The sequence below is a fragment of the Wyeomyia smithii genome, chromosome 3 (genome assembly GCF_029784165.1).
Source record: "Wyeomyia smithii strain HCP4-BCI-WySm-NY-G18 chromosome 3, ASM2978416v1, whole genome shotgun sequence".
Lineage (NCBI taxonomy): Eukaryota > Metazoa > Arthropoda > Insecta > Diptera > Culicidae > Wyeomyia > Wyeomyia smithii.
In genome coordinates, this window is record NC_073696.1 from 4,472,696 (window position 1) to 4,544,784 (window position 72,089).

General features: G+C 40.2%; 2 protein-coding genes across 4 annotated transcripts; one reads left to right on the top strand and one right to left on the bottom strand.

Moving 5' to 3' along the window:
• The first annotated feature begins 1,964 nt into the window (after window positions 1-1,964).
• LOC129728204 (ets DNA-binding protein pokkuri) lies at window positions 1,965-60,151 on the top strand. The gene is made up of 5 exons (XM_055686621.1): window positions 1,965-3,705; window positions 55,794-57,015; window positions 57,085-57,334; window positions 57,397-57,813; window positions 57,878-60,151. Exons 2-5 carry the CDS (start codon window positions 55,866-55,868, stop codon window positions 58,320-58,322), a joined length of 2,262 nt encoding a protein of 753 aa, XP_055542596.1. The 5' UTR covers window positions 1,965-3,705; window positions 55,794-55,865; the 3' UTR covers window positions 58,323-60,151.
• LOC129728205 (uncharacterized) lies at window positions 31,300-35,083 on the bottom strand. 3 transcript variants are annotated; one of them, XM_055686624.1, is made up of 5 exons: window positions 34,405-35,083; window positions 33,963-34,347; window positions 32,744-33,656; window positions 32,010-32,155; window positions 31,300-31,926 (listed from the first exon to the last, which is right to left on the bottom strand). In XM_055686624.1, exons 2-5 carry the CDS (start codon window positions 33,984-33,986, stop codon window positions 31,924-31,926), a joined length of 1,086 nt encoding a protein of 361 aa, XP_055542599.1. In that variant the 5' UTR covers window positions 33,987-34,347; window positions 34,405-35,083; the 3' UTR covers window positions 31,300-31,923. The 3 variants fall into 3 exon arrangements, with proteins under 3 accessions (XP_055542599.1, XP_055542598.1, XP_055542597.1); XM_055686623.1 differs by having other exon boundaries at window positions 31,300-31,955; XM_055686622.1 differs by having other exon boundaries at window positions 31,300-32,155.
• Window positions 60,152-72,089: the final 11,938 nt, after the last annotated feature.

A 72,089-nucleotide genomic window follows, 5' to 3' on the forward strand; every position in this document is an offset into this window, starting at 1 on the left:
CGGCTCTACTCGAGCCCTCAACAAAATCCCTTACGAAACTGTCAAAAAGTTGTTTACAAAATCAATGCTGCATTTTTCGAGTGGGAACGAGACAAATGCAGGGCTGCGCAGGTACACAACCTCCATAAACTACTCAAACAGAGGTTTTTTTTACAGAGGTTGGTACTTTCGAGGAGTTCATTCTGTACCAACTTTTTTGGAAGATTTCTTCCTGAGTGTTACGTATGTCTTAAGTATGTGGTCATACCTTAATATAAGGCAACTTTATTTTTATTTTCGTTACGTTACATCGAGTTACATTATATCGATGCAAAATAATTATTTTTAAATTTATGCAAAAATGTGAAAGGTTACTCAAAGACGCGCGAAACCTATTTCCCATCACCTATCAGTATTATTAAACCATTCTCATGCCCATTAAGGACAACTTTCAACAAGTAAGAAAAAAGTTTTTAAATTGATGCAAAACTGTAGATGCGTGTTACTCAAAGATGCGTGAAAACCTATTTCCCATCACCTATAAGTACTTTTAAACCTTCCTTATGCCCATTTAGGACAATTTTCGCATTAGTTTCATTAATTTTAAAACTTACTACAAACACTTTTTTGAAGCAATTTATACCCCAAAAACAGTTGCTGTATCATTTATTTTGAATTTCAAAGCATCCTAAAAAGTTACGTGACATCGAGGTAAAAGTTACGTTATATCGAGGTTGCCTTATATCGAGGTATGACTGTAGGTCGATTTCAGACACATTTTTTCTTCCAACATTTTTTACCCCTTTGTTACTTAGCAATACCTTTATTTTACTCGGTAATATTGTTAAGTAAGTTTGATTTTATGTACCACTTATATTACAAGTGTTCTCACATATTTTAAAGTAAATTACATAATTTTAATGTTTGAAAATGTTCAGATTTCACCTCGGATTTTTCAAAAACTGTTATTTTATATATTCAAAGATAAAGATAGATAGACACGGAAACCAATCAAATGAATAAATTACTCGAAGCTTGAATTCAGGATTATTCGAACAATTAATTATTCAATTGATTAAAGTGGTACTTTCTAGCAAATATCATTATATTGATAAACTGGTAGTCTATTTTCGTATAATCTTAGACTGTACTCTTATATTTAAATCGGTGGTGCTTGAATTGAAACATCGGTTGAATTTCCAAGCAACACTAGATTCCAACCAACTTTCGCATATCAATATTCTATAATTCGATGTAAATGCTTGTTAATTCGATCGCTTTCCCCTCACAAAATTTTAATAATCACCTTCTCAACTCGATATACTTCTCATCCCAATGGTCCTTCCAAATCAAGTTAAGGAGAATTGACTGTTCGGTTTCTGTAAGGATACAATTTGATGTTATTACCGTCTTCTTGAAAAGTAATAATATTATCATGTGCTGTATGTCATTTTTAATTTTTTTGTTTTTCAATTTTTGTAGCGCGGTAATGTGGCTTTGGAATTACAGTTACAATCAAATTTATTTATGGTTTTTAATGGTTTCCTGTTGTTGGGATTTTTTTCTACATAAAAAATAAAATCCTTTCATTTCACGTTTTAGGTATGATTTCGAAATTAAAAATTCTATGTAACAACAACAAACATTTGTTGCAAATCAAAACTGAGAAAATATTTCAATTTCATAAGCCAACACATGAATAAAACCACTGTGCATAATATTTCACACTTCCATCTAATGCAATTTCGACGGGATCATAAAAACCTGTACTGTAAAACACCAACGGTAACCAACCCTATAGCGCCCGCATCTTCATCGCCTCAATCAGCATCGCTAAGCGAGCGAGCGCCACCTTCAACAGGGAAGGCGACGACGTTGGCAATTGCCGAAGCTGTCAGTCTGGACGAGCGCTCGACGTTGGTGTGAGAACTTTCTTCCATTCTCCGGAAATTTATCACCGCGTTTCTTCATTTACACTTGCTTCACGAGCTAAGATGCCGGATAAATGCTGCGAAGCGAGGCAGAAACCATGCGGTATGTAGAATGAGAAGAAAGCAGCTCAAGTGGCTGTGCTGTTGTGTTGTGTGAATTACGTGAACGCGAGCGAGGGAGAGCGAGCCGCCCGCCGAATGAGAGGGAAAAGCGGACTGTCGGAAAAGAGCCAGAGAGTGGGATGAGTGAGTGAGTGAGTGCTGGCTGTACGGGGCCGGATCGGATAGTGTAGACGAAACCAAGCAGCAGCAGGAGAGCCAAAACATCTAACTTTACAACACCACACTTCTTGTTGAGTCCGCGTTGAGTCTAGAGGCACGTTTTCCACTTGTCGCGCGCGCTTAGTGCCAACCGCCAACAACAAACACTGCTGCGGTCCGGTCCGGTCTTTCCAAACAACTTCGGTTCAGTAGTCGCTGGTGTGTCGTCGGCGTACGACGGCAAAATTCGCTTCTCCCGTTCAACACCTTGATATTTACATTTGAAGTTCGGCAAGAACGTTGGGTTTAACAGTTACTGTTTTCACCGATCGAAATATATACGGCCTTAGGCGTATAATGTGGCTAATCCGATCGGTATCGGAATTAAAATCATCTGAAAGTGAAGTGCTTTATTGACCGTAATAAACATAAAAGAAAAACACAGTTTGTGAAGTTTTTGGCAAACTCCGACAAAAGTAATATTCTTTTGTTGGTGACTCTGTTCCGGTATCGGTGAAAATCTTGCGAAAAATATAAAGGAATCAGCTTAAATTTTATTTTTTACGTGAACCGGTTTGTCTCTTGTGCGAGAAGCCGGAATCGAAATAAACAGCGACAAGACCGGAAAGCGACGTACGATCATCCACCACCAACACAAGGAAGTCGCACACGATCGTGAATTGATGAGATTTTAGGGACCCACAACGGTTGGTCCAATAATGATCATAGAATTCGCGAACAAAGAAAAGTGTCAGTGTCGACAACAGTAGAGAGTGGCGGAACCAAGCTCAACACGGAGCGAAGAGACAGTGAGACAAGCGAGCACGCGATACCGCCTGTGAAAGAGGAACGGGTGAAGAATTCGCCATCATATTTTGCTACAAGTTGTGTGTTTTTATCAAGCGCGGAAGTTCAGGTGCTTGAGTAGCTTGAAGCGAGAAAGGAAGAAGACGCGGGCGGCAAATTATCGCGCGAAGGTGTTTAGTCGAAAACCAGCTTCGCGCAAATTCACGCGTGTGGCATGTTTCTTCTAGTGGCAAACTTGGGGCTGGCTAAGCAACAGCCAGAGAAAAGAAAGTAAGGAAGAAAGTTCAATTCTAATTCCAGCCAGTCGATAACATAACTCTTTTCACGCTGTTTAACTCGACTTTGAACCCCGGCAGAGATACAACAGAGTGCGAAGCCGGAAAAAACTTGTGTAAATATTTACATTTGCGAGTACAAGAATAGGAGCGCAGTGAGTGATTTATCGCGTTGAGAAACAAAAAAAAAATCTCCAAGTGTCCGTTTTGACCGCAGGAGAGAATCCCCGAATCGTTATCCGTTAAAGTAAGTGTATATAAACCAGAGACTGAGAAAAAGCTCGTGATTTACGCTGAAAGCGTAAAAATGACATGTAAACAGAAGAAACTTATCGCCATTTGATAGTTTGTGTACCCATTTGTGTACGACATAAGAACACTACCGCGTTCGACCGTTGTAACTTCTCCAGGATTAACTAACGCGTATCAAGTGTTACTGGGAACTGAGTAAGGTAAGTTCATCACCCACCCGCTTCTGTTCATAACCCTTTTCAGCGCTCATAATGATCGATGACCCGAGCCCGGTTAGAAACCTGTAACTTCCAATTTCTGTTCTGCCGCCACCGCCACCGCAGCCTCATAAATCTCATTCTTATTCATGATATGGGCAAAAGGGTAACACACAATCAAACTGCCACGTGATCTTTGTTTCCTATCCCCCAATCACGCACTCTCAATCAGAGGGCAGCAGCGTTCTCGCGATGTACAAGCGGCGTCACATTCACACAAAAACACACCCGCGGGTTTACTCGGCTAACATTCCTCATCTTAACTTTTTTTTTGAGGAATCTACATAAATTTGAATAATAAATTATGATTGATGAGTTTTTTCTTGCTCTCCGGCCTGCCCGGCTGCCTGGCAGAGATCAAGAATGAGAGTTTTCCGTGTCGACAATAGGGTCGGCCAACCAAAACCATTTAGAATCGTCTTCCACCGAACCCCCTTCAATTATTGCATTCGTCAACACTTTTCGATCGTGACGCTGTATTCTCGGAAGCCCTGCTTCGGCTGCTGGCTGTCGAGTAAAACAATAGACTCGGGTGATGATTGAATACCACATCGCGAGTCGACATCCCGCGGTTAATTTCATCGCGCAATGAAACGTCAACCAGCAAAAACATAGAAGCTGAAATCCACAGTAGGCCGCTTACACCGTTGCTTTAGCTGCTGTCCGACTGGACTGGTTAAATTTAAAGTAAAGATGCGGCCATTTTTCCGTCTTCCGACATGCCACATTTCCGACAACTGCCTTCAACTACCGCCAACGCCGCCGCCGTCATCGAACCACACAGTCGGAAACGGTATAAATCATTTCTCGCAAACTCCCGGTACACACACTTGGTCTCGGTCTCGGCGGTGCGCTGTGTATGTTTATATGCACCTTTTTATTTCGCATTTCTTTCCGTCTACTACCGGCTGCTGCTGTTTTGGTTCACCGATTTGCATATGTGCACAACTCACAGCAATAACAACAACCACTACTACTTACTAGTAGTGCAGTTACACGTGTGCACACCCGGTAATAGCGCGCCTCGCACAAAAAAAGATTTTTCATTTCACTTTTGTCCGGAACTGGGATGCCAAATTGGTTTTCTTGTAATTTCATGATTTTTTTTTTTTGTAAAGTACTACTAATTGAATAGGGTCTTAGCGTTCATACAGTAAAATCCGATATTATGTCGAAGTTCGATGTTAACAATAACAATAACCTCCAAGAATAAGCATTTATATAATATCCCTTGATCGGAAAACTCGAATATTATTTCTGGTTCCTACTTAGAGGATTTTTTGACGTAAGACTACGTCTAACCGCACTATATCGAGATACATTCTGCGGAAACTAAAACCAAGGTGTAACGTTGGAATGAAAGATTTCAAACGGTAATGCTGATGTAACCACATGATGGATTACAATAATCAATATGTCGTTGGATTGATAAAATGATGGACAATTTTGTGATTCCTCAGTTATCATTATCATTTCATTGTTTAACAGTGAAAATTGAATAAAAGTTTCGAAGTCGAATTTTCACGAACAATGTACCAATCACATGCGAGCACCCCTGGCACAGACTTCATGAATAGACACCAACTGGTTGCTGTGATATCCCGTATAGCAGTGGCAAAAAAAATTGACAGAATCTCCCCGTCCCAATAGGTTAACTAAGGTTTGCTTCTATGAGCTTAGACTATATTGTTGTCTTGAAGGTGAAGCTTTTTCTCACGTTCTGCTGTCAGAATGTTATTAAAACTGATGTCTTGATGGAAAACATGCTGGCACAGGCAACAGTACTGCACCAAGCAATGTATGAATAGAGCGCTGGTCACTCGTCGTCTATCAGTACAGTAGAACTCGATATTCATTTGTGTGCAACCAAGCCAAGTTAAGACTACATTGCCGTTGTCGACGCACAGTGGGGCGTGTTGGGTTAACGCGTAGGTATCGTTTTGCGATCTGGAATACAATCGAATTGCCGTTTAAATTGTCTTCGTCTTCTTCTTGTTTCGTATATGTAGTAGCAAATATCAGAATTCAATATGATTATTCGGGTGCCGCAAAATACGCTGTGCCACCGGGGACAGCAAAATTCTGTACGTGTTGGTAGAGGCAGAAAGCAGGGTATATAAATTAGGTTCATTGTACAGATAAAATGCGTTGTTTATTTTTAAACTCTACACTCTGTTTTTCTCATGTCCATTTTAAATTTTCTGTAAATAACATTTTTGTTCAAAAACTGTAATTTTTTATCGTTATTTTTTCCTCGAACTTGTAAATGCAGGAAAATTTTGTTATGTGACATCTTTGCCGCATGGTGATTGGAGAGTGAGCCATAACAAATAAGTATTGTATAATTTCTACTAAATCGTACTCAATTTAGGTCTGTATAGAAGCTTGCCTTTTCGCGTATTGAAGAAAATTGACTGTATTAGAATGAAAGATATTCATCAATGTTAAAGAGAATATTTTTTCTTCTAAAATAGAGTGCTGCAAATAAATAATCAAAATACAGACGCCGTTTGATTTTGCCAAACACGACATGGCAGAATTTGCCAAAAATGAACGGTTCTCTTTTCATAGATATTTCCGTCAATGAACTAGTTTTAGTTTTAAGTCGTTTGAGGTGTCGCTTTATGAATTAAGGCTGATGACCTAGATACTTGATATTACTATCCGAGTAATTAGAGGCTTAGTACTGCTTAGATCATGATCATTATACATTTAACCGGCACATGTTCCGGCCATGTTCCAGGAACTGTTTTACCAATTCCGGTCATTCGCTTTGGCAACATAAAGAACCAAAATACCTTTCTTTTGGAGGATGTTGAGCTTAAATTTGTTGAAATAATCAAGAAGACTAAGAAATGTGTTTAGACATAATCGCTCGTTTTGGCACATGTGTGCCAAAATCGAACCGTGCTAGAAGTAAAACGAGCTCAAATCAAACAGAGCCTCAAATGGAAATATAAAACTATTGTAGTCCTACGTCAACTATGCGGTCGTATCACGGATACCATCCTCCTACTATTTTTCTTTAGACCGGATTTAATTGATTCTGTAACTTCACACATTTTTGCGTAGTTCTGGCATCTCTGGTCCGGAACGACGGCGGTCAGGAACGCCTTGATCACGAATTCTCCACATGTGTGCCTCATCACGCCAAGAATCCCCGAAACTACCCACACTCATTAGGGCCTGGTTAATTCCCGTCTTGCGGTTTGTTCGAATGACCCTTACATGCGCACGAGGTTTATCAATTTCTCGGGGCATTTTTCCTCTGTCAACTGTGATTGCTCTTGTTTGTCACGTTGATAAAGTCGGCAAATTGCAGCCAGTCACCGCTACCAGTCGCCTAAAGGGTTATTCCTGGCGAAGACAAAGCGAACTGCACCAGAGAGACCTACTCCTAATGCGAACCGACAAGAATTTTATTCTTCTCTCTCTCGCTCCTCTCGAGAAACCGAAGCCGGTCACAGCATCAGCATCATCGGGGTGGCAAACTAGCGGAAAGAAACCGCATTCTAGTGGCCCGAGAAGTGATTCGCGACCGCGCTCCGGTTTTACTTTCGGGCTGCCAAGCAGCTGCTGGTCTTCGACGGAAAAGTTCACCACGTTGTCTCGTTTATGCCGCCGCAGCCGCTGTTTACAGCCGCTGGCGGGCACATCGTCGTCATTGCCATCGTCATCGCGCAATAGTCATAATGCCAGAGCAGCACTACAGTCACACTATAGTTAGTAGTGAAGTGTCCGTTTCGTCGCGGCACGGTTACTGTTATTTACTGGCTGCAGCGCAGGGTTTGAATGTATGCACCGTTTTCCGTCGTTCAATGGCATTTTTCTTCCGCCTTTCGGTCTGCTGCCGGCGGTCTGTAGTACAACAACACGTACGCGCACGATTGTGATTGAAAACGATTTCTCGTCCGGCCCGGAATAAGTCGGTTCAAAGAGATTTTCTTGGAATAAAGCTGAGTCAAAGTTTTATACTTACGTCTTATCGGGGACGTCAAGATGTACGAACCAGAGGTTCTAATCGGTTGATCGCATCAACTGGTCATTATTTTCCGCTTGGCAACCAGGTAGTAGCACTCGATGGATAACCTCAAAATCGAACTGCAAGCATATAAAAATTTGCATATGAATTACGGTAACAAGTGTCATCCCTTCTTGCCACTGCTGGTGGCTAGAAAATCCCTCTTAAGATGTTTTATTGTTCCTCTTGAACTTCCTCTCTTTTCACCTTCAGCATCTTTTCTAAGACATTTTACACCATTATAAACACAGCCCGCTTCACGAGATCCGTACTCAAGTACTTTTCACCTGTTCATTTGCGCCTCCTACCCGGCTCTCGTTGTTTTTCTTGTTCTTTTAGGCAAAAGGACTAATGCTAATATTACCTTTTCCTGTGCCCTCCTTCTGTCATTCCGGGGCTCATTTGCTTAGCATTCCTCAACGCCCAGAGCCTGGCGAAGGTAGTAAAAATAAATATAGCATTTTCTTTTTTTTCTAATTTCGCACTTTGCCCGTCCCCTATCCCTAGGCATCCTAGGCATTCCACCCCGCAGCGGGAACAGAAAATTCAACATTGCAGGCCAGGCAGGTATCGCATCCAGGAAGCTTCTTAACTCTACTTAAAGGAGGTATTCTTCTGTCAAGGATCACTACTCGGCTTTCTCCGGCCTCGTCCGTTTTCCGCTTCCAACGGATTCTGGGGTTTATTGTTTTATGAGATGTTTAACGTGTTGTTAATATCAAGTGCCAACAATTATCGAACGTTTTTCTTCTCGCTCTTCGAACCCGGGACCGGGGCTTCCAGGAATTGGGAAAAATGGGCGGTGGCAACGAAGACGACGCTCTTTTCTACCGGCCTGGATTCAACAGGTTGTTAGCGCTTCCAAAAGGAAGAAGTTTTTTTGTTTTGTTTGACGAAATGGAATTCTCTACCCTCCTCCAGGCTAACAAACAGTGTCATGATTTGTATGACTGGTAGTATTAAAACAAACCGTCACTTTGGCCTGAAATTGTTACACCGGATTTTAAATATGATTCTAGTTTTTTATCAAAGCTGGGATCCTTATCCGTGATATCACCTGCACATCTCTCCCGTTGTTTATCACCCAAAACCTGACAGCGAGATCAAACATCAAAGATGGCTGGACAGTTGCGGTATGTGTAAACAGCCATAAACTAATAATCTTGTACACCAGCGCTATCAGATGGAACGCGGCGGCACGCTGCGGTTCTGCGGTGGGGCCTTCGAAAAATTCATGCTCAAAATTTCAAGTATAAACCAGCGAAATTCTTATCACCCACTGGGCCTCGCTGCAGTATCAACACGGAGGTTCAAAAGTCTAATCGTTTATTGCTTCATAAGGAACGAAAGTCTTTTATTATTTGTCGCTCCCAGTCCGAATGACGTAAAACAAGAAAAATTGCAGGATAGATAAGTGTACGTTATTGTTGAGTTCGCTGTTTTTTGTCTTTTCCACTGGATGGGCACTTCCGACAAACGGCATTTTTCGTCACCCAAAAGCGCGTTCCGCGGAGGTAAACAGGTTTCCTGCAGTGACAACCTACGCAAGAAAGAGCGTTCAAACGGCCGGCCAAGGTCTCAGCATCAGCATCAGCAGCAAGTGCACATGCCTTACACAATAGAGGTGGTCTTACTGTTGAGAAATCATAAAATTTTAATCGCCCTCACCATAACAAAAGCAAACGGCCAACAGCAGCAGCAGCATCATCATCAGCAGGAAAAGGGGAGTGATTCCCACTTTTACGGAAATTTGATTTCGCTACACATGACACACATCCTGGCCGCTCTTCGGCTGCTCGAAGCGACAAGTGTGTAACACAATCGCCCTCCTCACATGCGTCACATTTCTCACTGGCAGCAGCGGAGGGCTGGCGACCCACCGATTGTTCGCATGTGTTACGGATGATGATGACAATAAGTGCTCATCCCGCTCAAACCCTCCGGAAAATCCTCGGTGCAGGGGTTGAATTCCGGTTTGCGTATTTTGCTACCGAAAAGCCAGGCAACCGGAGGAGGGAAACTCATTTCCGAATCCCTGCCATGTCCCTAGCGCTGCCGGTCCCATTCCGCACAGTCCATGACAGTTTGCTTCCTTCCTGTGTTGTACAACTACAGGGTGAACTGTTAGTGTTATTATTGTTACAAAACTTCGGCAATTGTGACTGCCAGCATCGGCAGCGTCAAACGAGGGGTGAGGAATTTCCCTGCGGAATAGTGTTCGACATCTTTTGCGAGAGGGATTGCTGCCGGGTTGGGCGAATTAATCGCCCCGGTCCACTGGTGTGTAGCACTGGAAGTATGTAATTCATTTTCTATTGCTCGAAAATCTGTTCCGATTTTCGCACAGCAGCAGCAGCAGGCAAACGAGGAACACGGGGAACGGGAACCGAGAGAAATCTGCCGTATCAGGTGTACCGTTTTTCCGATGCACTTGTCCCATCCGACGCAAGGGTGGCGAGGGCGTCGATGGCGTGACGCAACGCGAAGGCGACGACGAGGGGAATTGTGTTTATAGTTGTCGCCTGTGTGTGCCCGAGCCCGAGAGGATAAACGAACGGCCGAGAGGGCTCTTGCACGAGCTATAAATAATTAATTTTCTTGTTCTTTCGGAAAGATGACTTAGTCCCCGGATGGGGACGGTAGTTGTAATGGTCGCAGAGACCGCCAGGGATAGTTTCCCCGACGGGGCTGATCTCGGCCGGAGTCAACCTTGGCAAGTCGACGGGTAAATTGATGGCTTTCATCGGATGTCCAGCCGCTCGAGCTGTGACTTAGATTATGTTACAATGTTGGTTTGCGACGGAACATCCAAAATGAACTTTTCGGCAAACCTGAAGTGTCTGAAATAGAATTTTATATTGGTATTTTTTGACACTTTCCCCACTACATAACCTAGCACATAATGTTCAAGCGAGCAGCACGTGTTAAGGTACGAAACTATTTCTTCAATGATGAATTCTGGGATAACACTACCGAAACTGGATGAAAGTGATTAGAACAAGTCACTATCACTGTCTTAACCCTGTAACTTTCAATTGACCACATATAACATTCCAATCAACGCCTACTCGGAGCGATTTGATATAAACTGTCCGAAGTTTAGCGCTCAGGTATTTTGCCATTTTTTTCGCCGCTTGTTATTACGCTGGAAACTTATAGGTTCACTTCCTTTAGTGGACTTCCAGGTTCAGGTGACTTTTTACCAAATAACACATTGTAATTGTACTCATTACGATAAATGTTCCTATAATTTCAATGATATTCTTCTTTAGAAAAATGAGAAATGTTTCAAGAAAAAATTACTATAATATTCTTAATTAAAGTTGGGACAAAATAACCTGGCTCAGCGGAACGTGACATGCATGATGCTGCATTATGGCTTGTTGAAAAGTATCAGAGTGCCTATTTAACAACAAATCGAACCACCGATCAAAAAAACCAACTTTTAGTGGACCTCTTTCCTTTAGTGATTAACTCAATTTCTCTTAACATGAATCGGTATTTATAAATGTTTCTCGTGATTCTGATGCAGATTGACTGAATAAGATGTTTTCCGATGGAAATTTCTGGAAATAAAATTCCAAAAATACTTAAACGAATGTACGAGATAAATAAACCTATATGGTGCGATCACAAAACATCACACGTGGAACATTGTTGTAAAAAGTTGCATTAGAACGTTTTATACCAAAAAAGCAATATTCCGCGATCCACCGTGATGTTCCGTGCAAACAGAAAGTGGTCAGTAAAGCTACGAAACTGTAAGGACGATTGACCCCGGAGGCAGTTAAAATTTGGTCACATGGTCTATAGATGGTCCCTTATCGTTAAAAGCAATTGTTAAAAACTGAAATAGAGTAGAACTGCCTTGGATGGACCACTTCCTTTGGTGGACCACCCGTTAGAATCAATCACTTCATGTGAAACTGAAGATTTTCAGGAAACTTCCATCGTGAAACATCAATCTAGCTAGGGTAGAACTTGGATGAAACAGTTCCCTCAGTGGATCATCCCGACGAAAAACTGTTTATTGTCTTAGTATAAATTGGAATTCACAAATGTTTCCGGGAGTTTCCGGATGGGAGATTTCTGGGTTTAGGAAGGATAGAACTACCTTGGATGGACCACTTTCTTCAGTGGATCATCCTGACGAAAATCTGTTTATTCTCTTGATATAAATTGGATTATAGAGTAAATTAACCTATAGTGCACCCTTTTGATTTACTAACCTACAGTGGACCACCCGCTAGATTAACTCAGTTTCTCTTAACATAAATCGGAATTTATGAATGTTTGCGATGTAGATTTTCGCATAATTTTAGTTAATTTGGCGAGTGGTCCACTACCGGAAAAGGGTTCACTCGTGATTTTGATGCAGATTAGCTGGATAAGATGATTCCCGATGGTTTCTGTAAATCCCTCAAATTTTTGCGTAAATTGAGTTGAGCTAACCAATGATCCACTCAAAGTTGTTTTACCCTGTATCTTTATATCAATAGAAATTGAGTAATTCAACGGGTGGTTTACTAAAGGAAGTGGTCCATCCAACACAGTTCTACCTTACCTGTTACACAGTGGATTGAAAAATTCATGAAGAGACCTGGTCCAAATTAGAAGTAAAACTAGCTTGATTGGACCACCGGGCTGATTAATCCAATTTATACGAAATCTCGAAAGATTTCCAGCAAACTTCCATCGCAAACATCTTATCTAGCTAATCTGCATCAGAATCACGAGAAACAATTTTAAATTCCAATTTATACCAAGAGAATAAACAGTTTTTCGTCAGAGTGGTCCGCTGAAGGAAGTGGTCCATCGGAAATAGGATAAATTATTCTATAGTGGACCCCTTACCTAGAGTGGACCACTTGCCATATCAACTTTAGCGAATACTCGAGAGAATTTCAGGAAACTTCCATCGGAAGACATCTTATCTAACCAATCTGCATCACAACCACTTATAAATCCTGATTTATGTTAAGTGAAATGGAGTTAACCTGACGGGTGGTCCACTATAAGTTAATAAAATAAAGGGGTCCACTATAGATTATTTACCCTAATTCTACTCTAATTCATTTGAGATCCATACACTTGACTACTGAGTAGTCCACTAACGGCAGTTAAATCCTACATCCTGAATTTTTTGCTGTGGAAATTCGATCTTTAAACTGCCAAACTGGCGTAGGAAGCGTCTTGCTGTGAGATTCTTAGATTTGAGAAAGAACATGATAAGAAAAAAATTGCAAAATAACATCTTTTTCAAATGTAACATTTAACATTTCAAAAGTTTCAAACTCTAAGGGGATTACTGGCATTAACGTATGAGGAAAAAAATCCGAACAAACTTTCAATTCTAAATTAAAATTTTGAGCATCTCATTTTTCTATACTTGTTTGTTCATTCAAGGAATAAACAAACCTCATAGAAAAAACTCTGCTCCACATCGCGCTGATTTCCTGATCCTCTGGGGACTTGCTTAAAAACTGATGAATAAAAATTCCCCCCCCCCCCCTCTAGACATCAATATATTACTCCAGCGTTCTCAATCTGAACAAATGTTATACTTTGGGAATAGTTTAATGAAGTTTTGTACACTTTTTTAACAGAGTTAAAATTAAATTGGGTGAAAGCAATTGATACTTAGCAATCAAACAATAAATCAGCAAAAAAATCTACTTTTATACAGCAATAATCTTATCTTAACCTACCGTTATGTACCCGGCAATCTCAGCATCCGTAAATGCTCAGTAGAGTTCCAGGGTACCCACCAAAAAGGATATGCTTTCTTTTTTTTCAATTTTTCCCGATTTCGGATTTGGACCCGTCAAAAGATTGGAAATTTTGTCTATTTTTAGCCGTTGGTCCTCATATGGCTCCTGTTAATCTCCGAGACCATGTTCAAGATCGGGAATCTACTCTATTACTTCGGAGACAACTGAAAAAATTGAATTAATGAAAATCAACTCCTAGAGTGATTTCACGAGTTTTTATACCAACGTTGTTCGATTTTTTTTTTGTCTCACTCCGGTCCTGAAGATCTGGATCAACAGAAACCAGTCGAGTATCAGGTTACTGTCGGTCCCGGATCACAAAAATAATTAGATTTTCCAATCTTTTGACAGGCTCTCTCGAAAATCGGCCAAAAATCAAAAAAGTAAAAAGCATTTCGGGAACCCTGTTTGATGTTTTAGCCAGCTGAGCTGAGGTTAACCATGTTTCTTGAAGCAATAAAGTCTGAAAACATTTTTCCGGGTACCCTGCCGAGAACTCACAGTTATACAATATTCTAGCACATGATGCTTTTTTTTTTTGTTTAAAACCATCAAGTTGTCAGAGTAAATCGTCTCCTGGGTAAAAAATGACCTTCTATTTCCTAATCTACGGTCAACCTAGTATCTATGTGACTTTCTTACGATTAACTATTTTATTGTTGAGGGCTTTGAAACACTTCATTGCAAAAAAAGGATAGTATTTTACTAAAAACTTGTTCGTTGATTGGTGAAAATGCCAATTACAAACTCTACAAAACACAAAAGTTGATTGGCAATGTACCATTTACGAAATGTAAAGCTTATTTTCAGCAACAGTTCAAGCCTTCAATAAACGCAATGTCAAAACAAAATTCAGATTAAAAAGCTTAAGAATAAAGCCTATTTTTCATACAAGTCGAATACTGGCATTTTTGCATGCTTAGCTTCAAGTTTATTGACATCTTTTTCTAGAGTTACTCAGGTTTACGCAATGTGTCTCAAATTCGGATTTTGTGACGGACAAAACAATAAGACAAAAACTTGTCAAAATCGTGATTTCAATCTTGGGGAACTTGGCAAGATCGAAATCATTCCAGGATCCAATGCATGTATTGGTTCACTATTGACTCCTAGCGACGAGCTGCTTCTCAACAAGCCGTCTCTGAGTTGTACTGGATCTCACGGGCAAGCTTTGCTCATCCCTAATTTTCAATACTGTCTGGACGGTGGCTTTTTTCCATATTCACCAGTCACCAGTGCAAACAATCGATCAAAGTTTTACATACGTAATTTTAATGATTTTCGAGAAAATTATCTTGCAAAATTCGAGCACGGATTTTCACCCCAAAGGAATCAATATTGGGACCTTATCCTTAGTTGTGATTTTCCGTAGACTTCTAGTTGCACGACGTTACTCTTTGTTAGTTGTCAACATTACTAAATGTAATGAAAAACTTAGATTTTGAGACTACCCTGAGAAATAACAATTCGAGATTGATCTCATTATTTTGCTGAACGTCCTTCTGGCTGCTTGTGTAGTTTTCGATTCGCCTAGATCAAAATGACTGTTTGTGGCGGTTTGAAGTATATGTGACACTTTGTTATTAGTTGTCGCGCACGCATAATTCATATTGATGGTAGGTTTAATGGAAGAGTTCGATAGGTTGTGGTCTAACAACTTTTTAGTTACAAGGTGAGGTTGTCGTTTGCTGTTACCAAAATGATTTTGGAACCTTACTCAAGTTGCTACCTAATTACTCATTTGTTTTCTGATCGGCTTTCACACAACCAGACTTCGTTGCTCCTGTTCAACTTACTCACAGTAAACGATTCCAGGAGTCGCCACAGTGAATCTTCCTTAAACCCGTTGGTTAATATAATTAGTTGTAGAGAAAAGTTTTTCTCTCATTTAACGTCACTTCCTTAAAACCGTTAGTAATAATGATTAGCTGTAGAGAAATTTTTTTCTCTCATTTAACGTCACATTCATCGTACTGGTTAATTAAATGCACAGCCACGTATCGCAAGTCATTTGCATCCCCAAGTACGCTTATCCTATCCCCAACTAAAGCGATACAATGAAATAAGTTGCTGATTCTTATGCTGTTTTATTCTACCACCTTCTCCGCTGAAACCAGCAGTTAGTTTATTCAGTACTTTATTTTCACCAACAAAAAAACGCCCTATAAACTTGCAAAAATCATTCACAAACGCAAAACACAATTGATTCAAAACATATTTGCACTCGTCAGCAATTTTGACAGCTACACTATACACGCATATAGTGTAGCACGCAAATCAAGTAAATTTCACCTCACGGCTGGAATTTCACCTCACTTATTCCGATTACCAAACAAAGTCAGCCGCACAAAAATGCACATAATTCAAAATTAAACTTGTTTCCTTCCTAGAAGCCTATTCAAAAAACGAAAAAAAAAACTCTTTGGGCCCTTCCTTCGTGTGATGTTTATCCACCCTCTGGCTCTGGCGTTTGGTTGGTTGGTCACTTTCTGGACCTCACATTCCTGCAAACAAAACCACCAAAACCAAAAAAGGTCGCAAGCAAGGCTGGCAGAAATAATATTTTCACTGACTTCCTTATGCCAAACAATACCGAATAACGAGAAGCAAAAAAAGCACACGAAGGTAAAAGGATACCTTTTTTTTAATTGTCAGCCAAAAAAAAACGAAGTTCAGCGTTTTCATGGCCTACTTGTGGTAGCTGCGCTACCTCTAGCCAAGTCGACTGCGATCGGGGGACCCGTTGTTAGTGACTCCACTGGGCAAGGATCAAAGTTCACCTTACGCACCAGCTGGTGGTGGCTCTCGATCCGAGAAAGAAACCGCGAAGAAGCAGAAAACCGAACCGAGAGCGGTCTCTTCTTTCAAGATCCAAAACGCCATAAATCAGATTGGTTCCTGTTCTCGCATTTCCCAAGAAGTGAAAAGAACCTTAAAACTAGATCCATTTAGGTCCTCTATTTGCATGAATAGACGCTTTTCATTCTCACTTTGGGACCCAATCCGTAGAACAACGTACGGGAACACACGAACCAGAAGTGGAAAGATCAAAAATCTTGGAAACATGAAGAAGGACCTCTTCTAAGATTACCGGGCTGTGAAGGAGCAGCGGAACGAAGGAATGACCGACCGAAAAAAAATCCGATGGTTGGAATGTAAGATCTTTCTTTGTTTTCATTCAGACTCACACGAGAGAAGTAAAAAAAAAGCGTTAGAGGAAACGTTCGAACGCTCAAGAAAGAAAGAGATCTTTGAGGAACGATCTTTCATCCCATGCTGCGTAGAACGTTTCTTTTTTTAGTTTTTTTTTTTTTTTGGCCGACCGGACAACACAATAACTGGATAAAGTAGAGAAGTCCGAGGGCTGAGCTTTTTTTTCTTTTCTAAAGAAGCATCAAGCAATGGATGCTCGTAAAGTGTTATTTACCTTTAAGATTTGAAGCTTTCTTTAGACTTCCACTCTCTCCGTCTCTGTCCCCCCCCCGCCCGACAAGTCTAGGGAAGATGGTACGTTCAGTTCCGTCCGCGTGTGCGCGGATGCTGCCGCCATCAGAACCTACGGAATGATTCGTTAATAAGAAGGCGCAAAAAGCTGAGCGCGAACCGAACGCGAAGCAGAGAAGTATTTAAATTTGTGATAATTTTAATCGTTTCGAAGCAACCGAAAAGCGAGCTGGTAACAAGTGGAAAAGATCTAAGGAGGTATGGGGAGCGGTGATGATTTTTGGGTTCTTGCTAGTTCTGTGAAGGCTAGGTTTAGGGTCCGGCGGACCATCATTATCGTTAGCCAGAGTCAGCATCGTTTCATCTCTAGGCGTTTTTTCCTCGCTCTTTCTCTTTCTCGCCCAATTTATTGTCCTAACAAGACGAATAATCGTGCAGGTTTTTATTAGTGGCCAAATGGGCTCCGCTCCACGGTAGTGGCCATAATTGATTTAACAGCACGCAGGTCAGTGGCCCCTCAACTTTAGATCTGACCTCATAGCTCGAACGGTTACTTCGATGGTGTCACTGCAGCAGCGCCTGCTGTTAAGCCCTACCAGAGAAGGTCCAAAGGTAAAACAGCAGTAAAACATTCACCGCATACAAAAAATGGCGAATAACTGTAGTGCAACCTGTCAAACTGCTTACACCGCAGCTATCAGAAAGGAAATAATATTCATAAATTTACCGTGTCCGCTCCGGTGGCCACCAAATATTGCGACCTCAGCAGCATCAGCGCCCGAAAAAAACCAGACCTCGAGGACTGTGCCAAAATTTGCGTGCGGGCCCAACGCCAGTGCAATTAATAAAATTACACCAGTTCCGCTGATGCTGCATTCGACGAGGCTGGCTTCGAACGGCCGGTCGCGCGGCCCAGAACCGCCGTTGCGGACGTGAACCTCACCGACTAGCGCGTGTTTTTTTTTTTTGTTTAAATATGTTTTGTTGTTTTCTTTACCCTTCCCCTATAACGCCATCTAGTGTAAATACCATTAAACGATTGGTCGCCATGTGAATAACACTCCACTAATCAGTTCCAGTCGGAGAAGCAACATGGTTTCAGGTTACCCCGACTCTGACTAATAAATCGCTCCCGTAGGGCTGTTCAAGACGCTGACTCGTCATCACGGCTTGGACTCAAGTAGGCTGTGCTGTGCTACTGCCGAGAGTCACGGATATGTACAGTTAGTGGGAAAAGACGATATATTCGCGATGGGTTTCGATTGCATAATTTGAGCCTCTCCCTTCGAAACATCGCAGCAAAACGGGGCGGCGGCGGTAGACACAGCTTGTTAGCGAATCAGCTGATTAGCGCAACTGCAACGGGCGATTCGATGTGTCGAAAAACTTGTTTATCACCATGGGGCACACTCGTAACACAGCAGCGGCCCTATCAGCATTTCTCTCTGTCACTGGCCTCTGGTTGCGGTATCAGCTTCAGGTTCGTGTGTGTGTTTGAGTGTGCAACGATGCATTGGCTACTGCGCAAAGCGAGATGCCAGCATTACTCATAATCGTCAGTCAGCTGCCATGATAGCAGTTAATTTGTCTGCTAGTGCTAACAGTAAAATGAAATCCTGTTCTTAATTGAGTGCTAAGCGTGCTGTGCCCCGTTCCCTTTCCCCTTATAGTCACAGGCCATAAAATCGAAGGGCGCCCCTCGACCGAAAAGTTTATCGAGTGATTCTTCAATCACTACTCTGCCTGATCACCGCAACGGTTTTTCAGAAATAACACGCCGCTTAGTCGACAGTTTCCTCCAGTGCAAGTCGGTCGGTGTTTGCTCGGAAGAGTAAACAAGCTTAAACAGGAACTAACTTGTTATCAGCTATCCCGCTGATTGTCTTTCCATCTTCTGAAGTAGTAGTTAAACAAGCACTGATAGGACTGTCGGGGAAGACGACACTTTCAAGAACCAGCAAGCGAAGCTTGGAGGCGGATGGTATTTTTCTACATTTGTCTTGAAACCTGCACTCAAAAATATATGCTTGGATAATAAGGCCGTTACAAATTTTATTTTCGTTTTATGCCACCCCCCCCCCCCCCCCCTTCAAAAATCATGAACTTTGGAAGGGGCAGAAAAAAAAGCTCATACCGTTTTATTCATTTCATTTGTTTTCCGACAGCATTAATGCTCAATTTAGCAATGAACAAGTCCAGTGACAGAGAGAGTGACGTCAAAAGGCAAGCGAAATGGATAATAATAATAATAAAGTGTTATTTTTCAACATTATTTGAGTGCAAGTTACATACGTCATAACTTGCACACAAACTTTTATCAAAGATATTTCTTTTTTTTTCGTCTCGGTGTTATTTATTTTTTGCCACCCCCTTTGCTAAGTTTGATAACCTTGGACATAAAAAGAATTCGAAATTAGTATCAGCCTAAGTAGAATAGCCGTATACCTGCGCGAGGCCGCCGCTTTCAACGGCAGACCAGCAACAGCCAATGAGTCTATTGTCCTACTGCGAATATAAAAATGTCAAATTCCGGAAATGAGTTTCGATTTTTCACCGAACTCTCGGACGTCATCCAGCAACAATGTTATCGCCGAAAATCCCCCAAAAAATCCCGACTCAATTAGCCATCCCTCCCCGGTGTCGGACGGCTTATCAGCTTCCGTATTGTCCGAAAATAGACTTATCACCAGCGCACGTATCTAATCTGCCCCCGCCACTGCAAAATAAAAAGGAAAAACGCAGCAATTTCCCGCACACAACGCAGCTGACGTCAACGCGGCCACCGCCGGTCGGAACGGCAGAACGTCTCCGTGTTTGCTCCGTCCGGCGGCCGTTCGATCCATTGTTTACTACGCGATCAATCACGACGATTCGTGCGCACGATAGTCGCGCTCGATGTTTCTTTTTTGTTCCTCCTCCCAGGGAAACAACCAGCCTACCGCTGATAGCGATAAGCCTCCGAACAATTGAGTGACTCGACCGGATCGCACAGGCGATGGTTCCTGCCTATTGTTAATTTGTTTTTTGCTCCGACTGCACTAATCGCCCTCTTTTCCGTATTCTAATGGTGAGATTTTCTAATCAGTTTGATCGATGTAGAGTACGAAGCCATTCGAGTTCCTAATCGGATTAATGATCAACGAAGTTGGAGCCTGTCAACTGAGTTGGATAATGGTATTATAACTGTAGACCGAGAGGGGACAAGCTAGTTCCTGTTCCAGCTCCGCCACCACAGCATCTCCCTTGTGCGAGTGTAAGGCGAAAAAAAAACGACGAAACCCGTAGAGGTTACTGACATTTCAAGGTTAGGTTTCTCCGTCAACGCCAACAGCAGCGGCAGTAGTAATAATAGCAGCCATACAAGTAGCAGCCACATCCGAGAGGAGGCCGACACAACCAATCGGAACCAGCCACTGCTGCTAGGAGAGAGGCTTAAAAGAGAATCCGAGTTAAGAATTAAATTTCGCCCGGGTGCCTGGAATGATGATCGTTTGCTGAGATCTTAGCTCCAGCTTAGCTTAGGTGGCTTTCTATTCTCTAAGTGAGGGGCAGAGCAGGGAGGATAAATATCATGGAGAAATCCGAACGGTTCCCGTGGGGTTTTTTGAAAGCTGACGGTGCAACTTTCCGAGGAAAAAATTAAAAGTTTAATGATGGCCCGATTGTGCTTTTCTCCGGACGAGTGTCTCGGTTGTCATACACAAAGTTGTCGTCGGTCGAAATTTTCCGAATCATCGCACTCGGTTTTGATTAGCGCAATTAACACCACGGATGTAATTTTGTGCAAAATAGAAGGCCATGTTCTGAAAAACAGCAATCGCAGCGGGCGAGAATTCTAGGCGCTGACAAAATGTTGACGAAACGTACAACACGGAAACCCGTTACAAACTAATGAGCTGGAGCTGTGCTTATTATCGTGGCGTGGCACCCAAAAAGTGCCTCTGGCTGTTGCTTTCAGGATGATCAAAAGAAGGTGGGCAGTTTCGATTTTCTTTTGTCGAAATTCCAAGAAGTCTGATAAGCCGTTATTCTGTTTCTGAAAATTGCGAGACTTCGTGAAAGGAACTCTGAACAGTTAAAGTTAGAATCACTGTTTTATACATATCAAATCACTTAATGATATTTCAAACTGCATGGACACTCACCAATGCGAATCGAATTTCGATGTTTTTCTCTAGAAACTTGTTTATTTATTCGTTTAATCGGTTTACATTGCGAATAAAAACAAACCTTACAATCTGTAAAACTCATGGTCAACTATGACGGTGATAAGCTCCCGATCAGTGATCATAACTATTAGGGTAACTTACCGATGCGGAACAATATTTTCTCCCGACTAACCTAGGACAGTAATTTATTCATTATGTAAACGGTTTGATTTTAAAATTATTTGAAATTCACCGCGTAAGTCCAAATCAGACATAATCCTGCAAGTAGCAGGCAGCTAAAAACATAAACCTTCCGTTTTTTTTTTTTTGTTTATTCAAATAACCTGCCCCCCAATAAGGCGAGAGGGAGCAATGAGCTCAGCGAGATCAAGCGGAAGCAACCGACCAGATCGAACATAAATCCGACGACGCCGCTCGGCTTCCGTTTCGAATACGTGACGTCGAGCCTCCAAAAGCGGCATGGCAGTTCCTGCTTCTCATTCATGCGCGCACTACAGAAATAACGGAAATCGCGAACGATTCAAGGATAACCAGTCAGTCAGTCACAAACCTGGTGCTGCGCTTGGTGTGCCGGTGATTGGTTTTATTAGCGTGCCGTCGCTTTTGTGTCGTTTGTTCGCCTACTCTAGCTTACACACGCCATTGCGCGCCTACTACGACGACAGCCGGACCTGTCAGCCAGTGGACTCAGGGGTGTGCATGCGTGTGAGTGCTGCTGCAGGCGGCAAGAATTACAGTTAAGTCGTTCTCTTCCTACCGATTAATGCTACCGTGTCCAGTTCATGCACTTGTATAGAAGTAGTTCTCGGCATCTACCGACAGCGGCGATTACCACTACCCTCCCTTCCCGCCCCATCTTATCATCGCCGGTGTTCTCTCTCTTTGTCGGCATGTTTACTAATCTTATACGGTGTTTACTTTCCTTAGATTTTTATCGTGATTGTTGTGTAAATATTCGTGTGACTACTTCTCTGCCTCGTTGCCGGACTTTGCAACGATGTGTAAGTGTGTGGACAGTATAGTTTTCCGCATACGTAATCAATAATACTTGTGTCTATAGACACGCTTGTTTCGTACGCTAATCTATTCCCTCCCCTGTAAACATATAAACAGTTTACAGAGTCTTATGTCGAGATTGACTCCTGACAGGCGACTCAGCGGCAGCCGATACGTATTTCGCAAAAGTCCCGATCAAAATCTGCAACGCCATCCGCTTGTCTAATCTACGGCCTACCCACACTCAGCGGACATGCCTCTTTCTATGGCATATCCATGACCAATCAACCGCCTACGGGCAGGCCAGCTCCGGGAACTTTGCCCTCCCGGCCCCCTAAATCTAACCGCTGCACGACTACGTTCCGGATGTGCATTTCGCGCTGACTCTCGCAAAGCGCGCGTCGCAAATTTATATGTATGCTAATCACTCAACTATTTTAGCACCATTTAAATTTCTTGCAAACCGTTCTCGAGGAATAACTGTTTCCTCTCTCTGCCGGTCGCTGTTCCCCTTCCTGACCACCCGGCAGCACCATTCGCACACATTCCGACGGCTGCACTTCCTGTTGGTATTAAAACATGGCACAAACCGGGCTGAGATCTCTCACCGTCGTCGTAGGCCACGATGCAAGAACGTGAATCATCTGAATTTTCCAGTCCGGTTCTTACGAGCAGTTATTTTAAGCCACAACCAAGCAGCGACTCATATTTCCGTGTCTGCATTCTTCGCTCGCGCGTTCGCACATACACCCAAATACATACACACGATCGCACGTCTGGTACCGTCTTCTGCCTTCCGCATTTCCTACCCGGTTCTCAGCGACCACGGTTCCAAAGAATAATTAGTATTCATAGTTCTCGTTCTTCTTTTTTTCTGCGCGCCATCTTCTGCAGTTAAAATTCTAACACACTAATGATGATATCATTATACCAACATGTCCGTACAAATGTCAAATCTCAGCAGTGGCCGGTGGAAAAAGAAAAAAATCCTCGAGCAAATAACGCAGGTGTGATATCAAACAGAACTCCTCCTCCTTCCCCGGCAGCCTCTGCGTCGACTAAGGCTGTGCGAAATCAAGCTTTCTGAATATTAAAGCAAAACAAAATATACAAAATTTCAAATTTATTGGTTGACTGCAAGAAGTTTTTTTTTTAATTTCACGAAATTATAATATTCCGGAATTTCGAGTTTACCGGAATTACTGAAAATCTTGCCCAGCCCTACACTATCATCCCAGCTGGGTTATCTGCTCGCAAACCACGTTCCATTTCCTTCTTCTAAGTCACCATCGGCTTTTTGTTGTTACGTCTTGTCTTGGTGGTTCAAAACCATTCTCTTCCTGGATGCCGATTCTACCCCCCCCCCACCTACGTCGGTCGTCGCACTCACTCCCATTCATTCGTCTCTTGTCTCTACCCGTCGTCGTCAGCGCGAGCTTCACTATCGAGCGACACACGCTAATAAGCGAATTTGCTAATTCAAAAGTATATTATTCATTCTCCCGCAGAGCTTCCGCCTTCACCCACTCGATATATCGCGCTCGACTCGTGGTGGCTAATGTCGTCGTCGTCGCGGGTGACGACGACGGCGTCGGTCGGTGGCGGCGGTAGTGGCGGTTGGTTGTTTGCTTCCTCCTTCCTCACACGAGTCATCCAGCAGTCACTATTGCTCACCGTGTGTACCGACATGGCACGGTATACCACACAGCACAATCGCGGACGCGATTTTTTTTTGTTAGCTTTTTTCCTTATTTTTAATTCAATTCTCTTACGTAAACTTCCCCCCGCAATAACAGTCTATCGGTCGTCGTTTAAGACAAAACGACGGCGAACTGCGAATGCTTCGCGCTAAACAGAGCAGGCCGACTGCGAAACAACTTCGACGGCTCTCATAGCGCGCGAAGTTTGCCGGTTTCGTCGGATCTCAGCTCAGCGTCGTCGTCGTCGTTGTCGCGTTACTCTCACCTCATCGGCGGTGGTTCGCTCGCATCTCGCTGCCAGGCAACCAACCAACAAACGGTTTTGTTGTACAGTACAGCTCACACAATTGGACACATTGTGAGGCGAAACCGCTGCTCCAACTGTAATGTCCGTACGCCGCATATTCTCCTGGCTGGGACTTGTTCTTTAATCGCGACCGTCTCCGGGTGGTGGAGACGTGCAACAGCTGAGCGAACCGAGCGCACTGTTAAAAGTGTACCGCCGGCTTGCTTGCGCTAGGGTGGTGATTGCTGCTGCCAAAGTTCAGGCGCGGAATTAACAGCACCTGCTGGCACACCCTTTCGGGATCATTAATTTAAACTGTGTTGCCTTTACCGGCATGTTGCTGGAACTGATGCTTTCTGAATATGCTTAATTCGTTAAAGAAATTTATAGACTAATTATAAGGAAATAATAAGAAACTTCTTGATCAGCGTGTTTCTTGCGTCTCCTTTTCAACAAAAAGTCCGAGTGTGTCATCTGCATAGACTCAACTAATTACTAGCTTGATTCAACTAGGCCTCTGAACTGTGGAGTTTTACAAACTTTTTGTCTTAACAATGTACATATTTGGAACACACGAAAAAAATCGCATGCCATAGCTGACTACTTTGTACTGAAGGATGACTATAGAAAACAAAAATTTGAAAGACTCTCATGAAATTGACAATGAGAAATTTTCATAAGTCACTTAAAACCAGACCTATATGCCAGCTTGAGATTTGTTGCTTTACATTTTATGCCATCTCACAAACGTTAGATGGTTCCAAGAACCTTTCAGTTGATCTCGAGGTGGGATGCTAGTATATCAAACCAGGCGTCATTTGTTCGAACCTCGGTTGGGCTAACGTCTGATGGCATTATTGTCTTTATGTGTTTCAAAGTTATGTACCGAATTGTATATACTTATTTTCATCAAAGTAAAAAATATATCGAAAATTCAAGAAATGATAAAACTTTGATTCAAAAATCGAGCTAAAATCGCTTAGAATTCTTTAGAAGAGTAGAAATACGGTTTTCAATTTTGCTTTAAAACAAAAACAAAAATTGAAAAAAGTAAAAAATGCTCAAGAAAAAATTTAAAGGTCTGAAGTGACAAAAAAGTATTCTAACCAATTGTCGTTTCTAAAAGGTAGAAGTAGCCAAAATTAGTGATACGAAACGAAAATAATTTTTAATTATACTCAAAACTTATGAAAAAATCTGGAGGCTTGAGAATGCTGAACCTATATCTAAATTCTCTCTTAAATTGCTTTATTACTTCTTGAAAACCAATAAGATATCTTCGTAAAAATAAAAACATAAAACAGCTTAAAAACAACTGTGAAAAATACCCCTGAAAACCCAAAACTTAAGGATAAAAATGGTATCAAATAAGTACCGCTTATATTACTGAGCTTCAAAGATCTGTAAAAACACAAGCACATTTCTGAAATTATCAAAACATGCGTTTGAACATTAGAGAATGGCTAAGATATTCAAAAATTGATTGGAAAGGCAAAAATAATCTCTATTCGAGGTCAAAAATGTACTTAAATCATTTTAAAAACTCCGAAAAGTAACTAGAATGTTAGTAGAGCTTCTTAGCCGCAAGGTTATAGAGTCCGCTTTGACAAGCGAGAGGTGATAGGTTCGAATCTTAGTAGAACCAGGGCATTCGTTGGAAAAAAACGCTTTTAATTATGGGTTTATTCTTAGGCTCTTCCACACGAAACTTCCCTCCAGACTTTATGACCACTGGTCTAAAGCTTTGATAACCATAGCACGTTATACGCTGCTAGAGTAGAGTGATAGCTTGCAGGAGGATATGCGAAGGTCGATAAGGAAGTAGGTTACTAAGTCTGAAGAAGAAGACAAAAAGCACTATAACACGGAACAGGTAAAAACACAGGTGTTCTACTGCAGAAGGGTAAAAACCAAAAAATGTGCGAACAGCAAAAACGTCCAGACAATGCCACAAAATATAAAAAACTACTGGTTGCAGTGGGGCCCATACAAAAAAAAATGTTTTTTGTAGAATAACCTAATTGGCTTGATTCTATAAAAAAAGGTTTCGAAGTCGGTTATTTGTGGCTTCAACACAGTTTCACCTTCGAATGTGAAATGATTCACATTTACATTTTTAAATAAAATAAATCGAATAGTTTGCCTTTTAACACCAAATGCGTGATAAAAATGAGTATTTGTGGTTAGAAAACAAAACTTTGTATTGGCTTTCGACTAGAAGGCACATAACCTTTTCGTAGATATTTGAAATTAAGCGATATATTTCGAAAGGGAGTTCTAAATATACATCAGAACAAAAAAGGAGAAGAAATTGGTGCAGGATTCTATGCAGGAGCTTACTAAAGTCGACAAAGCGATATAGAAGAAATAATTTTCATAGATTTATGACACTGTTTTTATAAGGGCATTAATAAACATGTGAAAATTTATGTTCTTCTCATATATTTTGAAAATAAAACACCGGAAAATTTGGAAAATATCGCTGGGAAAGCCGGTAAAAAACGAGAAATTGAAAATTGGTTTTAAGTGGTCACCCTGTAATACGCAAATGAGTTAAAAATCTGCTTTCACAGAGATATCTGGAAACACATTTTAGTTACCCGTCAAATTTGCCAAGAGCTTCTCGGCCCACTAGATGAGCCTCAGGGAGCCTCTTGCCGCTCGCAAACTCTATGTTGGGAAACACTGGTCTATTCAGTTAAAAATGTCTATAAGAAGGATATCGGAAAGCAAAACAAAAATATTTTGAAGTTATACAATTTTAAAGTAAATTTACTTAAAACTCAGTTTAAAATTGGCGGGAGGAAAATGGAGTCAAAATGGGAGAAAACACAAATTCAGCTAAAATATGTTATGATCCAGTCTGCCGAGAAATTTGAATATATATATTTTTAAATATTTACTTTAGTTAAACTTAAAATCCGTGCTAAAGCTTGAAAACATTTAATTTAAATTTCGCAAGGACTGAAATGATTGAAAATGGTTTCAAAAAAATCTCGTTCCCGAAGTTAAAAAGCAGCCAAAATGATTCTGAATTCAAAATTTATGGAAACACAAGTCTTCAAGACTGAAGCAAAAACTTACTTTACAAAATACTGAGAACCTTATCTAGAAAGTGCAGAAAATTACAAATATCAAATCGCTTGGTTAAACAGTTGAGTTGAACCGATAATCAATTTCTGAATTTCTATTCCCAAGAACCGCTCTTCAAAATAAATTGAAAAATTTTCGGGAAAACCGGAAACAAAGGGTAATTTAAAATTGGAAATCTTCTGGCCAACATGAACGAAGTATACATGTTTTTGGTTGAAATTTCATGATAAAATTGAGAAAACTAGCAAACTTACAGTTATTTAAGAAAAATCTTAAGCACGCTTGAAAATGCTGCAATTTTTTTTTTGTCATCCGAAATATGTTGGTACTAGTGATAACCATTGGAAATTTACTATTGAGTTTCCGCCTATGGGCAAAAAAGACTTTTAGTATCCAATCCCATTCATGACTGAACGACCATGACTCTACGACATTGCGACCTCCGTTTGATAGAACACTTTCCATTCAGCACCACCCCAGCACCGCAAATTTAACCCGTTTGTGGCTTGCTTGTTCGTTCTTCCGTCGTCGTCGTCGTCGTTGTTGTAGTTGTTCTTCTTCTTCCTCCATACCTTGCAACACACACGCACATGATGCCATGAGGAGGATCGTACGTGTGGTAAGCGCGTTATTTTTTTTCGCGTACATACGCGAAGCCGGAAATAACTTATTTGCAATTTGACCTCGACAGAATGTGTCCGCCGACTCTTGCTCGAGTTGTGGTCGTCTTGGATTTTGGTCCTCGCAGTCGTCTTCGTTGTCGTCGTCGTCGTTACTTTTAGCGGCGATTGTTTTTACTCCTTTGTTTTGCGTTTTTTGTTTGTTTGCAGTTTTCCCGTTTCCTTAGCCAGCAAACTCGCATACGCACACACGTGCGTTGTTTGTTGTTGGGAAGGAATTTAAATTTTCTCACCCGATTTCCGTGCTGCAGTGATCTTTGTGAACTGTACAATCTCAGTAGGCTTGTGATGCGCTGCGATTGCGATCACAGTACAGCAACCGTGTTGCGTTGCGATCGCCGGTTAATCATCTAAACCGATAAGCCGTGTGATGAACTCTACCCGATGTGATTACGTTATCCAGCATTGTTACAGGCAGGGAAATTAAGCCTGCCAGCTTGGATTAAGCCAACACAATCAACCGCACATGGCAATAAATTGTCAATTCCGGGGTTAATATCAGGAATTATTTCTGCCACACAAAGCAAATTAATTGCTCGTTTTCCTGCTGCTTTCTCGCTTGCTCTTTCTCCTTCCAGTGACAGCAAAGCACCCAGCAGCAGTAATCGCTTCATAAATATATTGATTCGAGTGTAAAAAAACGGAACTGCACGCGTGGTATCACTTTTTACCCATAAAATAGCAGGACCTGCAAAAAAAGCATATGCACATCAAACAACCACAGCAGGCTAGAGCAGGGGGTAGCCAAGCAGACGGTAAAGCAGCGAATAAAAAATTGACTCGAGCTGTTTTCTCCGCCTACTACAACCAGTGCCCTCATCCGACCCACGAGATGCTGCCGGAATGATGGTATGGAACATTTGTTTGTACACACGACAGAGGCGCTTCCGGGAGGCGGAAACGGCTTTACCGATGATTGGCCGCCACTTCAGGTCTCTTCGTCCACAATATGTACCCCCAACGCGAGCGCAGGGTGGAAGAGATAATACGGGGACAAGTATTTATAGATTTAGTAAGAGTAATATCCGGTTCGTGATATAAATTGAGGAAATTGATTTTCGATTTCTCTGCTCTACTCTGGAAACAACCGCCAGCAGGCCAGTCTGACGAGTGTGGGTCTGAAATGGCCGGCTGTTTTTCTCCCCAAAAGGGTCAAATTCAACGATAATCGTCTCTCTCTTTCGCTCACTCCAAATTGGGCTGTCTTTTTCGGTGCTCAGAAGCCAAAAACGGACGGTTACTATTTTAAATGGACCTCGGGCTAATTAGGAACGAAGGCAGATGAACGAAATTACACAAAACTGCGTCCATCCTGACGTTCTGTTGACCTTGTATCAACTCCGGCCGGCCGATGAGTGAAGAGATAGCAATCTTTACACCGATCGGAGATTCGACGACAGCCGGAGTGGTTCGTAGTTTTGTGAAATATTAAGCTATATTTGTGCAGTTTCCGCTTTCGGCCATGTTCGACGATCTAAAAAGTTCGCAAGGTTGACGCAAATTTGACGAGCTTCGTTAATTGCCCACCGCGACATAAAATGGTCCTCCACATCCCGGACACCGTTTAAATACTTTCACGAAAATAAATATGTATAAAAAATTAGTTGTCGCGCTCGCGCGATTTTTTGTCTAGACAGTGTGGACACGGGGGATTCGAGAATTCACTAATTGATGGTGGTTCGCCTTCCCTAGGGAGACGGAGAGCGAGAGCAGAAAATATAACCTAATGCGAAAGCTATTTCCGGTGTGACAGAGTCTGTGCGTATTCCTTTGGCATGAGCCATCATCATTTTATGCTTTAAATAAACGTAGATAAATTTAAATTCATTACTGATGTACAATTCTTTTTCTCTGTTTACAGGTAAGAAACTATTGCATTCTTCAGTCTGTTTATGGTAAGAAATGGGGTTTACGAAAATCACACAACAATCTTAACACCTCGCAGAAACAACGAAAATGCGTTACGACGACGGGAACAGCGACCGCGACAACGAGGCAAAATAGACATCAAATCGATTGACAATGACATTGAATCGTTTATTATCGGTCGCCCTTTCTCCGCTACTCTACCCGCGCACACACACATACACGTGTGTATGTGTGTCTATGCGCCGACCGGAATCCGGACCGGAAGAGAGAGGTGAAAGCACGGTGTACGAAAGAGCGCGCGCGGTGAAAGCCGGTAATTTTCTGTCGCTCCATCGGTGCATCCAAACTGTCGACGGACGGCGCGCATATGTGGCACGGTAGTAGGATTGCTGTGCGTCGACGACGGCGGCACCGAAGACAAGCGAACACCACTGGTTATGATTATCATCTGTAGGGGAGAGTGGGGTAAAATGCGCCCCCTAAGCAAAACGATGATTTTCTTTGTTAATTTAATATAAAATTTGCGTTTGATTTTTTTTAGCGAACGTTACCAGGTTTTAGCTTTATTCCGAACAAAGGTGTGACTTGAAAAACCCAAAAATTTGATAGATATTATCGTTTTTCGGAAGAAGGATTTTTTTATCAAAAGAAAAGCAACGGGGCAAAATGCGCCAGCAGGGGTGCAAAATGAGCCGCAACAAAGGGGTAAAATGCACCACAATAAAGTGCAAAATGCACCACAACAATGTAAATTATGTGCCAGCGCGGTGTACTCAACACAACATAACTTAATTTTGCTATTAAAATGTGCTTAACGAATTTCTGTATCTCTGTTTTTAGGAATTTTAAAGTTGCTAACGTGCCTCATGTTAAAAATTTTAATGTGATTGCAGTTATTAGTTCAAGCACATGTTTCTATAAAATCTTTTCATGATACTCGATTTGCATTGTTGAGGTTATCTGAAAAAATGCATATCAAGTTTTACATAATTGTCCCACTTGTATATAAGTTCTATAGAACCTGGAACATTATGCTTCCAGGTAAAGTTTAGAAATGATTGACTCCATTAAACCGCCAATATGTAGGGATTTATCATATTGACTGACAGATTTTGGCGATTACTTCATCTATCTAATCTCTAATCTAAACTTTATCAAACTACTACTAAACAATCAATATTTTGATAAGTTTGTCAATGAGTCTTTTGAGTTTTGACTAAACAAGTAAAAAACTACTGAGAGAAATCAAAATTATTTTCAATGCGTTACTTATGTTAAGGCTTCACAAACTAAAGTTTTTTAATATTAAAATTATTTGAAAAAAACATGTCTTGTGAGGGTAAATAGTTTAACAAAATGTCATCAATGTATTTGAAAAATAGATGAACTACATATTTTTATTTTCAACAGAAATTATGTTTAGTTTCTTCTCATTTTTTTGTTAAGTCATCTTCATATTTTCAACATTTTTGATCGTGGAATGATACCTTTTAAAAACATGTGTTTAGTAATATAGCCTGATTATGTTTTTTTTTTAAGAACATGGAGTTTACATTAAATGCAATTAGGAATTTTAGTTGCAGTTACCGCATTCCAAATAAAGCTTGTTAGTCGTGCTACATTCTACATGGAACCATGCTTGACATAAAATACATTTGAGCCAACCGTTTCCTTCTTCGGATGCACTAAAAACAACTCCACAATAGTAACAAAGGACGTCTTCGAATGGGATGTCCTTGGGGTTATTTTTCCGTACACTTTTACGACCAGCTGAAGTTTTTTTGAGTAGCTTCAGATCCCTTTGAGCAGTTGATTTTAACAAACTTTTCCTATACGCAGCGGATGTCAGATCAACCGATTCTCCCTTCTTTCTGGATTGCTTAAGCGGCCTCTTGTTCTCAGACTTTTCTTGGACTCCTTGTGTCGAAGATCGAAAACCGTTGGTCATTGTAACAGCTCTGATATTGCACTCTTGATCCCATCGCTTTTGTTTGGTTGTTGACTTCATCTCAATGAGCCTATTCGAAATGCTGCTGGACGTCAGTGGAGCGTTGGCCAACGTCATAACTTCGGTGAGTCGGTCGGTTTGAAATGTCTCCCAGTTTGAAACGCTGCTGGGTATCAATTGCGTGTTACTTAACGATGTGAGTTCGGAAAACGATATCTGCAAGTTGGAAACGTTACTGGTCAACGATGGAGTACAGTTCAGCGTCATTACTTCGGTGAGTGGTGTATGCTCAGCGTTCATTTCTGAGTACGATTGCGTTGATATTAGTCCATTTTCTCCTACAATGTAATACAAGTTTGGGTCTACAATACAATGTTCCGTATCCGCATCCTCACTGGTCTCGATGAGGTCGATCCCTATTAAAGTAAGTAAAGAGGCATTATTATAAAAATTTATAATTATAAAATTTTTTTTGGACGATTTTAAACTTTTAGCTTTTGTTTCTCTAAGTTCGAACCATCATCAATGTTTGGCATATATTTTGTATATTTCATAATTTTTTTTATTTTTTTCATGAATATTTTTTGGGTTTTTTTTCTGGAGGGTGAAAAATACTGTTTACATTTTTGTGAACTCTGATCTTTTTTAGGCTCAAAAACAAAAACATTTTGAAATTTTTTAGTCTTTATCTGTTCATGTTGAAAAAATCATCATTGTGTAGGTAACATATTGTAGTTATTCTAGAATAATAGGTTTTGAAAAAGGACCTTATAAAAATATTCAATTTATACTTTTTTTTGTTTTTCCTGTAATATAAATAAATTTCGAATAAAATCGTTGTTCTATGTTGTTTAGAATTGCTCAACATTATTATGTCATGGAAGCAAAAACAAAGTTTACCAAGAAAGAAAATATCAATAAAAATATTTAATTGGATGGTATTACGAATTAGACATCCTAATATCCTTTTTCGAATTTGTTTTTAGTATAAATCTGCTGCTTACCTTGCAATCCACTTATGTTGACGCTGGCATCCACTACTTGAGTATTGCACAATTGGACCTCTTCTGCAGGGACTGTGTACGACTCCGAATATGTACCTTCCACCACACAAATTTGGTTTCCGTCAACTGTCTCAACTGCCGTAGATGCATCTTCCGGTAGTAGTGAAGCTTCGTTTGAACTTTGATTCGAAGAAATTGTTTCGGCCCTAGTAGAAATGATCGGTGTATTCTTCTCGTTGACGTCGTGAGCAAGCGCTTCGAGCGCGTCAGATGGAGCAAAGTCTTTGCTGGTAAAAATGTTGGGATTGAATGGAATAATTCCGGTGGCTTTAAATCCATTTTCAGCAGTTTCCATTGTAGCCGTACGAACAAATGCCTCTTTGACCAACGCGCATATATTGTTTAATGTTACTACCTGTCCGGGATTATTCTTCATAAAAGCATTCACTGCATTAGAATACTTTGCTTTGAACGGACTCATGAAAGCTACGTCAAGCGGTTGTAACTTGTGGGAAGTGTGGGGTGGCATCGATATAATTTGCACGTGATTGACGTTCGCTTTCTCTAGCATACTGAAATTTCTGGAGTGGCTTGTATGCCCATCCAATATTAGTAGCATCGGATCTTTTTCGGTAGGTTTGAAATGTTCTATGAAATGATCCATCCACGTATTACATGTTTCCATGTTGCTCCAACCGCTTGCAGAGCACAAGAACTTTGCATCTTGCGGAGCACCGCATTTCCACGACTCTTGCATCCTTATACGGGGAAATATAAATGTCGGTGGCAGATAATTGCCGCTCGCTGACATTGAAAATATGACTGTTGTGGTGATTCCCCGCTCAGCCGAAGTAACTCCAGCAACGCGCCTTTCTCCCTTCTTCGCAATAACTTTATTTGTTTTTGTAGGTACCTACGAAAAATAAAAGTATAATTAACAATGTGCTTAGATTCCATGCTGGGGTGTTTAAATTTAAAAAATATTAAGAAACTTTAAAACGGAGCTTTGCTCTGTCACAAATGTCAAACTGCTATTAACAAGAGTTTAAGTTTACTTCTTTGGTAGATTTACCTTATGAAAATTGAATAAGTTTACCAGACAAAAATCGTTTACGGCTATTAATAACTTACGACCGAAATTTGCTAATTTTTCAATCAGTAAAAAGTTCAACGGGTAGCGCCTAGAAATGCTTCCGGTTAGATATCAATAAATACTTACGGTGCTAACTGCTGTTTCATCCATGTTCGCTACTCTGCTGGGTGGGTAATTATGGGTTGCAAGCTTCTTCGAGCAGCTTAAAAATAATCTTGACGCTCTCACGGTTGAATCCTTTCATACGTGCCATCGATGTGTCTTCTGGCTGCCGCAATGTCAAAGAAGGGTTTCGATGCACAAACAGCTTGAACCAATCCTTTCCAGCAAGTTTAGTGGAAAGATTAAACGGATGGGGAATACCGTTCTCGTTTGCCTTTTTATACGCCAAACTGCGGACATCTTTAGAAGTCAGGCCATATCCCATCTGACTGAAACGTATTAGTTCACTGGCTAACTGTTCCTCGTGTGCAAGCGTAAACACTGGTTTGATACTTCCCAGTTGTCTTACCTGGGAATGTATTTTCTGTTAGAAAACCGTCGAAAAAATCATAATTTTTTCACTCACCTGGATTGATTCTCCGTCTGCCGTCTTATCGAGGTACCGTTCTAAAGTCTTTCTTGGCACTTCGTAAATGCGTGCCGCGGTCCTTTTTCCCATTCCTCCTCGCACTGCATGAACTGCTTGGTTCATTTTTTCGACAGTCCAAGCTCTACGGTCAGTTTTGCGTCGATAAATTCGTCCCATTTTGCCTATAGCACAACACTTTCTACTGAGAACTGCGATTTTTTGTTTTCTCTTTTGTTAATGCGCTCGAAGTGACAGATGTTTTCTGGCGTTGCTTCAGATAAGGGTCTAACCGTGTAATGCGCTCAGTTGATTTTAAATTGAAATTTTATTTGTTATCATTTGTTAATTTGAAATGTGGCGAAGAGGGATTGTTTCATGCGTGGTAATAATAATTTAATAATGTTTGAGCTAACATCATGCCTTCTTGGTTTTTTATTAGCATGCTGGGTTGCTTTTGACGATCGAAATAAAATCAGTGAATTAACCTTTTTTCAACGTGAGTCATGATGATTCTTGCTAATATGGCGGCGCAATTTACCCCTTAATCGATTCTTTAATAAAAATGATTATTTTTTTAATGAAACTTATTTTCTACTAATGTTTTATGTTACGATTGGCTTCGTAACTTTTGGGTACACCAAGACAACTAATCCTTTACGATTAAACTGTATTTTTCTATGCGGAAAACCTTGTTGAAATTGAAGCATAAATTACATCAGATAGGCACAAAAAAGTTTTTCATTTATTTAAATTAATTTAAAAGGTTTTTAACTGTAAATCAAAAGTAAAAAAGTTGAAAATAGCATTGTGTATTGAATTTCGCGTTTTATAGAGCAAAAAATATTGTATTAATCTGTAAAACGAAGTGGATCGTTTTACCCCAATGGCTCGTTTTATACCATTTTCCCCTAATGATTATGTCGATACGGTTATGAAGAACTATTACCGTGCCCTGGTTTCGGCTCGGTGTGGCCAGTGATGGAAAACCGTTACAAATCGGTTGGACGGCGATTCTACGGTGCCGTCGTAGAAAGCCCTACTTAGCAATCGACCCGGCGGAGACGGGCCGCCGAGTCGATTACCGAGAACTCCGCGGCGTGAAACGGGGTGACTCAGCAGCGACCCGCTTTGAGACACAGACGATAACGACCCAGATGAGCATGTTTTTGATAACAGAGCAATTGACACGGGCAGCCGTGCGTAACACGGTGATCGAAGCAGGCGAATGTATATAAGGTGTGTGGCGTTTGTTGTCACAGCTAAGTTATCTTGTAATGTTCGATAAGACGGGGGCAGATTATTGGCTACAACATTTTGAAAAGGTTCCTCAGTGGTTCCGGGAGCATTAACTTACTTTCAGGCAAGATTAGATTTGGCACTACGAATCCGGATATTTTTTACAAGTTCTATCCAATGAATTCCCAAAAAAATCGTTGTAATAGCTATGAACATATGTTAGCATCTCTATCTACATAGTGTTCCTCAAGTCATTTAAGTTTATCTATTTTGCTTCTCTACCTTATTGTTGTTCATGCTTCATCAAAACAAGACTTTGGAACTAAATCAACCCAAACAATACTGCAAGACAATAACTCTTTCGAATAGCCAAAGCACAGCAAAAAGAGAAAAACCAAAGAAAATCCAAATGACAAAAATATAAAAAATATAAAATTTGAATTTACTATCCTTCCAGTACAACCTTATTTGATCAAATCTTCTAGAATTTCTGATTTATTCCTAGAAAACGGATCTTAAGAATGTTCAATAATTTTGATGATATTTTTCTTACAAATATGTTAAAGTTTACCGATCACGGTCATTTTGCTGCTCTGGAATCTGTTCCGATTTTTTTTTGGAAAATCGTCTTCTCATTGGTGTGGTATGCTGAAGTTTCCGGTTAAGGAACCACATTCATCAAACGTGGAGTTCAAACAGTGACGAGAACGTTCCTCTTTTTCGGAATTTTTATGATTTTTTACACTCGTCTTGGTAAATTGCGATCTAATAATGAGTTTGATATATAATTCGTTTTTTGTGTCCGTCAATACCTGACCTCAGTTTGTGGGATTAAGATTTCAAGATTTATTTTTCAAATGGTCAGAATCGTTAAATTTCGCGGCAAAAAATTGTGAGTCGGAAACAATCAGTGCTAGAAGATTCGTGTCTTCTAGGAAGTTTCTCTACTATGAGGGATCTATCTTTTAGTATGACTGCGCAATGGTCCAAAAAACAACTTTAGGAGGAAATTTGGGTTAGATTTTGGTTAGGATTAGAGCTCTGTAACAATATTTTAGAGAAAAACTCTCTTCTACGAAGTTGTTACATATGATAAAGCGCTTAATGAAAAATCTACTATATAAAAATGGAATTCCGTAACGCTTGATCTTATTGATATTATTCCCTCAGTCTCTGTAGTGTACAGTAATCATCATCATTTTGAATCGTTCTAAATCAAAAATAATAAGCGGTGACATGTAGGTTTTTTAACATGAAAATGTTCGCTGATGTTCAGGAAAGACATTAGTTATAAAAAAATAGTTATCTAATTACTAAAACTTGAGATATTATTCACAAAACTACGTAAAACATGCAAAATCATGACTTTCTGTGCTAAATTTGCCTCTAAATCAAAATTCAAAGCGATGACATATGATTCTTTTTTCACTAAAATGTTTGTTAATGTTCAGGGAAGACATTCGAGGAAAAATAATTAGTATCTGATTACTAAAACTTGAGATATTAATCACAAAACTACGTAAAACATGCAAAATTATGATTTTTTATACTTAGTTCATCTCCAAATCAAAATTCAAAGCGATGACATGTAATTCTTTTTTCATTTAAGTGTTCATTAATGTTTAAGAAAGATATTTGAGAAAAAATAATAGGTATCTAATTACTAAAACTTGAGATATTATTCACGAAACTACGTAAAACACGCAAAATTATGACTTTCTGTGCTAAATTTGCCTCTAAATCAAAATTAAAAGCGTTGACATATGATTTTTTACACTAAAATGTTTGTTAATGTTCAGGGAAGACATGTGAGAAAAAATAATTAGTATCTGATTACTAAAACTTGAGATTTTATTCACAAAACTACGTAAAACAAGCAAAAATATGCTGAATTTGCCTCAAAATCAAAATTTCAAGCGATGACATGTGATTTTTTTTACATTAAAATGTTTGTAAACGTTGAGAAAAGACATTTGAAGGAAAGTAACAAGTATCTGTTTACTAAAACTTGAGATTTTATTCACAAAACTACGTAAAACTTGCAAAATTATGACTTTTTATGCTGAATTTGCCTCTAAAACAAAATTTAAAGCCATGACATGTGATTCTTTTTTCATTAAAACATTTGTTAATGTTTAGGAAAGACATTTGAGGAAAAATAAATAGTATATGATTACTAAAACTTGAGATATTATTCACAAAACTACGTGAAACATGCAACTTTATGAATTTTTATGCTGAATTTGCCTCTAAATCAAAATTTCAAGCGATGACATGTGATTTTTTTTACATTAAAATGTTTGTAAACGTTTAGGAAAGACATTTGAAGGAAAGTAACAAGTATCTGTTTACTAATACTTGAGATTTTATTCACAAAACTACGTAAAACAAGCAAAATTATAACTTTTTATGCTGAATTCGCCTCTAAATCTAATTTCAAAGCGATGACATGTGATTCTTTTTTCATTAGAATGTTTGTCAACGTTCAGGAAAGATATGTAAGGAAAAATAATTAGTATCTGATTACTAAAACTTGAGATATTATTCACGAAACTACCGAAAACATGCAAAATTATGGCTTTCTGTGCTAAATTCGCCTCTAAATCAAAATTCAAAGCGTTGACATATGATTTTTTTCACTATAATGTTTGTTAACGTTCAGGAAAGACATTTGAGGAAAAATAAAATGTATATGATTACTAAAACTTGAGATATTATTCACAAAACTGCGTGAAACATGCAAAATTATGACTTTTTATGCTGGATTTGCCTCTAAATCAAAATTTGAAGCGATGACATGTGATTCTTTTTTCATTAAAATGTTTGTTTATGTTAAAATATAAAACGTATGTTTGAAGATGATTTTCTGTATACAGCACAACAATATTGCAGCCTTCTAATAGCGCTCTCGATCAACCAGATTAGTTGAGGAAATTCGTTATCGATATTGTTTTAGCACATTTTGCATGTTGTAGGATAAGAACAACGATACCCGTGCCCCAGAGCTGAGTCGAGAAAAATTGCAGTTCGAAAAGATTCTCGACCTGATCGGGGATCGAACCCGATATCACAACCCTGTGGGAGCCAATCGACATCGCTAACCACAGAGCCACGAGGACCATATACAGCATACAGAATACAGAAAATCACCGAAAAATATTTTTTTTTAATTTATACGTTTTTATACGATTACATGCGAAACTTTGACTTTTTATGCGCAATTCGCCTCTGAATCAAAATTCAATGATTTGTTTTTTTTTTGCAATAAAATGTTCGTTGTTCTTTCATCTACAATTTTTTTTGCAGAATAACCCATATCTCGAGCATGAACATTTTACATTTCTGATGTTTTCGTAGTTTTGTGAATAGTTACATTTTACGGCATTCAATTTACTTTTGTACTTTTGAATTTGAATTTGATTTTTATTAGAGAGCTTTTAACCAGAAGGTCATTTAGCTCTTAATCTTACTTTTTTAATTTTTTGCGTTAATCCAAACTAGAACTCACATCTAGCTGCAGGAAAGGTTACGATTCATTTGTTTGAATATCGATTAAGAGGCAGCTTAAGCATTAAAAATCTTTCATTTTCTTATTTTCTACAAAGTTTTGTGGATTAAAAAATGGCGACTTCCGGTTTCAGGAAAATAACCTAAAGTGATATAAGGCCAACAATTTCAATACTTCCGAAAGTGGACCTCCATACGTCATTTTACAGCGATGACACACTTTTTTTTCATTAAAATGTTTGTTAACATCCAGAAAAGACATTTGAAGAAAAATAACAAGTATCTGATTACTAAATTTGATATATTATTCACAAAACTACATGAAACATGCAAATTTATGACTTCTAAAGTGATATTTGGCCAACAATTTTAATACTTTCGAAAGTGGAACTCTATACGTCATTTTGAAATCCAAAATAGTGACTTCCAGTTTCTGTAAATCAGCCCAAAATCACAAAAAAAAACAATCCAATATGGGTATTTCCGTTCTGCGCGTTCTCAGAATATTTAAGTAGGGTATCGAACGTCTTCGTCAGTGGTTTTCTTCGGTAGTTTTATTGGCGCAATCTTATGCAAAAAAGGTCCGAAGAAAACCACTGACGAAGACGTTCGACACCCTACTTAAAGTGATGATGGAAGTATAAGATGTAAATTATATTTTTGAAGTGAGTTGAGCTAATGCAGCAATTGAATATAAAAAAAAATCTATCTTTGAAACCTTTGATCCCGAGCATCGCCGGGAATGTTCAACTAGTTATCAATAAATAGGATGACCCAAATTTTCGATGAAATCGAGTATTTAACTTTTTTATCTTTGTAAATAGAAGAAAAAGTTGTTCTACAACGTTATATCTCCATTAATTTTCAGTAACTTTCGTGGAAAAAAAGTTTTTTCTATCTTTGAAAATAATCTATTTAGATTGAAAAAACACATACTTCGCAAACATAAAAAATATCTTATAAAAAATGCATTTTTAATTCTAAAAGATATTTTTTAGAGAAAAATGCGATTTGGGTAAAATTGTTTTTTTTTCACTTCTGAATAATAAGTAGAAATAGAGGATAAACGAAAGTTTCTCTTCCCAATGATTTGAAGTAATTGTGCTAAGACGCTTGGAAATAATTTTTCTAATTCATTAAAGTTATGTCAACTTTGCTCGACTTACCAGAAACAGTTCTTCAAAATATCAATTGTTGTGTCTTTATACTTTTACTATAACAGTCGCACATAAGAATTCCAGAAGATTCATAAACTCTGCTCATAAACTCAATTGTTGTCTTACTTTAGTGAAATAGAAAAATGTAAAAAATCATGGGAAAAACCTGTAACAAAAAATGTGAGTTATTGATCACAATGTTTGTTTTCTGTTAAAACTTTTTTCCATTTCTATTTTTCTACTAAATTATGCGGTTCCTATGGGCCCATATTTCCGCTGAAGATTGTAAAACGCTATCTTCATGAATAACAGTCATTTAAAAAAAAAACGAATTTTAATATAACAAAAATTTTGTCGTTAAGACAATCGAAAAACCTCTAGTAAAGAAATGAAATGAAAACCCTCTCGTAAAGAAGGATATTCTTTTGGAAGTAGAAATAGATGTGTTTTCAGAATACCCAATATTTATCTGCGATTTTTAAAATTCACTTATCTCTTGAAAACCGATAATATTTAAAAAACTTTTATTTTGCACTGCTGAAAGTTGAAATAATCAACAAAAATATGTATATCAGTATGGTTTATAACTTTGTAGAAGATATAAAATGTGAAGAAAATCTTGGAGAAAAGTTATATTGAAAATAATTCGAGTAAAGTTTTCTTATGAAACTATTTATATCTTTTTAAATATAAGAGATAGAAAATTGACAAAGTTGTTAGCAAAAGCATCTACCACAACTTCCTCAAAAACACTGACTACTGTCTAACTCAATATCCCAAAAAAATAACTTCTTCTCATCCTTTTTAGGTGGATTAATCACTAAATCATCCCTTTTGAAAAAAGCACATTAAAATACATAAAAAAAACTTCTCAAATAAAATGTGAGGAAACTATTAATTTAGAGCACGAAATCAACAACAAACAAAACGAAAACTGCGCAATTGATTAACATAATTTACATTGATCTAGTTTTTGAATACTTGGTAATTTGAAGTTTCACATGATAAGATTTGGTTTATGTCAGAGGCCGGCTACTTTTTAGCTTTTAGAAACAGCTCTGAAAGATGCCTGGGTACTGGTTTCAGCCTCTTCTGATCTAGGTTTTTGAATTCTCAGTATTTCGTGTTATCATGTCATAGATTTATTAAGTTTTTCAAATTCAGAGTCATTATATATGACTTGTTTTATCCATATCTTCGCATACAGATAACAGATTCCAAAAAAGGAACTCCTTCTAAATAGAACCACTTTGACCACATTAGAAATTCATCGGAATCAAGAGGAAAAAAAGGTGTTAGACATTGCATAATACGAAAGTATATTTCCCCAAACGAGTTTCAGGCAACTTCATTGAAACAACAAAAACCTCATCTTGGTCAAGTGAAAAGAAACCTTGGGATGTTGATGCTTCGAAAACTTTTATGTTTGTTTTATGTTATGGAATCCGCATCGGAAGTCCCCCTCAAGGTCAGCCGTTTCTGTTTCCTGGAATAAAATTGCCTAACATTTAGCAAGTCCGATATTGTCCCAACCGAGTGTCTAATGACGATTTGCGACGCTCGCTCCGGGAGGTCTTCGATAGAAATGGCGAAAGGAAACCACGCGCGAGTGAATGTAAGCCATCGCGCCGCGCGCCTTGCCAACGGTGATATGCCTTGGTAATAGTAGTGGCAGAGCCGCGAAGGAACGAGACGAAAACCGAAAAGAAAAAAAAAACTCGTTACCTGCACGCCAGCAAGCCAGCAAACACTATTACTTAATCATATTATGAATTTAAAATTTTGACCGACTTTCGACGTTTGCTTTCTTTGCTTCGCGCTCATTGAATCTTTCGCGTGGCCAGCCAAAACAGACCTCGCGGCGGCGCGACGGGGCACTGCTGCGAAAAGTGGCGTAGCGTAACGGGTGCGCGGTGCCAGTGCGACGCGGTGTGTTATGCACTCATGGAGCCCCCAAAAGTGTGACACGATCGGCCCGCCAACCGGCCATTCGGTGCGGTAGGAAAAAGTGAACATGATGTAACTGCCGCCAAACAAAACGGTCCACCCGAGCAGCAGCAACAGCATGCCCACGAGGGTAAATGGTGAGAAACAATACCACCTTCTCCTTCTCCTTGCTCGAGCTGAGGTACTGTTCTCTGACGTAATGCGCTGCCTTGCGCATCGGTTCGGTTTTTGTAAACATAACCTATCTCTCAGCCGGAATCGCGCTCCATTCGTCAGTTGGCCAGGCTGCTGGCCCGCCGCTGCACTGGTTTGGAAGTAACGAGCGAGAAAAAAAACATTAAATAACATACATACCTACATAATAAAATTTATTATTGAAATAAGCCAAGTACCGACGTTAACGAATTGTCTGTGTGGTGGAAGCTGGGTTGCACTACGGCTGAGACGACGACGAATGCAGCAACGCGCGCCCGAGAGACGTGAGATAATAAGAGCGATAAAATCTCAGACTTGACTTGACTCGAAACGCCAGGAAATTTCCCATCTTGTACCGCGGGTGCGGTACAAGAGACTAGTCAGCGGAGACACACTTTGACATTTCAATTTAGAATAGGTATTCATAGAGCGAAATAACTAATAATAATAAAAACAACAACAACAACGGATAGTGTGGCGATGTAGCGACTAGCAACTGACTGCCGTCTCCCGGGTGCGTGAAGCACAGCAATGCGGAAATGAACGTTTTTTTCCTGTATAGACAAACACCGTTAGCCGCTGCGACGGTTGTGCTGCTGCTGCGCGTCCGGATTGTACAACGTGCAACTAGCTGGTCTTCTGATCCTGTCTGCGCACACGGGAACATCCAACAAACCTGCCGAGAAATAGCGCGACAAGTCGGCATTAGAATGCGGCGCCATTTTCGTCGCATAGATCACTGCCGTGATCGCTCGCGAATGGTGATGTCATCGGAACTACTTCTTCCCGGGCGTGGTTGACAAAGCTATCCGATTTTTTTTGACGTTGACTAACGTCTATATAAGATGAGAAAAAAAAAAAAATAACGTCTATATCGAAGTTAGGCCCCTGAATTTAAAAATCTAGTAATTCAACCAGGGAAAACCAGAGAAAAGTGGTCAGGTTTTGAGCGCTTATTTTGCAGTCATCTATAATCAGGTTTTCGAGGTTTTGGCATCAATCGATGAGAAATTCTTTTACGGTTAAATTTATGTAACAAAAACAAACTATTGTTTGAGATACACTATTGAAAAATTGGTAATTAATATCGATTGTCTAAATCATACCGCGCAGCCAATCACTACCTCTCTTCCCAAGCACAGTCGACACAAACGGATACAATCGATCTGACTTTGTTGTCATTGTTGTTGTCACTTTCTGTTTCCGATGTTTATGCTGCTGCTAGCGGAAAAAACCTTGCAAATATGCATCTTTTTGTTGGTGTTAATTTTACGACAGCGGCCGGCGCCCCATAATTCTGATTCCAAAACCGCACCAGTGACATGCGGACGCTAGGTGATAGCAGCTGAAAGGAGGAAATACAAAATAGTACCGGTCATCTCGTGCCGGTTTCACCCGTGATGCTGGTGGCTACTGCAAAATACTAAAATGGCTGGAATTCTGGACGGAAACCAGTAAACAAGAAATCGGCAACTGGCACCTTTTGGTGCCTCGCAGTTTTATAATAGAAGCGGTTAGTTGAATTTTATGCTGCTGCTAGCGGAAAAAAACCTTGCAAAAATGCATGTTTATGTCGATGTTAATTTCACGACAGCGCTAGGTGTTAGCAGCTGAAAGGAGGAAAGACAAAATAGTACCGGTCATCTCGTGCCGGTTTCACCCGTTATGCTGGTGGCTTTTAGTAGTAAATGGCTACTGCAAAACACTTAAATGGCTGGAATTCTGGACGGACTAACCAAAAAACAACAATATAATCGGCAACTGGCACCTTTTGGTGCCTCGAAATTTTGGTACAGAAGCGGCTAATTGAATTTTCTGTTTTACCAAATGCTGCTGCTAGCGGAAAAAACCTTGCAAAAATGCATGTTTGTGTTGGTGTTAATATTACGACAGCGGCCGGCGCAGCTTTCAAGAAACATTTGTCTTTACCATTCCATCATCTATGTAGCCCCTCCTTCTTTCTAATTATCTGACGAAGCCTTGGTATAAAACGTATCGTTCGAACATTTCACCCCATCAGTTTCATTATTGAACCGTACCGGATACATACGGACGCTCGGTGTTAGCAGCTAAAAGGAGGAAAAACAAAATAGTACCGGTCATCTCGTGCCGGTTTCACCCGTGTTGCTGGTGGCTACTGCAAAATACTAAAATGGCTGGAATTCTGGACGGACTACCAGTAAACGAGAATAATCGGCAACTGGTACCTTTTGGTGCCTCGCAGTTTTATAATAGAAGCGGTTAGTTGAATTTTCTGTTTTACAAAATGCTGCTAGCGGAAAAAACCTTGCAAAAATGCATGTTTGTGTTGATGTTAATTTCACGACAGCGCTAGGTGTTAGCAGCTGAAAGGAGGAAAGACAAAATAGTACCGGTCATCTCGTGCCGGTTTCACCCGTTATGCTGGTGGCTGTTAGTAATAAATGGCTACTGCAAAATACTAAAATGGCTGGAATTCTGGACGGACTAACCAGTAAACGAGAATAATCGGCAACTGGTACCTTTTGGTGCCTCGAAATTTTGTTACAGAAGTTTTGTAAAAGAAGCGTTGCAATTCCCTCTACTATTTGCTTCAATGGAATATTTTTTTTTATAAGAATACGGTAGTCAACGTCATGCGGTCGTGTCTTGAATACCACCCTCCTACTTTTTTGACAGGTTCTGTAAACAAACGATCCCCGCGGTCGAAAGCTTGTGGAAGTTTTATTTTTTTCTGCCCATAAATTATGACACAATCAACCCGATAATCGAGCTTCTCGATGGGTACGCGGCGGATGAGATTGTGGGAAAGAATAACACGCGTTTTATTGTTGTTGTCGTCAAACCGGAGATGATCATCTTGTGTCAACTATCCGCGCGGACACAAAAACGCGCAAAAATCTGCGGTAGCAGGTGGAGCAGGAAGTGGAGAAGGAAATATGCAAATCAGCCGACCAATCGAGTAGAAACGCGGTAAGAGCTGACAGTGCGTTCTGAACGCAAGTTGCCACCGCGCTATCACCTTACTAGGGTTGCCACAGTTCTTCAGGCCTGCTTGATTCGTTCTTAGAAAGGTTGGAATTCCAAAAGTTTTACCGATCAAAACATTGGAAGAACAGAATAACGATTCGAAACTTGTAAGACAGTTTTAATGATTCGTATGGGTCAGGTGGCAACCCTAGACTCCACCGACCGGTCGCAATTAGCCGCACCCGTTGTCGTCGTCGTCGCACACGCAACCGATCGCGGAGAAGGAAAGATCAGCGCCTACTGGGATAAGCTGCACAAAATTGTGCTGAACGCTGGTTTTATCGACCAAATGTACAGCTCTGGGAAATCCCAGCCTCTGCCAATCACCATCTCCAACAAAAGACGACGATCCGCTCGAAGGAGGAAGTAAACTCTCGGCAGTGCACTAGAGTGCGCCGCTTAACCGCTAGCGCGAAGATCGGGTGGAAAAATCAAAAGTTCAACAAGAAACAGACACTCCACCTCTCTCGGTGCGCCCCGCATTGCGCAAGAAGGAGAAGTCGAGTTTCACAACTTCCTGCTTGAACCCGTTCTTAGTACAGTATAACGATTCCGCCAAGGGGCACCCATTTCACGCTTGCTTGATCATCGCCGTCGTTATTGCGATCATCATCATCATCATCGTCGTCATCTTCACCAAGCAAAAACCTCATGCATGCGTTGTACGATCGCGTCGCCCGTAACGAGCGGCGCACCAACGGGAGGCGCGATCTATTCTCGGCTAACTCGAAGAAGGAAGTGCTCCAATCAAATCTAATATAAACAATTTCTTCTAAAGCCCATTTGTTGGGAATAAACATGTTGTCATAAATTATGACGCAACGGTACGGTGTGAATCTGTGCGTGTGTCTGTGTACTGCCTTTATTGCATTTTGTCGAAGGCAACACAAAAAGGTTCACCTGTGCCTTTTCTAGCCAATTTGCAGTTTTCTTTTCATTTGAAGGTTATTCCTTGTCCACGAATAGATAGTTGTTTACTTTACATGTTCGTTAACCACCCTCCATAGGTAGTCGGTCTAAGCACCATCGAGTCGAGGCGAGAATGCTATTTCTTTCCTGTTTGGAGAACTTTTATTGAACCTGCCTGCCTGCCCGTCGATTAGCGTTGGAGTAGCTGCAAAGTGCTTTTACTTTTTCCTATTCAGCCCGAGCCTGGCTCCATGAGAAACAGGAAATCGTGAGCACAGTTTAAACACTGCACAGAGATTATCGGCCGCCTGAGACGCGGCGATGACGCAATGCCTCTTCTCCGAGCGAGCAAAATTAATGCCAAACTGTTTAGAATTCAATAAAATAAAAAAGAACAGTATTTACATAAACACATCAGCTCTCCCGCTGTTCAGCTACTAACGCTTTAGCAAAACCAGAAGTGGAATGTAATTGATAATCGCAACTGTCGCAACATCGGAGCAGGCGGCGGCGGCGTTCCGCATACTCACCAATTAATCACCGCTCGAGCGATGAAGATCAGTTCGGCGGCGGGCAGTAGGCAAATCAGATCGACATCTGCGACGCAACGCGGAAGCCATTGTCGGCGGTCAATCGTCGCCGATACTCGAGATCCTTCTCGCGCTCCCACGCCGAGCTTCTCCAAGCCGTTCAGTCCTTGGAACGCAGCGATTTAAATTTACCGTTTACCCTGCCGTAGCTTCTCCAATGTGCATCATCATCATCATCATCATCATCATCATGATCACAATGGTTGCTTTTGCGTTACGTTTGTGTTCGTGTGTGTGTGTGTCGAAGTTCTCCCTGGCCTGGCAGGTAATTAAATCGAATGCCACTGATCGGCGCGCTTCCTCCGGAGCGCACCGGACGACACTAAATGCGTTTCGCTGTTGAGGCATTTCACGCCAATTCAGCCAGTCCTTTGATCTCATTTGAAATTTCAGTGGAACTAAACAGCTTTGAAATCACAAAATTGATACACAATTGTCTCAAAACAGTGATAAAAAATCCACGAAACTATCAAACCTGTAAATTGTCGCACAAGTTAAATCAAATTTTGACTAAAAAAATTGATTTGTTTTTTTTCTTCCTTTATTATAGAGAATTTTAGTCTTTGGAGTGGTTTGTAAAGAAATGGATTCAAAAGTAGCTGAAACTCTCTGTCTCTCGAATATACAAATAAGCTCTTACATCAAAGATTGAGAAAATTGTCTATTTTTAGTAAACGGGACCCGAAAGAGCCGTTGGTTTACCTATGGTTCCCGTAAATCTGAATCTTCGGGACTATGTTTAAGATCCTAGGCAATTTTACCAATAAAACCAAACCAAACAATATTGGTATCAAAATTTAATTAAATCACTCCAGGAGTTGACTTTAATCCATTCTGCGTCCATCTGCTGAGCACCTCGGCAACATTTATGTCACTATTCATGAAATTACTCCAGGAGTCGATGTTCCTAAATGTTCAGTCGGAGCAATTTTTCAGGTGGGTTCAGAATGGATGTAAATCAACTCCTGGAGGGATTTCGTGAATTTTGAAATCCATTTTGTTAGGGTTTCTATCCGATCATATTGGTGGCCATATAGGCCACACGTGAAGATCCGAGTTTACAGGAATCAGATGTGAGCCCAGGTTCCTGTAGGGCTCGGACACTAAAAATAGACAAATTTCCCAATCTTTTGAAGGGTCAAGAATTGAAAAAAATTGAAGCGTTTCGCTTGAGTGGGTACCAAAATTCACACACATGTTTCATAACAGAGAAATAGTATTATGAATCTGTCACAAAACGGTTACACAGCCCTCCCGGCTCTGTTCGTGATCGTTAAAGAATCTCAATTTGGTTAATTTCCCTTGAAACCGTCATACAACTTGAAAATAAAATACTTAGTGCTTAAAAAATAACCTTGAAATCGTTGTAAAATGTCAACGAAAATATTACATTTTTTCTATGTTTTTCATGAAAAATCAATGAAATTTTGCATAATTTGCAGTAAAGCTGTCGTGTTTCGAATTTTGAAAAGTAGTTCTTAACTTGACTTCAAATTCCAACAGAATTGTTGCAAATCCGTTGAGATTCTATTACGAAAATGTTAAAGAAGTGTAATGCCAGCAAAAGATTATTGAAACTGCTAGGAAACTATCGCATATTATTGAGCAGGCTTCTCAAAATTGTTCTCGTCATAAATAACATCGGTAAAATTACCATAAACCTTCATAAAATTTGAGGATAACATACTCTGTGTGGTGGAAATATACTATTGATATCGTTGCAAAGTGTTAATTAAATTGTTCTAACTTTTTTTTACGTTTTCTATACAAATAATCAATAAAATCTTGAATAAATTGCAGTCGAACAATCTTTGTAAGAATAAGTCCCAGTTCCGTTTTTAGCTCACACAGATTTGTGCAAATCCGCTAAGATTTATTTGGGAAAATATTCGAGAAATTCAATGACAGAAAAAGATTACTGTAACTGCATAGAAAATAACGCATATTATCGAGAAACTAACACAAACTGTCACAACTGTCAGGAATAATCTCGAAACTTTTTTTGACATAAATTACATCGAAAAATTTGCCATAAAAGCTTTTTGAAACTCGAAAATAATGTACTTTGTGCGGCAGATTTGAGGAAAAATATTCATAAAATTGTTTTGAAATGTGAACAAAACCAATCCAAAATTATTTTAACAGTTTCCATGAAAATTTCAGTAAGCGAATTTCGGTACAAAAAAAAACATTAAACTATCTCAACTGAACTTAAAATTCCCATGGATTTTTTTTTAAAGTACACACAAAAATAAAATGACATTGAGATAAAATTATAATGTTTGTGATTATAAATATAATAAGAATCATTAAATTGTAACACAATCAAACAAAATTTTTTTTTGTATGGACCAGTAATTTTTTTATCTTTGGAACACTTTTTTGTGTTTTTTTTTTCTCCTTTTTGCAGTGTCACCTGCTACGTATTATAACACTTATCTTCTCCCAAACTTACTATTCTTTCATCTTCTTTATCTACCTTAAGCAGCACCCTCGCCTCAAGCAAGTTTTTGCGAGGTACAACGTGCTATGAGAGGATGAAATTTTCGAAAATTTGGGTCACTCAATGATTTTTTAATAGGCGCTCTATCATGTAAAACAACCCTGTAAAAGAAAGTTTTTCTCTAAAATATTGCTATCGATAAAATTCAAAATACTTTCTTCATCCGCCCGGTATTGCTTCGTACACCGACAGCCGAGCGTGGGGGAAAAACCTGTAAAGTATCGCATACTGGAATGTGTAGAGTATCGGACTGCTTTGGTAAGTTTCTTACAGCAGTCTAATGCGAAACCCGTTACCCTGATCGAAATATTTTTCTTCTGTCCCTCTGTAACCATCGCAATGAATTTTGGAACGATTGTCTTCGGCTGATTGTGCTTGCGAGTAGGGGAGTACACGCGAGTAAAAGATTAAGCGCGCGTGTCCGCATATGATCTCGGGAGCGAATGCGAGCAACGAAGACAGCGAGAAAGAATGAGAAATAGGTTGAATGGAGCATTCTCCAGTGTGTGATATCGGTAGCAACGAGAACTTCAGATGAGGTGTTGCATACTGTTTATGAGTGAGACTAACAACGCTGCTTGTCACAAAACCCTTGTTTCCTCAAAACCTTCGTAACTTAATTTACACACACACTACTGCCGTGATACAACATTATGACGTACATCCATTTGATCAGCTTTTCAATACGGCCCAAAAACGAACGGGTTACTTGTCACTTTTGTATTGAAATGGTGCAAACGTCATTTTGTTTTCTTGATTTTATGCAACGTACGAATAAGTAACAACTAAAAGAAAGGTAACACAAGATGGGTCTTCGAATAACAAACAAATTGGCATAAGAACCCCATATTTGAGAAATTGGCGCTTACGTCAGTCTGCGAGATTACGGCAGACTAGGAAGTGTTCGAAAACGAAAGGATTCATGAATAAAACTGGTCAACACAGGTTTCGCTCCAGGACTCAAACTAGAAAAACACGAACGATTACAGCTTTTTAATCATTTTCATCAACCTCTGTGCCCCTAGCCGGCTCGAAACTTCTTAGGGGCACCAAAATCCAAAAGGCAAAAAGTAGTACTTAATTCCATAGCGCCTTTCACCTTCATCCTAACTAAATGGTGCCTTCTAAAGAATTATTTGTATGAATGACCCGCATAATCTCAACTTATCAAAAGTTGAGGAAAGTTTACTATTTTAAAATTGGAAAAACTAACTTTTTTGTGTTAATAAGTAAAGGAATGGTTTATTTGGCGAAGTTTAATAACATGAAAAAACATGAAACTTTGCTGAATAAACAAAAATCCTATCTTCATTGGGTACAGAATTACACAGTACTTTGAAAGTCATTTGAAATTTAGTTTTTTGTACTTAACTTTTGTTAGTTGCATTTGACTAGGAAACTTTGTTCTAAGGAAGCATTGGGGCACGTTTTTGTCGAAGACCTTGCATCTCCAGGACTTTTCCTTACAAAGTTATAGCACTTATTTTTTCGATAACTCTAAGAACGTTTAGGCCAAAAAAAGCAAGTGTAACCATGATGTCAATTCTTTTCCGCAAAGTTTAGCTCAAATACTACAAACTGTTATAGGTTCTATTCGTCCCAATTCACCCATTTTTTTTCTACATATTAAATCGTATATTCGATGCTTCGCACAATGCGTTGAGTGTATGATAAGACGGAACAAAAATCAAGTATGTAATTTTTGTCGACTAAACACAGGAAAGTTGAAAGTCCTAAAAAAAATTCCCTGAATCACAAAAGTATCCCCAGCGCCAGGTTCTTACTCCTATGCTAGAAACCGTTCGTACTAAAATTCTCCTGAAGCTTTGAAAACCAGCGAGAAATCAACACGGAACGTAAATTTATTGTCTACCGTGAACACTGACACTTTTTGTGCCTTGTAATAATGTTTGCGATGCTTACTTAGGCTCACCAATACTTGTTTCCCCCATAAACGCATGTCAGTACTTAGTGCATCTAAATGGAAAATGATTGAACGCACTTTTGTGCGTCGGTTACATTTACTTAATCGAATGTCCGAATATTCATTGATTACACCTAACCTTGTTTTTTTTTTCCTTGAAAATTTGATTTACGGTTGGAATTAACAGTGCTCTTTAGTATTTTTTTAAAATATTTAGCAGAAATAGCTAAAAAATTTACAGATTCTAGATTTATTTTTTGTGCGGATTTCGGGTTTTACGCGATTCTTTGTACGAATCTTTGCATAAAAAAGGACGTTTTTGCAAAAAAAAATACAGTTCCAGTGTATTCCATTCTTCAACCAATATGTTGTAAACAGTTTTCGAGCGAAAAATGTTTAGAGAAAAGCAAAAAAAAATGTCAAAAGTTTTTTCCTGCAAAATTTCTTCTAATACACTAAAGCAATCTACGCAATTTTTGTACGTGGACATTGAAATTTACACAAATTGCCCAGAAAAAAAAACATTTTTACGGATGTTGAAAGATATTTGTGATATTTTCTCACTGATTTTTATCCTTGTTCTTAGCTTTTCTCAAAAGTAGTTAACAAACATCGTGAAATACTGTTTACAAGTGAATTGTTTAAGAACTCCCTCCCTTGAAAAGCGACTCCGTAAAAAGTATAAAAATTATTGTTGTTGTTGGAAAAATCCAGGATGTGCTGTTAAGTTAAGACATATTAGTTTTCGAACCCAAATAAAAATTATAACAATTTCCAATCATAATGGTGTAATTTCCATACACACATAAAATTATTCTCGAGCTCGGCAATGCATATTACTGAGAATTCATGGCTTAACCTCAATTCACTGAGAATTCAGCAGACGACCCATGACTCAGTAACAGTGTAACACAATACTATTGTTTATTTTTTTTTTCGAGATTTTGGATATTTTGTGCCAAGATTTCAGTTAGATTGACCGCGATTTACGAAACAATGTGGCAGCTGTCATTTTTCACCCGTGCAGTGGCGCCGTTTTCGACAATAAGTGTGTAGATTTGAGTAAAACATTATTGAGAGAAAGTCAGGAAAAAAAAACCTTTTTTTTAGGATTTCTAGTTTACAAATTTGCTAAAGCCACCAAAGTGCGACAAGTTTCCGTGCAAAATCCCTCTATTATCAGCCTCGCTCCAGCACTAAGCCGGTTACGATCGGACACGATCGGTGCAGATCAGAACGGTGACGGAAGCCAAGAGCTGCCGCTGTGATCCAGCGGGACGCAACAGGAAAGCTGGTGAATAAAACTTTATGAACTTTATTTATAATATCATTTTAGTTTCCGTTTAAACCGGTTATTCCGTTTCTTACAAGACAGCTTCCAGCCGTCCCCCCTCCCGCGGGTTCCGTCCTCCCCAGAGCCACTGGAACGACTTCTCAACCGAAGAATCTCATCTTCGCTTCCCTCGCTTGCGCGCTCGCTCGCTCGCCACACATATCCATTAGGTTTCACTTCCCGTGGAAAAAAATAACCACGTTGACGAGAAGAAATACTCAACAAAGAAAAACAAAATTAACCACAAGTCATCGCGAGCCGGACCTGCCTCTGCACGCGGGATCTCGAGTTGGTTCTATACCAGAGCGTATGTGAAACACGCAGAAGAAACAGGAAAAGAGATTGGAGAATCACCAATAACAAAGTAGAAGGAAGAAAAAAACGACGACGACGACGACCACGACGACGAACGGCCAGAGGGATAAACAAGAAATAAAAAGGCCCCCACAGTCCTTTAATCACTTTGCACGGCGGTGGCGGTGGCGGTAACGAATGCGGGAGAATGCGGATGCAGCAGACGTGGAGCGACAGAGCTCCGCTCCGATCCGGGAACCAAAGGAGAAAGAAAGGAGAGAAGGAACTAATGAAGCGTACATAAACCTCATTCCACGGTCTGTTCGCGTTACTTTGCGCGGTCCGTTTTTAAAACCTCCTCGCCTCGTTACACACTGATTTCGGTTTAGTCGGACAGGAACAAGCTTCCCTCGCGCGCAGCAGGAGGCCGGTGTCCCAGAGCTCACTCACCTCACCTGCACGGCCCCAGTTTTTTACAGTGTACACCGGCAAACCGGATAGCACACGCGGTACTTGTTCTCGTTTAGTCCGAAAATCACACCTCCCGCCCGCCGCCTTCTTCGATCGCGCATACTGCGGAGGTGATCCGAAAGGTACCACGTCTCTCGATCGACGGTGGGAAGGGTGGTGCGAGTTGGACAGGCGGAGGGAAAATCACCGCTACACAAGATCTCCGCCGAAATGGCAGCCAGAACGCAATCTAAGCAGGCGGAAGGCGACGTTTCGTTTCCTGCTTCTCACCGCGCGCGCACGGTGCGCGGCGATCAAACGTTTCTCAAGCGGTGATGATCATCATGCCTGCATGTAGATTTGAATGTTTTGCGGTTATCCGCAAAGAAGAAACATTCCACGAACCTACGTGGCAGTGCAGTGCGTCATTTTTTCCGTCTCTCTCTGTCTCTGCCCGTCAGTAAACTTCCTTGTTTCACGTGATATAATTGCGGTATGATCGTTGATCGATTTTTTTTTTCGGGGGGTTTGATTTTGAAGGGAGTCTTGTCTGTTACACAATTCGAGATGCATTTCCTGCCCGATAGTAGACGGACTTAAAACTAGCCCAATTAGCATGCGTTTGAACTTCCAATTTCTCTTCTTGAATCCGTAATCTGATTCGCCCAGTTGCCAGCCGACGAGAGCTTCTGCTACTGATACTACGAATGGGGAAAGAACTGAACCCCGGAGATCGTTGCCCTCGCCGATGGCCACCAGTGTTCGAGGGGGTGAAGATTCAAGTGGCCGGTAGCTTCATTCTATCGCTCGGCGACGATTAGCGGCCCAGTTCAAGCGGGAACGGCACGGGATTATCCTCTCAAATGAGGAAGAAACTACTTGAATTGCAAATTCCGCATTTTTTTCTCAAGCCGTTCACCACACACAACAATCGGCGGGACGCTGGCAGGGAGGAGAGACAGTTTTCTTTTCTGGCTTAGAATTAGTTTAACGCACGAAAAATGTTTCGTTATTTATTGCACTTCGCAGATAAAAGACTCCGTTACAACTTTGTAAGCAGTGTTTCCAGATTTTGAAAGACTCGAAAGTTCAGAGTGTAAACGTGACCGACAATGTGCGATATTTTGTCAATTGCTCACGAACAAATCAAACATCTACGGTTGGGTTTGCTCTTCCCATAGTTTTCCCATGTTGGTGCGGGTAAATATTTGCCTTTCGAATGCCTGTCGCGCTGGACACGAATACCGCCGAAGCGGAGCGGAGGGGGCAACATGAGACGAACTCTGGTAAACACATATTACACATCCCGTTTTCTCGAGCGCAAGATCACCGCAAAGATTCTTCCCTCGATTTCTTCTGACCGCCAGGAGCTGCTGTGCAGCTCTTTCCCAAACACAAAAAAAAAAAACAAAGCGATGATGAAAAATAATTAACAAAGAGAAAACAAGCCCGGGAAAGGCACGCTGCTGCAACTCTTCCACGGGCGATCGGCAGCCTCCTTCGTCTTCGTCTTCTTTTCCACCCTGGCTGACTGACTGATGCTCTGACCTTCTGCTGGAGTGCCCTCCGCCGCCCTACTTTCTTCCTTTCAGTGCACCCATTTCTGCGGTTTTTAGACACTCGCCGAGATCTCCAACCGAAGCGAAGAAAGAACGAAGATGAGAAATATTTTTATACCTACATATCATAAAAAAATCAATTTCCGCTGAAAACCTGAACTAGCGGATGTTATTTGAATACACTTCATCTCTACGCTTCGGCCGTTCATCCGTTCGAAACCAAACCCCATTCCGTGTGCTGAACCGATCGTTCTCCTGTTCCTCCGACTAGCCCCCCAGCTGTGGCGGTATGCACTGCGCGCTCGGAAGGTACCTCCTACCGTGACCGATCCGTCGGCGAGAGAGCGGCGAAGCACTCCCATGCTAATGCTGGTCCATTCTATCCACAACATCCTCTTCATCACCACAGGGCGAGTCGAATCCGCCGGTGTCGAGTAGAGCGGTAGAAAAGCGACAGCATCTATCTTCGCCACCACCCGTTTTGGAGACGACGATGCAGCAGCAGCACACACGCAACAACAATAACAACACAACGCGAGACGACAGGCGGGACCGGACGAAAGACAAAAATCGCCTCGAGACACAGTCCTCATTTCCCGGATTACCTTTCCGCTCTCTTAAGTAGTAAATGAAATTATGACCTTTTGCGGCCGCCGTTGCGTTGTACGCAAATCGCGATTGAAATGATATAAAAATCAGTGTTTGTTTTTTTTTCTTTGGTCTTTTAAAAAAAGCATTAACATTCCATTCTCTCTCTCCTTTCCTCTTTCTAGAGTCACCAAAACGAACGGCACTAGATTATCAGGTTCGACAAATAGCAAAACGAAGCCAAACTGTCGGCCAAGATGAAGATGTTACCGATACCGCTGTCCCCGTTAAATCCGCCGGCCCCGCTGGGCATCTGGGGTTCGGATCTGCTGTGGCGATACCCACCGGCACCTCCGAGTCCGCTGGCCGATCTGAAGACACAACTGCCACCACAGCTGAATACCGATCCACGCATTTGGGGCCGCGATGAGGTGGCCGTCTTTCTGCGCTTCTGCGAGCGTGAGTTCGATCTGCCCAAGTTCGATCTGGATCTGTTCCAGATGAACGGCAAAGCGCTGTGTGTGCTTACGAAAAACGACTTGGCCGAACGCAGCCCGGGAGCGGGAGATGTCCTGCACAACGTCCTGCAGATGCTCGTACGCGACGCACAAACCCTCCACCGGCATCTACCGAGCAGTCCAGTAACTCCTACCAGCCGGTACCCTCTGTCCCCCCACAGCCATCCTCCGACACCAAACTGGAGTGCCCTAGCGCCTCCCGATAGTCCCTTCTTCCATACATCCCACCTGCAGCAGTTCATGGCTGCGTCCAATTCGGTCACGCTGAGTCCAGCACCATCAGTCGACTCGCAGGCTGGAAGTCCACCGCAAAGCCACCAGGAACAGCTGCAAAATGTATTCCAAAAATCTTCCAGCAGTAGCAGTAGTCACACACAAAACAGCAGCTCCGGCGGGAGCAGCAACCAATCGGATTCCGATGAAGATAATTCTACAGCCGGCTATCATCCTCTGTCGCTGTCGCATCCGGACAGCAAACTGCCGCTTCACGCACAGCAGAACCAGAGTCCTCCGCTGACACCGATTTCCAAGGAAACGCAACACTTGGGCCAGCTGCAACTTTTGGACACCAAAACTCTCCAATATCCAGTGTCTTCGTTGCTGAACAGCAGCGGTGCCAGCAGCAATGGAGCTCTAAACAACGGTACCAGTGGCAACAATGTTTCCAGCAGCAACAGTAACGGCATCAACCGAACCAACTCTCCAGCTTCGCTAAGCAATGGACACTCTACCAGCGCATCGAACGTGCACTCGCTAGGCCTTAAACCACCCACGCTGTCACCACCTTCCAGTGCGTCCCCGAGTGGCTCTTCGTCGGCGCCGACTACGCCAGGAGCGTTCCTGCCAGTCAAACGAGAGTTTTTCCCGGATGGACCGGAACCGAATACTAGTAAGTATTTCTTTTATCAACTAATTATTCGAATTTCAAACTAAAACATTTTTTGCTATCCTCCAACAGATGGCAGACTACTGTGGGACTTCCTGCAGCAGCTGTTGAACGATCCGTCGCAGCGCTACAGCCGCTACATCGCGTGGAAGTGCCGCGACACGGGCGTTTTCAAAATCGTCGATCCAGCCGGTCTGGCCAAACTGTGGGGCCAACAGAAGAATCATCTTTCCATGAACTACGACAAGATGTCCCGAGCGCTGCGGTACTACTACAAGGTCAACATTCTACGCAAAGTGCAAGGCGAACGGCATTGTTACCAGTAAGTTGTTAACTTTTTTTCACTAGTTTCGCAATTCTCATTTTTTTTTCTTTATTAACCAGGTTCCTCCGCAATCCAACGGAACTGAAAAGCATAAAGAATATCTCGCTGCTTCGACAGACGATGGCCAGCCAGAATGCGAACGGTGGCCAGTCGAACGCCTCGGTTGGTAGTGCTGGCAGCCACTCGCTGATGTCACTGCTTCCGAACGGTGCCAACATTCATCATCTGGCTGCGGCAGCCGTTGCAGCTGCCGCTTCCCACCAGCAGGCCAATGGAGGAGGACCTCCAATATCACCGACCGCTCTGCATCACCCCCATCACCCGTCACATACTTCGGTACAAAACGCGGCTGCTGCCGCCAACGGTCACGCAACGATCAAAATGGAAACCGACCTGGATGAACTTAAGCCTACCGATCTTAGTACAAACGACCGCAAATACTACGGCAGCAGTTCCAACGGAGTCGACTGTTACCCGTAAGTTTCATCTCCTTCCCCCCAAAAACAAATCCAAAAAAATTAATTCTTTACATTCTGACAGATTGATTCGGAACGCCAACGGATTAACCACCATCCAGCTTCTACGCCAGCAACAACAGCAGCAGCAAACCCAGCCGTCCCACGACAACGGTTCACCTCCGCCATCGCCGAACCCACTGTCCTTGAATTCCCAATCCCTGCACACGATCAGTAACAACCTGCACCATCTGCACCAGCAGCAACTGCAAGCCCAGGCTGCCGCTGCGGCCGCGGTTGCCGCAGCCGAGGCCCGCCATCAGCAGAAGCAGCAGGAGGAGGACCGTCGACTGGATGCCCTCGAGCATGAACGCGATCACGAACGGGATCGGAGCCCATCGCCGGCCGAGCATCACCATCATCAGCACCAGCAGCCACCGCAGCATCATCTGCAGGCCGATAAAACCAGCGATGACGAAAGTATGATGCCGACGGATCTCAGCAAATCCGAACCAATGTACTACAAATAAACCCCTGTCCCAACCATACCCCACTGTCGTGGCCAGTCCGAGAAAGAAAAACGAAAAAAAAAAAGTTGACAATCATCGCAACGCCCCCTCGGAGGGGGGCTTATTGCAGCGGCAGCACACGGATGTGGGCAGCCTGTGCGACGCTACCGGATGCCGAGGCCTACTAAACCGGCAACGAGTGCGATTAAAGTAGTGTGATCTCAATGAAGAAAGAAGAAAAAATAAACGAAAAACCACTGGTGCCATCCTAACTTCCTAAAATGGTCTCGCCGCGATCCGTGTGTGTGTGTGCGCGCTCGCGCATGGCTAACTACAATTCATGAGGGCCGTGCAATTGCAAGATTACAAAACAAAACAAAAAAAAACATGTGTGATACACCCAGGTCCCAGAAGGTAACGGAAAACGGGGTAACGCGCACACTGCGCGTTCCGTAGGACAAAACTGGACAGAACAAAACAAAAATCAAGAGATAAATGTGCCAATCGTTCTCTCACGTATACACTCGATAGCTGTCGGCAGAGATCGAACCGAAGTTCACTTCATTGTACAGAAAAAAAACGAGAATGCGATACTCTTTATACAACTAGTTAAATTACAACCTGCCAGTTAGTGGGCTTCAAATCAATCGAGATGTAAAGAAAAAAAACGTAACAAAAAACAAAACAAAACAAAAAATGAGAAAAGTGGAACTTTTATCAGGCTTTTAATTATAGGTGGCAACAGGAATCCAACAAAAAAAATGTAGCTAATGATGTTTTCCAAACGTAAAACGAGAAATAGGTTATTGTTGATGAGGAATGATATGCGCTGAATCAAGCAAAAATTGTACAGTTTTATTCGTTAGGGTGTAGAATCTATCCTAGGGACTCTACAGTTAGCACCGTAAGTGGTTGATCCAGCCGAGAAAAGTACTCAATTATAGTTTTTTTTTTGTATATCAAACAATTTATCGGTTTGTTTACACCTTGCTAGGGCAAAAAAAAAAACACTAGGCTAAGTCTAAGAACTTTCCTTCACCATTGGCTTCCATTTGACGAGAGAGATAAGAAATTTACAAAACTTCAAACAAATGTGATGAAAAAAAGCAGAGAAAAATTTATATTGGGAATCTATAAGGCAAAAGTGTTGTGTGAATTGATGGTAATTAAGTGGAGTTTTTCTATTACTTTTTTGTTGTTTTGAAAAGGGTCAACTTTGTTTTGCTACCACTGCTAGTAGAATGCGTGTCTTCTACATATTTTGTTGGCTTTAAACGGAAATCGAAATCTTCCTTATACTTTAGATGATTAGGATATGTACATATATATTATACGCGGTCAGATTTTTTTTATTCTAGTAAAACCCTACATTGTAAGTTAGCGTAAGCTTTCGTCTCAAAGGTAGAATAATTTTCACTGCAAGTTATTCGACACCACCACACACAACGCTAGCGCGTACATGCATACTTACGTAACAGAAAAAAACAGCAAAACACCCCACAATTCGATATTCCGGAACCCGCTTCTAGGGATATCATTTTGTTAGCCCGTATAGCGTACGAAAGTCACCCCCCACCCTCACCCTAGACAAACGACCGTACAGGATAAAAAGCACTTCCACACCGCCGTCATTCTAACAATAAGTGTGTGCGTGTGTGAGTGTGTGTAATCTAAGGCAAACACCGACATTTTTCTGCAATAGTTTTTTGTTTGTGTACTGTAAAGCATTATTTTTTTTATCACAATCATTATGCGCATATGACTTTCATAGTTTATCAGTAGAGTATGTTATAAGGTATAAATAATGCAAAAAAGAAGACTCAACCCCAATAAAAAGATTATTGAACTGTTTCAAACAAATAAAAAAAAATCCGGCGTATTTCATTTTTCTTGGCTGCAAGAGATTAACAGCGATGATGATCCATTTTTTTTTTTTTTTTTAGTATTTATGATAAATATTAGTAAATAATGAGTATGTGTGTCCAATCACAAATGGTGACTTCTCAACACTGTTAGAAATTTGTAATTTTAATTGTTAGGATTTGTTTGCTTTCGCAATTAGGACTTATCATTCGTAGGGATTTAAACCTACTTGTCAGAGAAGAGGAAGTAAACTTACAACTAATTTAATTGCTAACTTATTGGCTATAAAGAGAGCTTATCGTAGCAATTGAGGATTGCAACGATTTTTGTCGAAAATTGTTAATAATTTTATTTGACATAGCTTCTAATGGTTCAACACCAGTAAGTCTATGTAATTCGAGTGTACCAAACCAAGGAGGACGCTTCAAAATCATTTTCAGAATTTTATTCTGAATCCTTTGAAGCGTTTTCTTCCTTGTTGAACAGCAACTTGACCAGATCGGTACAGCATAAAGCATTGCTGGTCTAAAAATTTGTTTGTAAATCAAAAGTTTGTTCTTTAAACAAAGTTTAGAATTCCTGTTAATGAGAGGATATAAACATCTCGTATATTTGATGCACTTGGCTTGTATACTCTCAATGTGCTCTTTGAAAATAAGTTTTTTATCATAAATTAGTCCCAAGTACTTAACCTTGTCGGACCAACTTAAAATAACCCCATTCATCTTGACAACGTGATTATTGTTTGGCTTGAGGAAAGAAGCCCTAGGCTTATGCGGAAAAATTATCATTTGAGTTTTAGAAGCATTGGGAGAGATTTTCCACTTTTGCAAGTAGGAAGAAAAAATATCTAAACTTTTCTGCAATCGACTGCATATGACACGAAGACTTTTTCCTTTTACGGAAATGCTTGTGTCATCGCAGAACAATGACTTTGTGCATCCTGGAGGCAAATCAGGAAGATCTGAAGTGAATATGTTGTACAGGACTGGACCCAAGACTGAACCTTGAGGTACACCTGCTCTGACAGGAAATCTATCAGATTTTGAATTCTGATAGACAACCTGCAGAGTTCGATCAGTAAGATAATTTTTTAAAATTTTGATTAGGAAAATTGGAAAATTAAAAGTTTGCAATTTCGCAATCAAACCTTTATGCCAAACACTGTCGAATGCTTTTTCTATGTCTAAAAGAGCAGCTCCAGTGGAATAACCTTCAGATTTGTTAGCTCGTATCATATTAGTAACTCTGAGCAATTGATGAGTTGTGGAATGCCCATGGCGAAATCCAAACTGTTCATTTGCAAAAATTGAATTTTCGTTGATGTGTGACATCATTCTGTTAAGAATAATTCTCTCAAACAGTTTACTTATTGAAGAAAGCAAACTGATTGGTCGATAACTTGAAACTTCAGCTGGGTTCTTATCCGGTTTTAAAATGGGAGTAATTTTTGCATTTTTCCATAATTTGGGAAAATATGCAATTTTGAAGCAGCAATTGAAAATTTTTACTAAAACTTCCATTGTGCTCTCAGGGAGATGTTTGATTAGTATATTAAAGATTCCATCGTCACCAGGTGCTTTCATATTTTTGAAATTTTTAATAATTGATTTAATCTCATTCAAGTTAGTTTCAATTATTTCTGCAGGTAAAAAATTCTGGGAAGAAATTAAATCAAATTGACGTGTGACTTCATTTTCAATTGGACTCACAAAATTCAAATTTGAGTTATGAACACTCTCAAACTGCTGAGCAAGTCTTTGAGCCTTTTGTTCATTGGATACAAGAAAACGTTCACCATCTTTCAAAACTGGAATAGGCTTTGAAGGTTTCTTAAGAATCTTCGACAGCTTCCAAAATGGTTTTGAATATGGTTTCAATTTTTCAACTTTAGTCTCAAAATTTTGATTTCTCAGAAGAGTAAATCTATGTTTAATCTCTTTCTGTAATTCTTTATAAATAGTTTTAAAAACAGGGTCACGAGAACGTTGATATTGACGTCTGCGGACATTTTTCAAACGAATTAGAAGTTGAAGATTTTCGTCAATTATTGGTGAATCAAATTTCATTTGAGCCTTTGGAACAGAATAATTCCTGGCATCAACAATTGCACATTTTAATGCTTCCAAAGCGGAATCAATATTCACTTCGTTTTGCAAATCAAGCTCATTATTGAAATTTCTCTCAATATGAATTTTGTATCTTTCCCAATTAGCCTTGTTATAATTAAAAACAGAGCTCATAGGGTTTAAAACTGATTCATGTGATAAAGAAAAAGTTATTGGAAGATGATCAGAATCAAAGTCAGCATGTGTGATCAAATCACTACATACATGACTTTGATCTGTAAGCACCAAATCAATTGTTGAAGGGTTTCTTACAGAAGAAAAGCATGTAGGACTATTCGGAGACAAAATAGAATAGTATCCTGAAGAACAATCGTTGAATAAAATTTTGCCATTGGAATTACTTTGAGAATTATTCCATGAACGATGTTTAGCGTTAAAATCGCCGATTATGAAAAATTTCGAACGATTTCTGGTGAGTTTTTGTAAATCACCTTTAAAATAATTTTTGAGCTCGCGTGTGCATTGAAATGGTAAATATGCTGCGGCAATAAATAAAATGCCAAGTTCAGTTTGAACTTCAATTCCCAAAGTTTCATTAACTTTCGTCTCAAGATGGGGAAGAGCACGATGTTTGATTCGGCGATGAATAACAATTGCAACTCCACCGCCGGAACCCTGAATCTTATCATATCTATGAACCACGTAATTGGGATCATATTTTAATTTTATGTTAGGTTTCAAAAATGTTTCAGTAATAATTGCAATATGCACATTATTTACTGTTAAAAAGTTAAAAAGCTCATTCTCATTGGCCTTCAATGAGCGAGCATTCCAATTTAATATTTTAATTGTTTTATTTAAAATCATTGCTAAATTTTAAATTAGAAACAATTTTAATAGTAAAATTTGTGCCTATTTGAATGGCTTCAAACATTGATTTTGCCTGCAACATGGCGTTCATAAGATCGAACATTGCCTGTTGCAAAAAAGAAAGTTTACCTGCCGTAATAGGCCCCAGGCAGTTGACATTAGAAAAAATATTTTCGGCAGCAATATTAGCTGGAGTGATAGGTGTACAATTATTTTCTAGCCTGTTTTGCTTACCCATATTAACGGTCATTTTCGAACTACCAACACTAGGCGGTATAATGTTCGAACTACCTGTAACCTGTGCATAAGTTAAACGGGTATGCAAAGGAGTAGGTAAACTATGCGTCACTGGTACGCTTGGAGACTTTTGTTTTGAAGTTGGTTTTAATTGAGAAATTGAATTTTGTTTACCTTGCCTTGCCTTAACAATTGCTAAACGGACTGGGCATTGATAAAAATTTGACATATGGTTGCCGTTACAATTCGCACAGCGAAAATTTTTACTCTCTTTCACAGGACATGTGTCCTTTTTGTGAGAAGAGTCTCCACAATTAAGACATTTTTGGTCCATGTTACAGAATTTGGAACCATGGCCATAACGTTGGCAAGTACGGCATTGGGTGATATGCTTTTCACCTCCGCCATACTTCCTATAAATTTCCCACTTTACACGCACATTATACAAAGCATGTGCTTTTTCAAAAAATTTTAAGTTGTTAACCTCATTGCGGTTAAAATGAATTAAATAATTAACAAGGGAAATTCCAGTTCTCTGACTGTTTTCGCCTCGTGATTTTTGTTTCATTAGAATTACTTGGGTAGGGGCTATGCCAAGTAATTCTGTTAAAGTAAGTTTGATCTCATCAACGGTTTGATCGTTGGTGAGACCTTTCAAGACAACCTTGAACGGCTTGGCGTTCTTGGTGTCATATGTAAAAAATTTGTACATCTTGTCAGTTAAATACTGAACAAGACGATCACGACCCTTTACTGAGTCGGCTAATAAGCGGCATTCACCTCTACGGCCAATTTGATAGGTAACTTTAACGTCAGAAACAAACGTTGAAAGTTCCTTTTTGAATATATTAAATTCAGAAGAAATAGTTACCACAATAGGTGGAACTTTCTCCTTTTTTAAAGATTTTATATTTTGTATAGTTTCGTTATTAATAACTTCCATTTCACCAGCTTCTTGCTCAGGCAAAATATCAAAAGGATTGTCACTACAGACACTCGATGTGTCAGAAAGAGATGCCTCTCTTTTCCTCCCCGCAGCGATGCGAGGTTTCTTTTTTCGTCCAGCCATTTCAGGTGATACGAAAAAAGTTAAAATAAATGTTAAATTCAAAAGTAGGTAGTCTTGAGAAAGACTGATGGGAAATAACTTTCAGGTAATCTTTAAAAGACACACTGACAAAACACAAACTTTGAAGCTATAGGCAGTCAAAGACCAGTCCACAAGCAACCGTAAAAACGTCTGATCTGTAGGACAGTTCAAGACGCACTGCGATGATGATCCATGCTTTTTCTATCAACTTAGCCATCGTATTCTCTATCTTTTTCATTATACTTCTGTTTATTATACACAGACTTCGCAACCAACTGTATTAGTGTCAGGCCGATTGCGGGGCTAGCACTCACAGTCTCTCTTGAGCCGGGACTCGAACATACGACAATTGGCTTGTTGAGCCAGCAAAGCATCTGAAGACCAGCTGGGAGGGTTGTTTTTTCCTGCCAGTCTTGGCCAAGTCATCCTCAACCAGAAGGTATTTGTTGGTTTTGTTACAATTATGATTATCTACAACTGAATTAACTCTCCCAATTTGCTTTTTTCACCTGAGGGGTTTATTAGCAGCTATAATAAGGCCGAAAAAAATTTCATTTTAATTTTATTTTTACTGCCGCTATTCGCATAACATTCCTATGTAAAAGTCCTATGTTTTCTTGTTTTTTGCGGAAATGGGTACATTTTGGCATGCTCTACAAGAGTAGCCATTAAAATCGAGGTTGTGGCAATCAAACCTCACTTTTTTAATGGCTATTCTTGAAAAACATGCCAAAATGGACCCATTTTCGCAAAATTTACACAGGACTCGCAACTTTTACATAGGACTATTATTATTAACCAACGAGGACGCTTCAAAATTATTTTCAGAATTTTATTCTGAATCCTTTGAAGCGTTTTCTGCCTCATCAACTCTCTCTCTACCATGGTTACTCTAGAGCACCATAGGTTTAGATGCGAAAAGACTTTTCGAAATATTTACCAATGCTACTTAAAATGTATGAATATATTCTTGAACAATATACTGATTGTTCAAGAACATATTCATGCATTTTGAGTAAGATTGGTAAATATTTCTGAAGATTTTTTGCATCCAAACCTATGATGCTCTAGACCATGGTAAAGAGAGGGTTAAACAACAACTTGACCAGATCGGTACAGCTTAAGACATTGGTGGTTTAAAAAATTGTTTGTAAATCAAAAGTTTATTCTTTAATCAAAGTTTAGAATTTTGATTAATGAGAGGATATAAACATCTCGTATATCTGATAAACTTTGCTTGTACACTCTTTGAAAATAAGTTTTTTATCGTAAATTAGGCCCAAGTACTTAACCTTGTCAGACCAACTTAAAATAACCCCATTCATCTTGACAACGTGATTATTGTTTGGCTTGAGGAAAGAAGCCCTAGTCTTATGGGGAAAAAGTATTAAATGAGTTTTAGTAGTACAGGTCGGACTCGATTATCCGTAAACTCGATTATCCGGAACTTAATTTTTTTGGTAAACCGCTATCATCCCTTCTGGCATACCGTCAAACGGGGCGAATAGAAACAGTCTGCTATATATCTTGCGGTGTACAAAAAATACTATAATGTCTAGAATGAGTATAAAAGTTTTAAAACATGGGTCTTGCCTCCCTTTATTAAGGGTGTAACGTCCATTTCAATAAAATGAGTAATTCATTGTTTTATTGAAAAAAATGTTGCATGTTTCTATTCACCCCGCAATGGGCCGAATAGAAACACTCGCCAATAAAATACGTTTTCCTTGTTCTATTAGAAAATTCTAGTTATAATTTGAAGAAAACAGAACAATTGCATCATATTTATTGATATGAGAGGCAATAAAACGATATAAAATATCAAAATAGTGGAAATGTTCGATTTATTACTTCATGTTTGCTATCTTTTGAATGAATATGTTCTATTAGAGTCCTCATTTGGAACAGAAGGACTCGGGGTTGGGTCAAGCATTTCTAGCGGTCTGGCATCTTCCGGTGTTTCATCCAGGACACGACATCCGGGAACATTTTGTTTTGGTGGAACTGAAACCTTGATTCATATCTCTCGGGTCAGTCCATGTCGAGCATTATGCAGCAGATAAATCAGACTTTCATCACGTTTTTGGAAATCAGCGTGGTTGTCTACTGGATTGAAGTCTAAAGGTAACATCCGATTTATCACAGAGTAGTTGATTCTATGTTTCGTAACCGCTTTACAAGGTAACAGTTTTTTTGCGTAAAATCTCAACAGCAACAGGCGGAGCGAATACGTTTTTGGGCTATTTTTGTTGGTGAGTCCTGACCATGATGGGCTGAAAATGCACAAAACATGTTCCAGACATCATTTTACATATAAAACATTAAAGCATTTCTCAAATCCACATGTTTTGGTGCAAAAAATAGCCGCAACGGCGTTGTTTCTATTCGCCCCGTTGATCTGAGAACCGCGAGTTTTCATGAAACATAGGTAACGTGGTGATGAATATCTTACGGCAATCCTTTAATTCACCGTAAAAACTTGAAATGCTTATCTACCGACCCAGTATATTACACGAACAAGTTCACTTAGAAGAAGCAGAATGGCTTCCACAGACAAAGTTTTTTGGTACTCGGAAACGTTCAGAATTTGAGCCCCCGTTTTGCAATTTTTTAAGCAAACCGACAGTAGTGCTGCTAACCAAAAAATGGCTTTGCAGAACTTGTTTACTATTGAACTATCCAAGAAAATATTTTTTGCATGGTTTTTAAATGTGATCGAAGACTTAAAATCTCATTTTTCAAGGTCGGAAGTTTTGTTTCTATTCGCCCCGTTTTACGGTATTTGTTACCATTTATGTCACTTCTGGCATGTTTGGGAGATGTTCGAATCAAGTGAAAACAATTATTGTCCAATCAATTTTTTTTTGCTTCTCTAGATTTTTCCCCATTTCGCCTCAGAAATAATTTCTGGTTACGCCACTGCATCATACAAGTAAAACAAAAAAAAAAGGAAATATTATGTTCGTTAATCGCAAATTTTAATATTTTTTCTGTGATTCGATTATCCGGAAATTTTCTACAACCGTCTACAAATGACACGAAGACTTTTTCCTTATACGGAAATGCTTGTCATCGCAGGAAGACCTGAAGTAAATATGTTGTACAGGACTGAACCCAAGCCTGAACCTTGAGGCACACCAGCTCTGACAGGAAATCTATCAAATTTTGAATTCTGGTAGACAACCTGTAGAGTTCGATCAATTAGACAATTTTTCGAAATTTTGATTAGGGAAATTGGAAAATTGAAAGTTAGCAATTTCGCTATCAAAACTTTATACCAAACACTGTCGAATGCTTTTTCTATGTCTGAGCTTCAGATTTGTTAGCTCGTATCATATTAGTAACTCTGAGCAATTGATGAGTAGGTAGTGGAATGTCCATGGCGGTATCCAAACTGTTCAACTGCAAATTTTTCATTCTACTTTTTAGCCCTTTTGCCTTTTCTGGCCGTTAAAAATATCATTCTGACCTTAAGCTTGGTCATTTCTTTTTTTAAGTCTTGGCTTTAGAAGCGTTATTTTGCCAGATCATTGAAATCATTTTGGTTTTTTTTTTTTTGTATTTTTCCGCCATGTGTTCATTTCTGATTTGAATTTGCGGTTTTCGCTGATTTGAGCTTTACTCGAGTTCATTTTTTGGCCTTCTCTGCCCTTTCTCGCAATTCCAAGTCTAGTTTGGGATTACAATATTTTGATTTTTCGTTTTATTTTTGTTTTAGGAGCGTTTGTTTTAATTACAGTATGAGTTTGATTCGGGATCATTTCTGTGACCTTTTGCTATTTTCATAGCCTGTCCCAATGCTCTATGTAGCCCAAAATTACGTCAAAAAAACAAAACATGGGTTGAAGATCACTCTTAACAGCTAGCTAGGAATAAAAATAAATTAAATCAATGAAGAAAATAAAAATATAATCAAATAAAAAAGTATACCCAAATATCCAGACACATCACAGACATCCAGAATAGCTATATAGGGAGATGGCACGGCGATTGAATCTTAATAAGCTCTACACACACGGCAGGGATTGTGTTCAGCCCTGACAAGGTACACATATCAACACAGCACAACACACTGCACTATAATTATTTCGCCTGCAAAAGAGTTCGGAAGGCAAGTTCCGGGGGAGTCAGAAGGCAATTCGGGTAATCGAGAAAGTCCTTAGGCACCATTGGCACAAGATATTGGACCGTGCCAGTTGTCGAACGCACATATTACACCCGCAGTTTTTACCACGTTTAACCCGTTAACCACGTTTTGCACACGACAACGCAAAGTTGTAGAGCACCGTAATTAGATCGATACGGCTCGAATCCGCGAGTTAAAGTAATTGTTTCGTCGCGGCAAACAATTGTTTTGTGCTGGAAAGGAGCCGAATTATTGGCAGCTATTGGCAGAGGTCGCACCCGTTAGGCCCCGTGGGTCCACTTACATCGAGTTGAAGTGATTAAAAGCCCAGGTGGAGGCGCTTGCCAGCCGGCAGAGCGGCTATTGTCAGCGACGAAGCCCAACGTTAACCCAGTAGAGTGGGCAAGATACCGGCAGGAACGAGAGTAGGCGTAGGCGAGAAGTCGCGGCGACGGCATAGACACAGCGGAGACGTTCCGGGACAGCGGCGACGGTGACCTCTGAGCGACAGACGGCAACGGAACGGCGACAGACGGCAACGGAACCGCGACAGACGGCGGGCCCAGACACTATCACACACACACACACATAACACGTAAGTCCAATTTTGTAGAAAAAAAGTAAGGAATTAGGGACGTTAAGGAAAAATTACCGTGCCAAATATACTAGTTTAAAACCAAGTGATCTTTTTCTCCTTTCCTCAATTTGACCTCTCCTTATGGACAAGTCGACCCTGAGGACTCGTAGAGTTTCTTGCGACTGAGTTGCGGGAGTAGCAAAAGACCAGTTACATTTTCTTTTGAGCTCTTTTCTACTCTTGAGGTTATTTTCTCGTTTGTTTTTAGGAACTTTCTGATTTAAAAGGACGTTTTGTCCGAGCCTTCTTCAGGTTTTTATTTTTCATTAGCAAAAACAATCTTTTGACTTAAGAAAGTTGAATATTCAAAAATCATTCCAGACTTGACTTGAAATCATTTTTGGCCTATAGGAATCATAAAATCATTCAATTTTTAAATTCATATTGGTTTCAATTTTTGATTTTTTTTTTTGTTAATAACAACAATAGTTTTTGCCTTTTTGAGTTTAGGGATCATTTGGGCTGTTTTTTGCTTTTTTGGCTTTCATTTTAAACTTGATTTATGATCATTTCGTTTTCAAGTTCTAGTTTTTTCTGGTCTTCAGGAATTTTTTGTTCCTAGTTTATTTTAAGATCGTCGTTTCGTTTTTCCCCTTTCGCGTTAAATTTGATAGGGTATCGGTTCTTTACTGTCCGGATCATGGAAAACTAATCTTTTGCAGGAAGATGCTCTGCAACCAGATGCAGATGAAGTATTATTATGCAAGAAATTAACATCCAGAATTGTTATGCAAGAAATTACCATCATTTACCCCCTGACGATAATAAAACAAATCTAACAACATTAAAAGGTGTTCAACAAGTTCGAATACAACTTTTCATCGTTGTGTTGGTGCGCACCATGTGCATTCTGTGTATGGGTATGAGTGTCAGCTTCACAGCCTTATGCTATGATTCTCAGTGTGTCGATTTACTGTCATTTCTTGTTTCTTGCATCGCACGATGAAGGAATACCGCGACGTCGTAGTAGATGAAGCAGAATTTTATCTATACCACCATCCGTCGGTACCAGGAGACAGGCTCGGCCAAAGACTGAGCCAAATTCGAGCAGCCAAATTCCAGCAGCCGGTTCGTCTAAAAATGAGATGCTCGATCCGGAGGACCGCTGCTGACCTGGATGTGTCAATCGGGATCGGGAATACAACGAAGAAAGTTTTCTGATAAGAAATTCTTTGTCTTGCAACATCCGCACAATGGCAAAAACGTGCCGTCCCGTGATTAGGTGTGGTGAAGCTTCTACTGGTGTTTATCAAGAAAAGCGTGGGAATCAACGCAGCATACTATAAGACCGAGGTTCTTACCCGGCGCTTCGGGACTCTGCAAGAAGGATCATTACGTCTTGCAATAGAACGGTGCATCGGCCCACATAGCGAATATCATCCAAACGTAGTGTCGGGAGAATTCAACTGGTTTTCTCCATTAGACTTTGTGGCCTTCCAAGACTCCGGACCTCAAATCCCCTGGACTTTTGTGTATTTCTTACATCGTACATGCTGACCAAGCAGAGCGAACATACAGTGAGCACTATGGACCAATTTGAGGAGCTCATTTCCAAGAAATGGGACAAGACGTCGAAGAACCAGTTGTGTACCGCATGCGATTCTTTTAGGAAACGTTTCAAGCCCGCCATACAGTACAAACGGCCAATATCTCGTGAAGATTCTCAAAAACAAATTGCCTCAATAAAAATTGACTTAGGAAAGAATATATTGTATTTTCATTTTCTCAAAACATTTTTAAGCTGTTTTCGAACTTATTGAACGCCCTGTAGAGCCGATACCTTTTCATCTTAGTTTTAGATTTTTTCTGGTTTTTAGAATTGTTTTTTTTTTTTTTTTTTGCATTCTGAGCCTAAGTCGGGAACATTTTCGATTGTTGGGTTTTCTGTAATTTAGAAGCGTTTTTCGCCATTCTGAGCACAAAATAGGATCAACAAACAAAGTTTTCTGGCATTTAACCAGACCCTACTTTTTGGACCAAATTCTTGTTTCATTTTCACTGGCCATTAGAAGCGTTTTTCCAGCGAGCTTAATTTGCCAAAATCATTTTTTCGCCTTTTCTAATCTACACACAAGGTGGCGAAATAATTTTCAAAATTGAATTTCCTGATTTTGCTCGATGTTCCTTTAAATATAAAAATAATTTCCATGATATTTTACAGTATTCAGTACACAAAAGCGCAACATAGATAAACGCAACTCTAAGATCCCAGTGAAGTGAAGTATTCCCCTGATTTCTAATTTTCTCCTGAATTTTTTCAGCTTTCTCTGATATTTCCTAATCGGAAAATGAATTCCCTGACATTTCCTGATTTTCAAATTTTCTCAACCCTATTCACAAGTATTTTGCAGTGTTTCTGAACTCAAGGTGGAACTGCGTAGGAGCCACTACGTGGCACAAAGGTCGGAAGGACTGAAATCAGGGTGAAATTAATAACTCCTAAGGGTTGCCTCCTTGATTGTTGATCCTGAAACTATTTGGTAATGGCTACGTAGTTCAAAATTTCACCGCTAGGGCGGCGCTGTCGCCCAATTTTTCAAGGAAGCAAAATAGAAGGATAATGTCTAAAAATAGTTTGTAGAGAATAGTGGTGCCTATTACGGGAGTCACGTCACGGTGAAATCAGAATGAAGTGAATAAAGTTCTTCTACGGGACTCACGTAAGTGAGAAAAACATCGCAAAGGGACATCTGCCGTGAAATCTTGGTTATTATGAGCGTCATATCACTGAAGTAAAAACGGAATGAGCGACGTTTCGCTTGGAATTATTTCAAGGCCATTTTGAACGGTGAAATGATTCCACGAAGATGAGATAAGTCTTGAAAATTGATTGATTTGCGATCTAATGATAAATATTGGATTTATTTTTCAGTAACGAAACGAATCAGAATTCGAT

Excerpts from the sequence above, each read along its gene's own strand:
- LOC129728205 (XM_055686622.1), bottom strand. The coding sequence starts at position 33,986 with ATGGATGAAACAGCAGTTAGCACC. Across the intron at positions 33,657-33,962 it reads ATGAAACAGCAGTTAGCACC|GTACCTACAAAAACAAATAA; the intron begins GTAAGTATTTAT and ends TATTTTTCGTAG. Across the intron at positions 32,156-32,743 it reads CAACATAAGTGGATTGCAAG|GGATCGACCTCATCGAGACC; the intron begins GTAAGCAGCAGA and ends TTACTTTAATAG.
- LOC129728204 (XM_055686621.1), top strand. The coding sequence starts at position 55,866 with ATGAAGATGTTACCGATACCGCTGTCCCCGTTAAATCCGCCGGCCCCG. Across the intron at positions 57,335-57,396 it reads GGCGAACGGCATTGTTACCA|GTTCCTCCGCAATCCAACGG; the intron begins GTAAGTTGTTAA and ends TTTATTAACCAG. Across the intron at positions 57,814-57,877 it reads AACGGAGTCGACTGTTACCC|ATTGATTCGGAACGCCAACG; the intron begins GTAAGTTTCATC and ends ACATTCTGACAG.